This window comes from Silurus meridionalis, chromosome 6, assembly GCF_014805685.1.
Source record: "Silurus meridionalis isolate SWU-2019-XX chromosome 6, ASM1480568v1, whole genome shotgun sequence".
Taxonomy (NCBI): Eukaryota; Metazoa; Chordata; class Actinopteri; order Siluriformes; family Siluridae; genus Silurus; species Silurus meridionalis.
This window is the reverse complement of record NC_060889.1, coordinates 21,498,613-21,570,062: the sequence shown is the minus strand read 5'-3', so window position 1 is coordinate 21,570,062 and position 71,450 is coordinate 21,498,613. Positions and strand designations below refer to the sequence as shown.

General features: G+C 39.1%; 6 protein-coding genes across 6 annotated transcripts in view; all 6 read left to right on the top strand.

Moving 5' to 3' along the window:
* Positions 1-4,590, top strand: part of LOC124387271 (E3 ubiquitin-protein ligase TRIM39-like) — a 9,769-nt gene extending 5,179 nt beyond the window's left edge. Inside the window, 7 exon segments of the mRNA XM_046851507.1 lie at positions 1-503; positions 735-830; positions 1,756-1,989; positions 2,087-2,237; positions 2,401-2,436; positions 3,726-3,983; positions 3,986-4,590. The exon segment at positions 1-503 is cut by the window's left edge and continues 54 nt beyond it. Coding sequence (XP_046707463.1) covers positions 1-503; positions 735-830; positions 1,756-1,989; positions 2,087-2,237; positions 2,401-2,436; positions 3,726-3,983; positions 3,986-4,272 — 1,565 coding nt within the window. The 3' untranslated portion in view covers positions 4,273-4,590.
* Positions 4,591-7,157: 2,567 nt separating this feature from the next.
* Positions 7,158-20,332, top strand: LOC124387272 (E3 ubiquitin-protein ligase TRIM39-like). Its single transcript, XM_046851508.1, has 8 exons — positions 7,158-7,345; positions 8,441-8,529; positions 9,939-10,495; positions 16,727-16,822; positions 16,955-17,188; positions 17,285-17,447; positions 17,553-17,579; positions 19,260-20,332. Exons 2-8 carry the CDS (start codon positions 8,463-8,465, stop codon positions 19,793-19,795), a joined length of 1,680 nt encoding a protein of 559 aa, XP_046707464.1. The 5' UTR covers positions 7,158-7,345; positions 8,441-8,462; the 3' UTR covers positions 19,796-20,332.
* Positions 20,333-25,818: 5,486 nt separating this feature from the next.
* LOC124387281 (E3 ubiquitin-protein ligase TRIM47-like) lies at positions 25,819-34,888 on the top strand. Its single transcript, XM_046851520.1, has 7 exons — positions 25,819-25,975; positions 28,915-28,988; positions 30,351-30,907; positions 33,953-34,048; positions 34,170-34,403; positions 34,493-34,655; positions 34,776-34,888. Exons 2-7 carry the CDS (start codon positions 28,925-28,927, stop codon positions 34,850-34,852), a joined length of 1,191 nt encoding a protein of 396 aa, XP_046707476.1. The 5' UTR covers positions 25,819-25,975; positions 28,915-28,924; the 3' UTR covers positions 34,853-34,888.
* Positions 34,889-37,000: 2,112 nt separating this feature from the next.
* Positions 37,001-40,091, top strand: LOC124387278 (E3 ubiquitin-protein ligase TRIM39-like). Its single transcript, XM_046851516.1, has 6 exons — positions 37,001-37,185; positions 37,544-38,100; positions 38,188-38,283; positions 38,418-38,651; positions 38,748-38,910; positions 39,348-40,091. Exons 1-6 carry the CDS (start codon positions 37,164-37,166, stop codon positions 39,830-39,832), a joined length of 1,557 nt encoding a protein of 518 aa, XP_046707472.1. The 5' UTR covers positions 37,001-37,163; the 3' UTR covers positions 39,833-40,091.
* A 6,041-nt stretch (positions 40,092-46,132) lies between these two features.
* On the top strand, positions 46,133-50,035 carry LOC124387283 (E3 ubiquitin-protein ligase TRIM39-like). Its single transcript, XM_046851524.1, has 6 exons — positions 46,133-46,261; positions 47,719-47,814; positions 47,928-48,161; positions 48,260-48,422; positions 48,551-48,586; positions 49,020-50,035. The coding sequence occupies exons 2-6, from the start codon at positions 47,755-47,757 to the stop codon at positions 49,556-49,558; spliced, it is 1,032 nt and encodes a 343-aa protein (XP_046707480.1). The 5' UTR covers positions 46,133-46,261; positions 47,719-47,754; the 3' UTR covers positions 49,559-50,035.
* Positions 50,036-52,137: 2,102 nt separating this feature from the next.
* Positions 52,138-64,153, top strand: LOC124387624 (zinc fingers and homeoboxes protein 1-like). The gene is made up of 3 exons (XM_046852053.1): positions 52,138-52,168; positions 56,169-56,273; positions 63,112-64,153. The coding sequence occupies exons 1-3, from the start codon at positions 52,145-52,147 to the stop codon at positions 63,670-63,672; spliced, it is 690 nt and encodes a 229-aa protein (XP_046708009.1). The 5' UTR covers positions 52,138-52,144; the 3' UTR covers positions 63,673-64,153.
* The last annotated feature ends 7,297 nt before the right edge of the window (positions 64,154-71,450 follow it).

Sequence of the window (71,450 nt, the reverse complement as noted above, 5' to 3'; positions counted from 1 at the left end):
GTCTGGATGTGTTCACTGATCCAGTCACCACTCCATGTGGACACAACTTCTGCAAAAGCTGCCTTACACAGTGCTGGGAAAAGAATCAACACTGTTACTGTCCATTATGTGAAGAGAAATTCACCAAGAAACCTGAACTGAAGATTAATACAACACTGAGAGAGGTTGCAAATCACTTCAAAAAGAACAGTGCTTCTGGAAAACCTTATGTTTTTTGTGATTCCTGCATTGGGGAGAAACTGAAAGCCCTGAAATCCTGTCTAGATTGTCGTGTATCTTTGTGCAAAGCTCATTTAGGGGCTCATTATACAATGCCCAAACTTAAGGAACACACACTAATAAACCCTGTGGAGAAACTGGAGGATTACATATGCCAGAAACATGATAAGCCTCTGGAGCTGTTCTGTAAAGATGATCAGATGTGCGTGTGTCAGATCTGCACTGAAGAAGATCACAAGAATCACAACACTGTTCCTATAGAGAAAGAAAGCAAAGAAAAAAAGGTAAGACACATTGAATAACATCACCTTTCCATTCATATAAAAACAAACTGTAATTAATTGACTCAGTGTTGGATCAGATTGGATTCCAGAAAATTGAGTGAACCATGGTTCTTCTGTTACATTGTTTTATTGATCTTTACCTTGAGGCATTAATAAATTATTAAAATAAATGACTAAATAATAAAAAATCTGTTGTTAAACAATAGAATTTATCTTCTTTTTGGTCTTCAGACTCAGCTGGAGAAAACACAGACAGAAACGCAGCAGATGATTCAGGAGCGATTGAAGAAGATTCAAGACATCAAACACTCAGTAGAGCTCAGTAAAGTGTGTATTACCATGTAAAGACAGTGGATGTAAAAATGTATCTGTAAAAATGACCATTTTTGTGATAAAAATTAAACAAAGATAAATTTTGTCAAAACATTTTCCAAAGCATCAAATTTAAGTGTATAAAAGGAAAAAAAAGATCAGGAACATTTTAGGGAAAAAATGAAAAGAGTTTAAATACCCTTGGTGCATAAGTGTGCACAATCATACAGTAGCCATCAGTGAAAATATTGTGATTAACCCCAAATAAAACCCAGCTTTATTTTAGGATTTTCTTTACATCTTCTTGGTTTTATTGAACTGCTGTAGATATAGTCTTCAAAAGCTGACAATGCCTGCAACTGGTCTCACTGTCAAAAGGCATTAATCAGAAAACATTTCCAAGAGATTAGATATAACCTTGAATACTGTAAGGTGGAAAAAATAAAACACCACAGTGGCACCACCAATAAATGTATGTAGCTCCAAAATTCAAATATTCTACAAAAGTCACAAAGATGGGGGAGGCTGCCAAGAGAAAAATGGCAACACTAAAGAAGCTCCAGGAATATCTGACAAGTATAGTTTATTCACTGCATGTAACAAAAATCTCTTAAATTTTTTAATGTGAAAAACTTCAATTATCAAAGGGGAAAAATGTTATCTAGTGAGATCTATTCCAAGTTCATAATACTAAAGGATTGACTTAACTTAAAGTGTTTCTGCTTGATTTGCACTTTATTTGTATACTTTAAAATGGGAAAAGCCCAGGCATGATTTGTCTTAATTTACCAATGATTTTAACAGGATTTTTTTTATCCATGGTATATATGGTACATACCCATGTACTGTGCTGCTGATTTAAAAAATTAACCAACTGTAATAAAAATTGTTTTATTATATAGTGTTATCTGGTGACAGTTAAAATGTGTTCCTCCTTTAGAGAAACACAGAGAAAGAGAAAGCAGACAGTGTTGAAGTCTTCACTACTCTGATTCGATCCATTGAGAAAAGTCAGGCTGAGCTGCTGAATCTGATGGAGGAGAAGCAGAAAGCAGCAGAGATGCAGGCTGAAGGACTAATTAAAGAGCTGGAGCAGGAAGTCACTGTGCTACAGAGAAGAGACACTGAGCTTGAGCAGCTCTCACAAACTGAGGAGAATCTCCACCTTCTACAGGTCAGTGTTCCTCTCTCTCTGCCTACTGACAATGCAGAACATCACAGAACAGAACTCACCATGCTGAGGATTTCTCCTCTCTCCTGAACTACTGTAGAATTATTCATCCATGTGCATCCCTCCACAAACCAAGAACTGGACTGAGATCAGTATTAACACTGATCAGAGAGTGGACATCCTGTCTCAGTTTCATGTGAAGCTGAATGAGAAACTTAATAAAACACTAAATGACAAGTTAAAAGAAACAGGTAAGAAATTTTAGAGCTATAATAATTTACTACTTCTACTACAAATACTTCTACTACAAATGTATTACTTCTACCACAAATACTACAAAAAAATAATTTTTTGTTGCTTTGAGACTAAAATCTAAAATTATCTAAAACATATAATATGTTTTGTTGTAATTAGTTTCCACAGAACTGAAAAGGATTCAGCAGTATGCAGGTACAGTGAGGTTTCTGATTTCCTCTCATATTAAAATGTACATAACAGCATTACATCACTGCATCATCACATTCATTTTCATCTGTAGATCGTCTCTACCTGAAGAAGCTTTGAGTCTCCTTTCTATTGCTCCCTTGTACTGATATGAACAAAATTCCTTAAGCACATTTATACTTTAGTTAATGTGACTTCTGTTCTTATATTTCACTAGTAACAATCAAAGGTAAACGTGGCTCAGGTTGCAGGCCAAAATACAATCTTCCATACTTCAGATTCAGCAATAGATACAAGTGTTTTATTTCCTGTTACTGTAAATGTTTTGGAGGCTTTTTAGTGGCCCTCTGACTGCAGTATAATTTTTTATAATATTTGTCATGTTATACACAAACTTCAATTTTGAGACACAGCTCTCCAAATTATTTTCACGCTTTTGTAATTTTAAGTTTAATTTTTAGTTTATCTAACAATAAAATGTAATTTTTTAAATGTATTTTCTATGAAATATTTGATAGAAATTGGTGTGGTGGATAAAGAAACAGTTTTCTTACATGGCAAGTGATATATCTAGCAAAACAAAAGAGTGAATAAATCAGTATATACCAAGGTGGTGAATAATAGCTACATTTCATAACTGCATATTGACTGTAGCAAACACCAGTCACTCATTTTTAAATAAACAGCACTAATACAATTACAACATAAAACACAACGCTTCTCCATTCAGATAAATAACTTGCTATACTAAATAACTTGTCCTATGATAATCAATTGCTATCTTATACTATCTATTTATTATCAATTTATTTATTTAATTTACAAACTGTAGCTCAGTCAGTTTTCTTTTCCTGACAGCACTAAAATTAATAGAGAATATACAACTACAATGTAGCAATTTACCTAATAATTAATAATGTTGTACTTGTCACTTTGAGTTTGCTAATGTGAGATTTTATTGTAAAAACATTATTACTAAACTGTTTATCAAACATGTTCATCTTATAGTTATTATTGCAGCCTAGGTCATTCCATTATACACAAACAACGAAATAATACACTTCTTATCATCTGACCAACCAAATTCAAAAATTAGTCTGTGCTGTGGTGTAATTATAAATAATTTATTGAAGAATAAATTTAAACAAATATCTTCTGAAAGACTTTGAACATAACTTATATTCAGTTTCACAGCCTCTTAACAAATACTACAATAGCTAGTCATTATCATATACTGGTATAATTACATTTTTCTTACCTGCAAACTCACTTCACACATTGTGTGTTTCTCTCAGTGGATGTGACTCTGGATCCTGATACAGCGCATCCCAAACTCATCCTGTCTGCTGATGGAAAACAAGTGAAACATGGAGAAAAACGATTCAATCTCCCTGATACACCAGAGAGGTTTGACTTTTGTCCTGGTGTTGTGGGAAAGCAGAGTTTCTCCTCAGGGAGATTTTATTATGAGGTGCAGGTCAGAGGGAAAACTGAATGGACATTAGGTGTTGTGAGAGAGAACAGTAACAGGAAGGGAGACATCACACTGACTCCCAGAATGGATTTTGGACAGTGATCCTAAGGAATGAGAATCAATATAAGGCTTGTGCTAGTCCTACTGTTCTCCTCACAGTGAAAGAGAAGCCAACAAAGGTGGGGGTGTTTGTGGATTATGAGGCTGGTTTGGTCTCCTTTTATGATGTGGAGGCAAGCTCTCATATCTACTCTTTCACTGCTCAGTCTTTCACAGAGAAACTCTATCCTTTTTGCAGCCCTAGTACAAATAAATTAGGTAAAAATTCAGCACCATTGATCATCTCTTCTCTATTTAAGACTGAATGAATTTTCATCTCACAGATATATTTATCTAATCAAATAAAAGAATAATTTTATTTTTATTTTATAGTTATTGTTATTATTATATTGTTATGTTTGTTATTCAAGCCAAGGTTTGTTGTAAATAAGAAAAATTAATCCAACGTTCATTTGTAACTCTGTTGTAATTATCAAAATCAATAAAGATTATTAAAGCTGAATTAGACTGCAGAGCTTAATATGATCAACATCATTTATAAAGAGCAGTCCATGCTGTCTATAGAGCAAAATGTGTTTTTATCCGGAAAAAATACAAAGTGCTGATAATACAATATGAAATAGTTTATTAAAGTTGAGAAATACAGTGTGTGGAAAAGTGTTTGTCTCCTTTCTGATTTCTTAAATTTTTTGCTTGTTTGTCACACTTTAATGTTTTAAATCATCAAACTCATTTAAATATTAGTCAAAGATAACACAACTGAACACAACATGCAATTTTTAAATGAAGGTTTTTATTATTGAGGGAAAATTTAATCCAAAACTACATGGCCCTGTGTGAAAAACTGTTTGCCCACCCTAATAAACCTAATAACTGGTTGGGCCATGCTTGGCAGCAACAACTGCAATTAAGCATTTGTGATAACTTGCAATTAATCTGTTACAGCGCTGTGGAGGACTTTTGGTCCACTCATCTATGCAGAATTGTTGTAATCCAGCCATATTTTCGACCATGAACCTCCTTTTTAAGGTCATGCCACAGCATCTCAATAGGATTCAGGTCAGGACTTTGACTAGGCCACTCCAAAGTCTTCATTTTTTTTTTTTTTTTCAGCCATTCAGAGGTGGACTTGCTGGTGTGTTTTGGATCATTGTCCTGCTGCAGAACCCAAGTTCACTTCAGCTTGAGGTCATGAACAGATGGCCGGACATTCTCCTTCACGATTTTTTGGTAAACAGCAGAATTCATGGGTCCATTTATCACAGCAAGTCTTCCAGGCCCTGAAGCAGCAAAACAGCCCCAGACTATCATACTACCACCACCATATCACCATACACCATTTTACTGTTGGTATAATGTTTTTTTCTGAAATGTGGTGCTACTTTTATGCCAGATGTAACGGGACACACACCTTCCAAAAAGTTTAACTTTTGTCTCGTCAGACCACAGTGTATTTTCCCAAAAGTCTTGGGGATCATCAAGATGTTTTCTGGCAAAACTGAGACGAGACTTTATGTTCTTTTTGCTCAGCAGCAGTTTTGGAATTCTGTCATGCAGACCATTTTTTGCCCAGTTTTTTCTTATGGTGGCATCATGAACACTGACCTTAACTGAGGCAAGTGAGGCCTGCAGTTCTTTGGATGTTGTTGTGGGGTCGTTTTTCCCGCTCCTCCCGGTATATAAGGAGAATCAAGACTTTAGCTCCTGGCCAGATTATCTTACCGGTTTCCTAACCCCTGAGATTCTTCTTGCCACCCTGCCTGTTCCTGTTCCTGAACTGTACCCTGTTCTGCACTGCCTCTGCCCTGGTTTGAACTCTGGACTATTATTGGTTTTGTGACCTCAGAATTCAGACAGTGAGCGCACACAAACAACTCTGGTGTCAAATCTAATGCAACATCAGCAGATCTACTTTAAAACATAACACTTAATTCATTTTGTATGACACTTAAATTGTGACACTGGTAAAATAGCTAACCAAATATGAATACAAGCATATCTCTTAAGAAAGGTACAAGTATTATTAACTAGGGTTTCTGGGCCCCCTGGTTAATTTGTACTCTGGGCACCAATTTCCCATCCCCAGGATGAATAACTGATAGAATTTTCGATTTTATGTTAAATAAAACAGCTTAATATGGGTTAGCTTTGGAATCATAACACAAAACAGGGAACAATGATGAACTTTTTATTAAATACTGGGTGATTAGCTGTTTTCCTATGTCTTGTATATATATATATATATATATATATATATATATATATATATATATATATATATATATATATATATATATATTTATATATATTTATACATACACACATACATACATTTTTATATTTGTTAAGTTAAAATCTTCATACCATTAAATTGCCTAGTTTCTAGAATACAAACAAAATGGAAATGTGTTTCTAAAAAATGATGAAACACTGTTTCCAAACCTTAACAGGTTAACAGGTCAACTATACATTCAGTTTTTGTGAACACACACATGATATAACAGTAAATACAGCACAGGAAAACACCTGTGGCTTTTCTCTAAAGTAAAAATAAAGTAATGTGTTACCATGACAACCTGTAGCACTTACTTCCTTTAGTTTTCTAGTAGTCTTAATACTCAGACTTTAACAGCGATATTTTACAATGAGAACAACACAAAATAAATCTCTTTTACTAAAAATGACCATCACAATTGTGAATACACATACGTATATCAAAATATAATATAAATACAATGAAAAAAAATAGATTCTTAAAGATTCTTAGTCTTAAAAAAGTTTATAAACTTGAATATTTCTTGCTGGCTTTGACAAGTAAAGGAATAAAATAAGTTTACACAATCATAATACTTGACTGATATACTGTAACAGCACAAATTATTTCACTGTAGTATTGTAGAAGAAATCTGGATGGAGACTCAAAGCACTTTTGTACGTCGCTCTGGAAAAGGGTGTCTGCTAAATGCCTTAAATGCAAATGCAAATCAGTTTTCTGGGCTGTTTGTACTAGCACTATACACCACTGACATTTAAGATAAGATCAAAAAAATGTAGAAGCAGTTGATGATGTCTGTGAAGAAAAATCTCCTTCTAGATAAAAAAAAATGATCAAAAAATACAAGCATTTTATTAAACTGTTATTCTGAAGAAAAATATTAGTGTTCATTTGTAGAGACAAACTGCATTGTGATCCACTGTGGAACTGCCCCTTTGTAACCTTTAGAAAGTAAACGAGGAAGTGAGTATGTTGAAAATGAAAAGCAGTTTAACAAGTAACCCTGATTTTCACAGTTATTTCTAAAATTAACTGCAGGATGATCACCGACTGAAATATAAATACAGACCCTTCACATTCTCTAAAAGAAGGCAAGTAAAATAAAGGTACGTATAAAAGGTTTATTCATTTTATAAAATACTAAAAAAGTGTGTTTAGAGGTAGGGATTGCCGGTTAAACAGACATTCTAAATTAAAGTCATTTTATTCAATACGTCTACACTTTATTCTTTAACTTTTGGGGGGAAAAAAAGTTTAATTGTTGGGTTGCTGTAAATTCCTTTTCTTTTTTACTTTGCGGTATAGTATTTTTTCGCTTTTTTTATTTTCTCTTAATTAATTGTGAACAAACTGAAAGAACTGGGGAAAAGAATGAGGCTTCCACAAACAACACATCAATTTTATATAACAATCAAAATAATTATTCTATATTTTACTTCTGAAAAAAATGCATGTAGACCTATTGGGTGATTGCTGCTCTATTAGGATAAATCCAACAATTAAACAGTCCACACTTTGTAATAAGCATAGCACAGATTGGCGTCTGTTTTATGCTGTTTCTGCACTGGCTGCACAGCATAATGCAAAGAGATAATTATTAATAAACTTGCCCTTGCTTAGCTATTTTTAATACAGGTACATTTAATGCTAAAAAAGGTTAACACTTTTATTGTTCTTTATATGAAGGATTCTTTACATTCTTTACAACCCAACTACCCCCCCACTCCCATCTCACACCTGACCAAAAACTTTTTTCATCATGTTAGAGAAAACAACAATTAGCTTAAAATTTTGGGCCCAAGTGTCTATAGACAATAACAGATATTAATTGATTAAGGAATTGTCACGCCCTCCTCTGATTAGGGGTATTAGTCATTAAGAGAAGACGCATTTTTTAAATAATAAATACATTTTGATTGTTAAATAAATACAAGGGTATTTGTTTACATCACGTTGGACTGGTCAGAATGAAAAGAACTTCAGAATGAAACCATACAGTTATACTTAAAGTTCAAATATCTATGGATAAAGGGTGAGAGCTGTAAGAATGATGACTGACAATCTGAGTTCATTACAATGTAATGATGATGAGGATTATTTACATGTTTTTAAACAGTGTAAATGCTTTTAGAGTGATACAGATTAATCAGTCTCACAACATAATGTTACATGTGTGAATGATGTGATTTCTTATTAAAAAGGTAAAAGCACATGAAGAAATAAATGGCTGAATCGTCATCACAAACAAAAGGCAGAAAAAGAAAGAAGAGCATGGAAGTACTTGGTGCATGTAAGTTACGAAGTCTGTATATTTGAATGTATTTAACCTGTTAGCCTTCGCCATAGATTTTGGAACTCAAGACTGAAAATGCTGTACCTAACTTTAAATGTTAGCAGCTCCTAATAACAGTGGGCTACATACACAATTTAAATCTTTAAAAAAAAACACTTCGAGCTTTACTGTCCATTATTCAAACTTTATATTGCTTAAAAAGATAAAAAGTTATAGATGATGAATTTCCTTGAAAATATTTTTTTTTTCATATATAAATACATAAAATCAGTCCTGGAGCCAACCAGAAAAGTACTGGGTTGAAGATTTTCATGACAAGTGAGATTCCTACAAACATTTAACTGAGACTATGTTTGATCCTTTTCTCCCTCCCCCTGTTTGAGAGCCATCTGCTAAACTCAGGTGTCCATTCATGTAGTATGCATATAAATGAATGGCTGACCATTAACGGCTATTGTTATACATGTCTATTATACATGTTATACACACACACACACACTTTTCAAGCATTTCTCTTATAAAAACAAACAGGCAATAAAACATATAACATCGTATAACACTGTAAAGGGAGATATATTGTAACTTACATATGTAAAATTGGTTTAGATTTTCCCTCCACATGCAGATCTCCAAGTCGCATTTGTTTCCTCATCACTGCTTTGTGCAGTGATGAGGACCAGGGTTACCTAGAGGTTACCCTAGGTTACTCTAGGGTAACCTAGAGACTGTGCTAAACTGGCCTGCCTGCATTCCAGAGCTTGCACTGATTAAAAACATTTCACACATAATGGAATAAAAACTGTTGAGCAGCTTGAATTCTGTCTTAGACACAAATAGGACAACATTTTTCTCAGGTTCAACATTTGATACGTTTATTTTTTACGAGTTTGTCACATAATTACAGTTTTTTTTATTTTACTTTTTACATTTTTCCCCATCAGTTTTTGGAATTAGGGTTAAAATATACAGTGGGGCGAAAAGGAAAAAATAGTGTTTCACAGTTTTTTTTACTCAGCTTTTCAAGTAACTTGAAGCTGCAAATATGTTAGTGTTAAAAACAATGTGTTACAGCACTGCAGTATATATGCACTAGAGCACACAACATGTCACAGTGTAATTGTGTCTTGGCTTCTGAGTTATTTAGTTAGTTTTATGTGAGAGCAATAGTGCACCTTATCATTACATTTGTAATATTTGTGAAGGTATTCTATGAAATGTGATTATGGAAACATTAAATGACTCACAAGGATTTACCTTTGCTTTTTTATACATGTACATGAAAATGTATGAATTCTGCACTTTATTTGCACTTACTCTAGTAAAATGAATACAGATGAGTTTAAAACAAATTGCAGAATTCCCACACTATTTATAAACAATGTGTAACATTTTTTCTATTAAAAAAGTTTCAGGTGACTCCAGCAGCCTCCTGTCTGAAGAGCAGCTGCTGTGTTCGATCTGTCTGGATGTGTTCACTGATCCAGTCACCACTCCATGTGGACACAACTTCTGCAAGAGCTGCCTTACACGGTGCTGGGAGAAGAGTCAACATTGTTACTGTCCATTATGTAAAGAGAAATTCACCAAGAAACCTGAACTGAAGATTAATACAACACTGAGAGAGGTTGCAGATCATTTCAAGAAGAAAAGTGTTCCAGACAAACCTGAGGTTCTTTGTGATGTCTGTACTGGAGAGAAGGTGAAGGCTGTGAAATCCTGTCTGGATTGTGGACTGACTTTCTGTAAGTCTCATTTAGAACCTCATAATCATGTTCCAAGACTTAAAAAACACAAACTAATAAACCCTGTGGTGAATCTGGAGGACTACATATGCCAGAAACACGAGAAACCTCTGGAGCTGTTCTGTAGAGATGATCAGACATGTGTGTGTCAGTTCTGCACTGAAGGAGACCACAAGAATCACAACACTGTTCCTATAGAGGAGGAGAGCAGAGAGAGGAAGGTGAGAAACACTGACATATTTATCATCTTTGGACAATATATATATATATATATATATATATATATATATATATATATATATATATATATATATATATATATATATATATATATATATATATATATATATATATATATATATATATATATATATATATATATATATATATATATATATATATACATGTTATGTATCGAATGTATAATTTGAAAGAAGGAGCTAGTTAATTATGAATTTGATGGCCACAACAGCAACTAATTAGGTCAATTGGCAACAGGTCATTAGCATAAGGTATAAAAAGAGTCTCTTAGAGAAAAGATGGGCAAAGGTTACCCAATCTACAAAAAACTGTGTCTACAATTTGTGGAACAACTTCATAATACTGTTCATATAATTGTGAAGACATTGAATATCTGATCATCTACAGTATATAATAACGTCAAAATATTCAAAGAATCTGGAGAAATCTGTGCACAAGGGACAAGGGTTAAAATGTATATTTTTTTATGTATGATCTCTGGGCCCTCAAACAGCAAAAGTCACTGAATGAGGTCACACATTCAGAAACACATTCAGAAATCATTGTCTTTGAACACAGCTTAATGCAAAGAAGAAGCCATGTGTGAACCTATTTTCTCTGTGCCAATGCTCATTTAAAATAGATTGGGCAAGAGAATAGAGACCATCCAGCTTGTTATCAGCTCGCAGTTTGAAATTCTGCCTCCCTGATGGTATGGGAGTGCATTAGTCCCTATTGAATGGGCAACTTGTACATATGGAATGTTATCATCAATGCTAAAGGTGTATCCAGGTTTGGAAATAACATTTGCTTTTATCCAGACCATGTCTTTTTCAGAGAAAGCCTTGCATATTTCAGAGAGACAATACATAACTGCATACTGCTTTTATTACAACAGTTGTTGAGTGTGGGTGCTGAAATGGCCTGTCTTTAATCAAGACCAAACACCATCATCAATTACATTAACATTTGGTGCATTGTAAAAAATATGACAAGAAAGACCTAGGACTGTTAACATATAGTATCCTATAACAGAAATAAATGAAACAACATTTTCTCACAAAAATCCAGCAACTGGTCTCTTTAGTTCACAGACATATACGGACTGTTGCAGTGGAGACCCACTTAAATAACAATAGGTTACTGTTTGTAACCCCGGTTTGCTGAAACATCGAGTAGAGAGATCCACCTATGGGAGGGGCATCTGTATCTGACCCCTGCAAAGGCATACAATTGCAAGTCTGGCTTGACAGACAGGAGTGCGTGCCCAATGGCAGGCAAGGGAATGCCCCTTACAAGAGCGCATAAGGCACCTGCACTCTCTACCTTTCCTCAGTGAGCATATTTGTGCAGCAAGCGGGGCAAATTTGGTGAATCACTTCACTCGATGTTTCAGAGTACCGGGGTTACAAACAGCAACCTATTGTTCTCTTTCATCATCTTGTGTTCGAGATCCACCTATGGGAGATATAGACAGCTCCCCGGTTGACCAATACACTCACAGCGAGGCCATGTAAGCCAAAGGACAGCCCTCAAGGTGGTGCACGACACAGAGTAGTAGACCTCACACACTGCGAGGGTGAAAAACCCAGCCATGAAAAACATGACGTGGTAACATGCATGCTAAAACCCTGATGACACGCAACATGCAGGCAGCATGCAAAAAAAAATACATGTTGATATAAATGTAAATTGGGAGATTCAAATGGATTTAGACTGTAGTTAGTGTCAACAGTCTGCTACATTGACTTAGGACTACAGTTTGCTTCTGATCACCATCACTGCACCCCACAACATCGTATATCTGCAATAAATGGACATTCCTGGTTCCTCTTAAGGTTTCTTTTTTATGCCATCTTGAAGAGCTTTTCCTTGCCACAGTTGCCACCAGCTGGCTCATCAGAGACACTCCCTTAGATTCATGTGCCAGGGAGATAGCTTTCACAAGCCAATGAGTTAGACGTTGCTTAGAAATCGGATTTCCTGTGTTTGGGGGACCCAAGAAACGAAGAGCTAGTCGTTCCTTCTAAAAGGGCTGGTCCTGTCAATGTAACCCCGCAGGGCACACACAGGACATTAAGCATTCAGAATCTGGTCCTCTGCAGAGAAAAAGGGGGAGGGTGAAAGGTGGAGAGCTCAGTCACACCACCAGTGAAAGCTGAGAAGCATTTAGGCATAAAGGATGGGTTAGGCCTGAGAAAAACCTTATCCCAATTAAACGAGAATTTGGAGCACGAGGAATGAACCGAGAGTGCATGCAAATCACTGACACTTTGGCGGAAGCCAAGGCCAAAAGCAGAGCTGGCTTTAAAGACAAAAGTTTGAGGGAAATCAAAAGGCTGTTGTGCCAGCACCTCCAGCACCATGGAGAGGTCTCATTCTGGAACTACTGAAAGGGGCCATGGCTCTGCATACAGAAGAGGGATTAACACTTTTAGCCACAGTGCCTTGGGTCACCTGGGTACTATGAGGATCAGAGACAAACTCTGTACTTTCACCCTGGCCAGGGTTGGGGTTATCAGGCAGAGTGGAGGAAATGTGTAGAGCAGCACGTTGGTCCATGGATGAGCCAGTGCATACATGCCGAGGGGGGCATGTATGCACATGATGCCTTGGCAAGCGGGGTAAGTGTGGTTTACTTCCACACAGTAAAGAGCTCTAAATAGTTTATATGACTGAGTGAAGTCTGTTTGGCCACACACCATTTACTGATTTGCCTTCTTGTCTGGCTCCCCACCCTGTTAAGGTTTTAATGCTCGCCCCAAAAGGGGTCCCATGAGTGTATAGCTCAGATCGATTGAGCTGAACCAATCATTCTGTTATATTGAACATACAACTTTGAAATCTTGTTAAACAATCTGGTTAAAAACTCCACTGCCATCTCTCCTAAACATCTCCATGCTTCTACCGGTATGACATCTGGTCCAACTGACTTTCCACTCTAGCTGCTCTCACTTCCTCCTTACTAATCCGCTTCATTATCTCCACATCATCCATCTTTCTCTCTCTCTCATCATATATATATATATATATATATATATATATATATATATATATATATATATATATATATATATATATACAGTGCCCTCCACAATTATTGGCACCCCTGTTTAAGATGTGGTCGTGGACTTCAAAAAATTCTCCTTTTTTTTAAAACAACATAGAACCCAAATGCAAAAAAAGAGAAAAATCCAACCTTTTATTTAAGTACATTACTTTGGTGGTAAAAATCACACATTTAGAAAAAAAAAAACTTGAAATCATGTGTGCTACAATTATTGGCACCCTGATGTTAATACTTTGTACAACCTCCTTTTGCCAACAAGACAGCACTTAATCTCCTCCTATAACATTTCACAAGATTGGAGAACACAGAGAGGATTTTGACCATTCTTCTTTGCACAATCTTTCTAGATCATCCAGAGTCCTGGGTCCTCTCTTATGCACTCTTCTCTTTAGCTCGCCCCACAGGTTTTCGATTGGGTTGAGGTCTGGGGACTGAGATGGCCATGGGAGGACCTTGAGTTTGTGACTGCTGAACCACTTTTGTGTAGATTTTGCCACATGTTTTGGATCATTATCCTGCTGAAAGACCCAATGACGACCCATCTTCAGCTTTCTGGCAGAGGCCATCAGGTTTTTATTTAAAATATCCTGGTACTTCAAAGCGTTCATAATGCCATGCACCCTAACAAGGTTCCCAGGGCCTTTGGAAGAGAAACAGGCCCACAGCATCACAGATCCTCCACCATACTTCACGGTGGGCATGAGGTGCTTTTCGGCATACTCATCTTTTGTTTTACGCCAGACCCACTTAGAGTGTTTGTTGCCAAAAAGCTCAATCTTAGTCTCATCTGACCAAAGCACACGATCCCAGTTGAAGTCCCAGTACCGCTTAGCAAACTCCAGGCGTTTACGTTTGTGAGTGTTAGTGAGAAAAGGCTTTTTCCTTGCATGCCTCCCAAACAGCTTGTTGGCATGTAGAGAGCGTCTGATGGTTGTTTTGGAGACTCTGTGACCCCAAGATGCCACTCTTTGATGCAATTCTGTGACGGTGAGCTTGGGAAATTTTTTTACTTCTCTTACCATCCTCCTCACTGTGCGTTGTGGCAAGATAAACTTGGGACCTCTTCCAGCCTTGTTTGTCACTGTTCCAGTTGTTTTAAACTTCTTAATGATTCCTCTGACTGTAGATACCGGCAAGTTAAGGCGAGTGGCTATTTTCTTGTAGCCATTGCCTGACTTATGAAGGTCGACACACATCTGCCTTACTTGAATGGTGTGTTCTCTTGTCTTTGCCATGTTGACAAATGGGTAAGAGAATTAGGCCTCTGTGTCACGTCATATTTATACCCCAGGAAACAGGAAATCATGAATTACTAATTAAAAGTCCCTAGATACCCTGACCAACCTTAGCAACTACAGAAAAATATATAAAAAAAAAAAAAAAACAATTAAATTTTTCAGAGGAATTGTTAGGGGTGCCAATAATTGTGGGACACATGATTTCAAGTTTTTTTTTTTTCTAAATGTATGATTTTTTTTTACCACCAAAGTTATGTACTTAAATGAAAGGTTGGATTTTTCTCTTTTTTTGCATTTGGGTTCTATGTTGTTTTAAAAAAAAGGAGAATTTTTAGAAGTCCATGACCACATCTTAAACAGGGGTGCCAATAATTGTGGAGGGCACTGTATATACAGTATATTGTATGTTAGGGGTTTAATGGTACACGTATTTGTAATGTACCGTTATTTTTTGGTACAGGGCTTTCGATTGGAATTCAATAATTTTTTCAATACTGAGGAACACCTGAGTTAAAATCTAAACCGCAGGTATATATATAGTCTCCACCTCACACTCTGAGTGCATTTATTATTATCATTATTATTATAATGATAATAATAATAATAATAATTATTATTATTATTATTATTATTATTATTATTATTATTATTATTATTATTTATTTTTTTATTTATTTATTTATGTGTGTATTTATTTTTTTTACTATTAAACCTAAAAACTGCCAGGGGTATAAAAAAAAACTAGAGCTGGTGCAGTTTTACTGTGGCTACTGGATTTGTTTGATTTGTTTTTTGCATGCATGAATCAGCTAAAGAATCTATACCACTAGCGCTATGGCTTCTTTAGAGTTTTATGTCCAGCTTTTCTCTTAAAAGGCAGGAAGACATTTGTTAAAGTATGCTGAAATAATTAGAACAGTTAAGTAGATCATATCTTTAGAAAGTTTAATTTAAAACACACACACACACACACACACACACACACACACACACACACACACACACACACACACACACACCTACATATACATATATCTGTATTAACCAAATGGGGTCTAATAAATGTAAAACATTTAATTACATTTTTCCATTTATTTAATTTGACCTAAATCAGTACAATTTGTGAAAATTCTGGGCCAAAAATAAAAATTCAGGATGCACTTGGCCAAAAACGACAAACAAAAATGGCTTAATTTAAATTATATTAAAATACCTTTTGTATAATTGATTGTATTAATATTAGATTTTTTAATTTTGTGAAATTTTATTAATTTAAGCTGAAAAACTACAAATCAATAAAAAAACCACACTTAGAATTTATTTTTTAAAGTATCACAACAAATTGGAAAAAAAAAAAAAAATGATCATACATATTAAACAAAATATTTTAGAACCAACAAATATATTTCCATTGTATTATTTTTGCTGTAATATTGATTGTCCTCATCAGAAACCTTAAAATACTTCCATACTGCTGACATGATTGCCCTCTGAGGTAGTGCTGATAACAGCTAGAGCAAAAGTGTAATCTGAGCACAAACCCGGGTGTGCGGTGACATATTTTTGGTTTTGTATTTTCTGACTTTACTTTAGCCCAAAATCGATAATGCCATTTTTGACCATTTATATATCTATGGCTGACCTCCTGATGTCTGATTTCTTCAAAAGTCCATCTTGAAAATTGCCTTGTAAGTGTATCTGCAACCAAATCAATTTCATGTGCTCTGTTAGGCATTGTGAAATGTAAAAACAGCTATTTCATCTGAATTAATATTTTTGAACTTGTGCAGTTTTCTACTGTTGGTAAAAGAAGAGAGGATGCTACTGGCCCTGTTCCATCTTGAGACATGTTGCAGCTATCAAATTCAAAATTACCTTATTTGGGTTTCCTGCTCTTTTCTCAGACTCAGCTGGGGAAAACACAGACAGGAGTGCAGCAGAATATTCAGGCCCGAATGAAGAAGATAAAAGAGATCAAATATTCAGTAGAGCTCTGCAAAGTGTGTACTATTTAACAAGTGATATCTGTTACATTCAATAATTTTTTTTTATTTTATTTGAAAAATTATTATTAAACATTGGTTAACTATTCAGTGTTATCTGAGAAAAAATAAAATGTGTTTCTCTTTTAGAGAAACACAGAGAAAGAAAAAGCAGACAGTGTTGAAGTCTTCACTGCTCTGATTCGCTCCATTGAGAGAAGTCAGGCGGAGCTGCTGAAGCTGATGGAGGAGAAGCAGAAAGCAGCAGTGATGCAGGCAGAAGGACTTATTAAAGAGCTTGAGCAGGAAGTCACTGTGCTACAGAGGAAAGACACTGAGCTGGAGAAGCTGTCACACACTGAGGATCATCTCCACCTCCTACAGGTCAGTGTTCCTCTCTCTGCCTACTGACAATGCAGAACATCACAGAACAGAACTCACCATGCTGAGAGATTTCTCCTCTCTCCTGATCTACTGTAGGTTAACTCGTCCATGTTTAGCCTTCCACTCAACAATAACTGGACTGAGATCAGTATTAACACTGATCTGAATGAGGACACTCTAAAGACATCTCTGTCTCAGCTTCAGCAGAGTCTGAATGAGAAACTCAATAAAACACTTGATAACAAGTTAAAGGAAGCAGGTAAGAACAGTTTATACCATACTGATATTAGTGATATTTCTGTGTTATTGTTACCTGTAATTGATACAACCATCTAATTATTTTTGTTGCAAATATTTCACACAGAACTGAAGAGGATTCAACAGTATGCAGGTATAGTGAGGCTTCTGATTTCCTCTTAGATTAAAATGTTCATATCAGCGTTACATCACTGCTTCGTCACATTTATTTTCATTTGTAAAAAAAATTGGCTAGTTAAATTTCATGCTGCTCAAAAAGATTTTTGTGCAGCAGGAAACTCAGATGTTTATACTCATGGAGTTGGAAATTATTATAAAAATTATAACACACATTCACAAAGTCAAGTCAAGAAGCTTTTATTGTCATTTCAACCATATATAGCTGATGCAGTACACAGTGAAATAAAACAAGATTCCTCCAGGCCCCAGGTGCTACATAAAACAACATAAAACAACAGTCACAAACAGAAAAACACAGGGCCAAAAACTAGTAGGAAAATCCTTGCCACATAAAGTGCATGTGTGCAACTGCAAAAGTCTGCTGTTTCATTGTTTTTAGATCATTTTGTCAGATGTTACTATGGTATACTGAGATATAAATACAAACAGTTCAGTGTCAAAGGCTTTTATTGACAATTACATTAAGGTTTTGCAAAGAGTCAATATTTGCACTGTTGACCCTACATTTTTAAGACCTTTGCAATTCACCCTGGCATGCTGTCAATCAACTTCTAGGCCACATCCTGACTGATGGCAGCCCATTTTTGCATAATCAATGCTTTGAGTTTGTCAGAGATTGTAGGTTTTGTTTGTCCACTTTCTTCTTGAGGATTGACCACAAGTTCTCAATGGGATTAAGGGCTGGGCAGGTTTCTGGCCATGGACCCAAAATTTTGATGTTTTGTCCCCAAACCATTTAGTTATCACTTTTGACTAATGGCAAGGTGCTCCATAATGCAGAAAAAGGCACGGTTCTTCAACAAACTGTTCCTGGATGGTCAAAAGTTTTTCTTTGATGATGTCTTTGTACCATTCTTTATTCATTCTTGTGTTCTTAGGCAAATTTGTGAGTGAGCCCACTCCCTTGGCTGAGAAGCAACTCCACAAATGAATGGTATCAGTATACTTTACAGTGGCATGACACAGGACTGATTGTAGCTCTCATCTTTTGTTCTCCCGACCAGCTTTTTCCGGATAATTGGGCACCCTGAAGCCTTCTTTACAACAATGTAACCTCTCTATTTGAAGTTCTTGTTGATCTGATAAATGTTTGATTAGGGCACAAATTTACTAGCAGCAATATCCTTGCCAGTGAATCAATTTTTGCGCAAAGGAATGATGACAGCATGAATTTCCTTGCAGGTAACAATGCAGAGGAAGAACAATGATTTCAAGCACTACCCTCCTTTTGAAGCTTGCAATCTGTTATTCTAACTCAGTCCAGCCTTGTCCCCGATAAAATCACTGGCATGATGTCAGCTGAAATGCAGCGATTAAGTTAATTTTCATGTCAAAGAAGACTTTGCAATTGATTGCAATTCATCTGATCATTCTTCATAACATTTTGGAGTATATGCAAATTACTATAATAAACATTGAAGCAGCAGACTTTGTGAAAATTAATATTTGTGTCATTCTCAAAACTTTTGTCCACAGTTGCACAATTAACTGTACAGTTTTGTTTATTTTTTTAAATGGATTGTTTTGTAAATTGTTTATTCAATGAAACAATTCTAATGAATTTGATCCACTGGATGATGATTTATTCTTTTTTACCTGCAAACTCACATCCCACACTGTGTGTTTCTCTCAGTCGATGTAACTCTGGATCCTGATACAGCAAATACTTATCTCATCCTGTCTGCTGATGGAAAACAAGTGACATGTGGGAATGAATGGCAGAAACTCCCTGATACACCACAGAGGTTTACTAAATATGGTATAGTTCTGGGAAAACAGAGTTTCTCCTCAGGGAGATTTTATTATGAGGTGCAGGTCAGAGGGAAAACTGCCTGGGATTTAGGAGTTGTGAGAGAGAACATTAACAGGAAGGGGGAGATTACACTGAATCCTCAGAATGGATTCTGGGTTGTGATCCTGAGGAATGAGAATCAGTATAAAGCTTGTACTGATCCCCCTGTTCCCCTCGTACTGAGAGAAATTGTGGAGAAGGTGGGAGTGTTTGTGGATTATGAGGAGGGTCTGGTTTCCTTTTATAATGTGAACTCCAGATCTCTTATCTACTCATTTACTGGTCAGATGTTCACTGAGAAACTCTATCCATACTTCAATCCTTGTTTAAAAAAAGGCTCTCAAAATTCAGCACCACTGATCATCTCCTGCAATTAATAATGAATAAATTTTTAGCTCATAGTTGTATAACCTGTTAAAATAAATATTTTACTTTATTTAATAAATATTAAATGTTTATAGTATTATATACATATTTTTAGAATGTTGAACTTTTCTTGGGTTTGCCTACCAGATGTTACAAGTGTGTTCATTTGTCCTTCCTAAATTTCATATTCTCTCTACCTGTTATCAATCTCCCTGTGTCTAAGTTCCTTCTCTGTGTCTGTTTGTTGGTTGGTTGGTTTTTAATGTCATGTGGTCTACCTTTTGTGGTTTGTCTCCATCCAATGTCTTGACATGTCCCTTTTGGGGTTTTTGATTTTATAGATTTCTAACCTTTCTACTGTGACTTTCTTTTGTTATTTTGACTGTTTGTGTACTTCTCTATTTTAATGTCTTTGTGTATGTATTCACATGCTCCCCTGTGGCACATTCTGGTTGGGCTTTTACTTTCACCTAATCAGCTGGTTTTAGTCCTGAATGTGACATTTACAATATTTTAAGCAAATCACTTTTACACATTATGAAGATGTTGAGGTTTTTGTTGGGAGTGACGAGGATGCACAGGATTAGAAATGAGTTTATTAGAGGGACAGCGCATGTAGGACGTATATCGGTAGGAGAATGCTGAAGATGGAGCCACCAGGAAGGAGGAAAAGACGAAGACCAAGGAGGAGGTTTATGGATGTGGTAAGGAAAGACATGCAGGCGGGTGGAGTAAAAGAGGCAGATGTAGAGTACAGGGGGTTTGGAGAAGGATGATCCGCTGTGGCGACCCCTAATGGGAGCAGCCTAAAGAAGAAGAAGACTTTTACACATTATAACTGGGGTAATTCTTTTTTTTATTAAATATTAAATGCAAAAATAAAGTCCATTCAAATAGAGTTTTCCAGTGTCATTTAGTATATTATTATGGATAATTCATATTTATTGTATTAAGTTTATTTGTTGATGTCAATGTAAATAAACCAAAAAAAAAACCTGTCTTTCTCCTTCAAACAAAAATGTCTGAATTTTTCTGGTAATTATAAAAAGAAATAAGCTAATTCATTCTTTATCTGTCTAAACCCCCATCTGCTGCTACCAGTATGAATTGACATAGCCCTTTTAGGAAGGGCTAATTTTTGCCTCATTAATATTCATAAGTAAGTGCTGCCTGATTGGTCAGTGATGCATCTTGGCTCTGATGATTTTTGTTGCTAAACCAACTGTTTTATGACTGCTGTATAAACTCATTTTGAAGAGATTACACTGATTAGTGCAAAAAATAAATATAATATAAATTTTATTATATTTTGTAAGTATTCAAAGTAAGCTAGATAAGTAGTAAAATTTTATTTTTGCCTTTATTGAAGTTCAGTCATTTATTAGTAAACTAACCTAGCAATTAGGGTTGTACAAGCCAGTGCCTGTTCCTGGCCCAGATAAATAGGGAGGTTTGCGTTACGAAGGACATCCAGAGTAAAGCATGTGCTAAATCAAATATGATGGTCCGGGCCTGGGTTGCCAATGACCGCCACAGGTATTGTTTTCCAACAGGGTACCGGTGGAAATTGGGCTACTGTTGGCCGAAGGAGGAGAAGGAGAGAAGAAAGATACAGCAGGAAAAGGAGAAGTGGAAGAGAGTGGAGGTTTGGGTTGGCACTTTAAATGTTGGTACCAAGACTGGTAAAGGGAGAGAGTTAGCTGATATAATGGAGAGGAGAAAGGTAGATATGTTGTGTGTTGAGAAGACCAGGTGATGATAAATATCATCAGTGCCTATGCTCCACAGGTGGGCTGTGAGATGGAGGAGAAAGATATTCTGGAGTGAGATAGATGAAGTGGTGGGGAGTTTACTTTGGAAAGTAAGATTAGTGATAGGGGCAGACTTTAATAATAATAATAACTTTAATGGCCATGTAGGTGAAGGGAACACAGGTGATGAGGAGGTGATGGGTAGGTATGGCTTTAAGGAAAGTAATGAGGAAGGGCAGATGGTGGTAGATTTTGCTAAAAGGATGGAAATGGCAGTGGTGAACACTTATTTTAAGAAGAAGATGATAAAGTGATGTATAAGAGTGGCGGAAGGTGCACACAGGTGGACTATGTTCTATGAAGGAGATGCAACCTGATGGAGATTGGAGACTGTAAGGTGTTGGCAGAGGACAGTGTAACTAGAAAGCATGTGGGATGGTGGTCTGTAGGATGGATTTAGAGGTGAAGAAGAAGAGGAGGAGGAGAGTGAGAACTGAAAGAAAAATAAGATGGTGGAAACTGGAGGAGGAAGACTGTAGTGTGAGATTCAGGGAAGAGGTCAGACAGGGGCTCGGTGGTGGTGAGGAGGTGCTGGATGATTGGGCAACTACTGCAGGAGTGATAAGGGAGGCAGGTAAAAAAGTACTTGGTGTGACATGTGGAAATAGAAAGGAAGACAAAGAGACATGGTGGTGGATTAAGGAAATCCAGGAAAGCATAAGAAGAAAGAGGTTGGCAAAACAGAATTGGAATTGACAAGTGATGGGAAAAGTAGGCAGAAATACAAGAAGATGCAGTAGCAGGTGAGGAGGGATAAGCCAAGGAAAAGGCATATGAGAAACTGTATGAGAAGTTGGACACTAAGGAAGGAGAAAAAGATTTATAACGATAAAAAAAATGGAGATGTAAATGTTTTGACTAGTGAGGAGATTGTGTTGAGAAGATGGAGGGAGTATTTTGAGCAGCTGATGAATGAGGAAAAAGCAAGAGAAGGTTGGATGATGTGGAGATGGTGAAGCAGGAAGTGGATAGGATTAGTAGGAAAGAAGTGAGAGCAGCAATTAAGAGGATGAAGAGTGGAACATACATGACATGAAAAACATGACGTATCTGTAGAAGCATGGAGATGTTTGGAAGAGATGGCAGTGAAGTTTTTAACCAGATTGTTAACAAGATTATGGAAGGTGAGAGGGTGCCTGAAGGAGTTTGCTGGTAGTGGTTTGTAAGTTTTTAAGTTACGTTAAAGAGTTATGGAAGCCAGGAAGGATCTGCTATGGGTCCTTTTGGCAATGGTAATGGATAGGTTGACAGACAAGGTCAGACAGGAGTCTCCCTGGACTATGATGTTTGTGAATGATATTGTTTTTGTGGTGAGAGTAGAGAGCATGTTGAGAAAATCCTGAAGAGGTGGAGGTATGTGCTGGAGAGAAGGGGAATGAAAGTCAGTAAGACAGAGTACATGTGTGTGAATGATAGGGAGGGAAGTGGAGTGGTGCGGTTGCAGGGAGAAGAGGTGGAGAAAGTACCTAGGGTCAACAGTACAAAGTAATGGAGAATGTGTTAGAGAAGTGAAGAAAAGAGTGCAGGCAGGGTGGAGTGTGTGGAGAAGAGTGACAGGAGTGATTTGTGATAGAAGAGTATCTTCAAGAGTGAAAGGGAAAGTTTATAGGACTGTGGTGAGATCTGCGATGTTGTATGGTTTAGACAGTGGCATTGAGTAAAAGTAAGGAGGTGGAGCTGGAGGTAGCAGAGCTGAAGATGTTGAGATTTTCATTGGGAGTGACGATGATGTACAGGATTGGAAACAATTTTATTAGAGGACCATGCAAGTAGGATGTTTTGGAGACAAGATAACGAATGTGTGATTGAAATGGTTTGGACATGTGCAGAGGAAGGACATGGGGTATATCGGTAGGAGAATGCTGAGGATGATGCCACCAGGAAGTTGGAAAAGAGGAGGTTTATGGATGTGGTGAGGGAAGACATGCAGGTAGTTGGTTTGAAAGAGGCAGATGTAGAGGACAGGGGGGTATGGATGATCCGCTTTGGCGATCCCTAATGAAGAAGCCGATAGAAGGAGTAGTCATATATTAGTAAACTGAAATATAATTTCAGAATAAACAAACAATATTATCAGATTTAGTTTGTAATTTATGCGTTCTTATAGTTTGTATATAAATCATGGGTCCAGTCAAAATCTAGGGTTCATACTCTGATTCACTGCTGCTGCCATTGTTTTTGAACTGGGCCCAGGGAAAAGGTTGCCAAAAGAATCACAAAATCAGTGTTTTAGTAGCAAAACACCTCTAAATCTATTAAGACAGACAATGGGTAACTAATCATTTATGAGAACTATGCTTGTGATGTATGTATGTATGTATATGATGTATGTATGTACATGACTGCAGATCCAAACAGGACCTGTGCATGCTCTGGAACACCAGCACCTGTTAAATAGCTTGGGTTTAAAAGCTAATACATCAGTGTTCTATATGTGTATGTAAAAAGGTGAGATAAGATGAGGCCCCCTAGCAAGAAAGATGCTTTGCAGTCGTATACATATACATATACATATACATATACATATACATTTACATATACATATACATGAATCAGACTGCAATTTGGCAATCCAAGGTCCCCTAGAAGACATCAAGTCATGTCAGCATTTTCACATGCTTTGATTTAGCTGATCAGAGGAAGCACTAGTTAGAGCTCACAAACTGCAACTGTAGCAGACTGCACAAGATATTTGTGTAGACTTAATAGCTGTTTTTGCATTCCACAATGGCAGAGGAGAATAAAAAGATTTGGTTGCAGATAGACTTGCAAGGCCATTTTCAACTCAGACTTTTTAAGAAAAGCTGAGGAACGTTAAGCCAAAACAGCTCAAAACAGTTGTTAAGCTTTTTTACAAACCATTTATACTTTTGCGTTTTCTTTCACATAGAATTTGTTCAAAACACACACAATTGCCCTTTTTTTAAATCCCCAGGAAAACTACGTTGCAAGGACAAGTTGCACAATAATGCACAGAAAGCCCTGAGTCATTTTATTAGGTTAATATTGATGCTGCTGCTAGAGATGACACTCATACTCATTTCACACATCTATGACTTCAGTATCACCCATATTATATTATTTATTAGTACACAAATGTTTACATGCTGTTTTTGTACATTCATTTGACTGCTACTTTTGCTGTTTTGCACACCTTTTATGTTTAATTTTTGTGTGGGGTTTTACACATACACTCCTGTATCCAGTTCTGTCTTGCACACTGCACAGTATAATACACAGCAGGTTTACTGGTGGCTCTATTTTGTGTTTTGTGTATTTGTCCTACACTGTCTTGTGTTGTCTTTTGCACTTTCTTGTATTGCACTGTTTGCACCAGGTTGCACATGCGTTTTAACTGTTATGTAGCTGATGTTGTTTTATGTTTTTTATGTAGCACCAGGGTTCTGGAGAAATGTTGTCTCATTTCACTGTGTATGGCTGTGTCAGCTTTATATGGTTGAAATGACAATAAAAGCTTGATGACTTTTAGACTCTTGCGTTAGTAATGGCATTCATTCTTGCTGCATGAGATACCTGTCTGTGATGCAGGCGCTGTTAAATACTGCATAATAAATGATTATAATAGATTATGATCTCTACATTACCAGTAAACTTTTTGCTTAGACTATAAACTGTGCACTGTGATCATGTGTGGAACTGCCTTCATTTAAACGACTCCATTTAAACCCAAGTAAAGTGAAGAAAAAAAAGCATTTAGCTACGTTTGAGCATAAACTCTTCTTTTAATAGTCTGTTTCTAACACATAACTGTAAATGTGCATTTTATGTAATGTCCTGAGTATATGTTTATTTGTTCTAGTTTTGTGTTATGTTGTGTTGTGTTTGTGTTGTTTTAATGTAGCACCTTGTTTATGACACTTTTTTCATTACATGTCAGATTTTATTTAATATCATGTCCAGTCCACATTGAAATTTAACAGCAGCTGAACTAAACAAAAATACAATACTAAAAGAAAACTGTCATGGTTTATTAGTTCCATAATAATAATAATAATAATAATAATAATAATAATAATAATAATAATAATAAAAGATCTCTAAAGATCCAAAGCACAATGATGTTATTTCATGTGCAGTTTAAATGACTGTATAAATAGGGATCAGAGGTCATGGGGAGGAGACAAACTGCAATGTGATCATATTTATCGACCTGAACCAAGTGAACAAGGAAGTAACTAATTTGAAATTGAGCAGCAGTTTAGATCACATCCAGAAACCTTTTTTTACCATCCAGAAGAAACATTTATTTTACCATCGAGAAGAAACTTTGAATGTCTAAAATTAACTGCAGGATAATTTCTGACTGAAATATAAATACGGACCATTCTCATTCCCTGAAAAGTGACAAGTAAAATAAAGGTATGTATTTCAGTGAATGTTTTGTAGGTTGCACATGTAAACTGCACATGTTAACAATGTCAGATAGAGACAGGGTCTCTAACACCGCTGAAATACTGACACTAAAATACAATCTGATTATAACAGCAAAAAAATGTATTTAATGATCACTGATTAACTGAGACAGCAAAGCTGAAAAACAGGGTCAAAGGTTGCTTTGTTTGATTAACTTCATTAATGCGATGACTCTCTCTCTCTCTCTCTCTCTCTCTCTCTCTCTCTATATATATATATATATATATATATATATATATATATATATATATATATATATATATATATATCACCTGCCTATGGTAGGGGAAGTAACATATGGTGTTCTGGAGTTTGGAAACAAAGACATAACTGAGACCCAGTTCAAGTTATTGATTCACTTTATTTTTCAGTGTATAATAAAATTTTTTACCTGCGTTACAGACAGGACTATATACAACAACAACAAAAGAAACAAACAGCTAGGATGAATTAGCTTAGTGAGCTTGGTGAATCTTAGAGTTGGACTCAAAAAATGGTGCCAAAACAGAGAACAAAACAACTTCCCTACGTATGTATATCTTAACCTGCCAACCTGCCAATACTAATGTTAAATGACACAAGGAAAAATGATTGAATATGATTTATTTAATACTTCCTACAAAACCGTTTTGGCACATTCTTCTACACAAACATTCTTTTAATCTTAAAGGTTCGGTGGCCTCTTATATAAACTCTGATCTTTAGTTCTTTTTATAGCTTATTAATGGGATTCAAGTCAGGTGATTGGCTGGACCATTCTAGCAGCTTTATTTTCTTTTTCTGAAACCAATTGAGAGTTTCCTTGGCTGTGTGTTTGGGATCATTGTCTTGCTGAAATGTCCACCCTCATTTCATCTTCATCATCCTGGTAGATGGCAGCAGATCTTTATCAAGAATGTCTCAGTACATTTTTCCATTTATGCTCATTTTCCATTCATTTATTCATGGATGTTCCCAACACCAAACCTTACTGCTGGTATGGTGTTTTTGGGGTGATGTGCAATGCTATTTGTCCTCCAAACATGATGTGTATTATGGCATCCAAAGAGTTAAATTTTGGTCTTATCTGACCAGACTTTATTCTCCCAGTATTTCACAGGCTTGTAGAAATGTTGTCCAGCAAAATTTAAACGAGCTTCAACATGCTTTTTCTTCAGAAATGGAGTCTTGAGTGGTGAGCGTGCACACAGGCCATGGAGGTTGAATGCATTACTTATTTTTTTCTTTGAAATATTTGTACATGCTAATTCCAGGTCTTTCTGAAGCTCTCCACAAGTGGTTCTTTACGCTTGGACAACTCTTCTGCTATTCTTTTGACTCCTCTGTCAGAAATCTTGCGAGCAGCACCTGGTCATGGCCAGTTTATGGTGAAATTATGTTCTTTCCACTTCTGGATTATGGGCCCAACAGTGCTCACTGGGACATTTAGAAGTTTAGAAATCCTTCTGTAACAAATGCCATCAGTATTTTTTACAACAATAAAAAGAGAGAGCTCTCTGCTTTTACCCATCATGAAATGTTTCTTTTGTGACACCTTGGTAATGGGACACCTTTATACAGGCCATCAGTTGGGACATTCCACATTATTACACATAACTTCATTTATGGACATTGACTTCTTTGCATGTGTGGATTGCATGGGTTGTTACCAACATCTGGTAGAGATTTCATGTCAATAGCACCTTTAGAAATATATTTACTGAGAAAAATGGTGACAATATTGTTAATATTTATTTTACCCGTGTATATATATATATATATATATATATATATATATATATATATATATATATATATATATATATATATATATATATACACACCCCCCATGTTACGTTCCCCTTTTTAATCGAGACCCAGTTCAAGTTTTTGTTTCACATTACTTTTCGGTATGTAACACAAATTTTCATTCGTTAGAGACAGGACTATTTACAACAACAAAAACAAGTGCATTGGTAAATCATAGAGGTGGATTCAGTGACGGTGCCAAAACAAAGAAGAAACAAAGCAACCTCCCTACCTATATACCGTAATTTCCGGACTATTAAGCGCACTCAAATATAAGCCGCACCCACTGAATTTGACAAAGATTTTTATTTTAAACATAAATAAGCCGCACCTGTCTATAATGCCTACATTAAAACTAATGAACTTTCCACAGGCTTTAATGGTCATTGTTCACTGTCTTCCTCCTTCCTTTCACAACAATTTCTCTCGGGAAATTTCTCTCTTTTGGCATCGTCGTGCGTTTAAAAATCACCATCGGTGAAGCTTTTCTCTCGAAGCCGTGCAGCTCAGAACACAGGTGAAGTGCGTTTTTTTCATGCCCAGTTGTTTTCAGCGTGACGAATGATTCGCATTTCCTGTAGACAGTCTGAGTGAGCGGCAGGTCAAACGTCAGAGGAACCTCATGCATATTTATGATGTGGTGCGGCCCGATTCAGTGGGAGCGCATCTGATTTAATATAAGAGTTGCATTGGTTCACCTTAACCTGTTCGGCAATTTCATTGGTCTAACGTTATGGGGCTCAGTGTTTTGTCTTGAAGCTTGTAAAACCGGGAAAAACCCAGGAAAAATCCAGGTTCAAAGAGTGAGAAAAAAGTAGCGGCTTATAGTCCGGAAAATACGGTACATCTTAACCTCCCCAAAAATACAGTGGGTGGCACTCGCCTCGAACCCTAGTTTGCCTAAACAGACAACTTCTACGTGGGGGGTATGTTTGTGTTATGCGTGTTTTATAAAACAGTCTAAATGCCTAGAATGTCATTGTTTAGGTTGATTACTACAGACAGACACACTGAGTCACACACACTAGTAACACCTCATACTGTTACATGTATGAACTTCATGATGTAAATACTTACTGAAAAAGTTTAAAACACAGGAGGAAGTAAATGGCTGAATTTGTGTCACAAACAACCTGTGGAAGAAAGAGCAGCATAAATGAACCATTTGAATGTAAGTAATACAGCTAGTTCATTATTCTGTATGTAATTATTAAATATTTATGCTCTAGTTAAGGTAATAACTCATTCGCAGAGGCTGTACTGCATAGTGGATGTTTTACATCATTACATCATACAACATACATAAAGATCTTTGTCATTTATGACTTATCAATCATGTCATTTACTGACACAGTGTAACTTTGAAGACATTTTCTGACTATTTTTTTATAAAAATGTAACACTATAATTGAGTTTTCTATATACAACCTTTATTTTATATATATATATATATATATACACTGTGCTCCACTATTATTGGCACCACTGGTTAAGATGTGCTTCTAATAAATTTATTTTTTATTGCAGAAGCATAATCTCACTTAAAATCGTAGAAAAATCCAACCTTTAGCTGAAGTGAATATTAAAAACAGACATAACAATCCAAAATTAAAATATTATTGTTTTTTTACAATATCACCTGTTCCCCAATTATTGGCACCACTAACAATTCGTATAGAATAACTGTAAATAACGCATTTTCAAACTTTTTACTGTAGTTTTTATAGTTAATCAGAGTATCTAGAAACTTTTAATTAATAAATCTTGACTTCCTGTTTCCCTGTGGTATAAATATGACTTGACACAGAGGCCTATTTCTTTATCAAATCTTCAACATAGGAAAGACCAAAGAAAACCTCATGCAAGTAAGACAGATGTGTGTTGACCTTCATAAGTAAGGCAAGGACTACAAGAAAATAATCACTTGCCTAAACCAGGACTTCAACTGGAGTCTTGTGCTTTGGTCAGATGAGACTAAGATAGAGCTTTTTGGCAACAAACACTCTAAATGGGTCTGGCGTAAAACAAAAGATGAGTATACAGAAACGCACCTCATACTCAATGTGAAGTATGGTGGAGGATCTGTGATGCTGTGTGCCTGTTTCCCCTCCAAAGGCCCTGGAAAGCTTGTTAGGGTGCATGGCATCATGAACTCTTTGAAATACCAGGACATTTAACAATCAAAACCTAATAGCCTCTGTCAGAAAGATGAAGATGGGTCATCATTGGGTCTTTCAGCAGGATAATAAACAAAAATGTGGTGAAATCTACACAAAAATAGTTCAGCAGACACAAAATCAAGCTTCTCCATGGACATCTTAGTCCCCAGACTTCAACCTAATTGAAAACTTGGGTGAGTTAAAGAGGAGAGTGCATAAAAGAGGACCCTGGACTCTGGATGATCTAGAAAGGGGTGCCAATAATTGTTGAGGGTGCTATATATAAAATATATAAAATATATATATATTTTATTCATTGAGTGTGCATGTTTGTGTTTGCAATAACCATAACCCTAACCCTAAATCAAATCTAGTTGCTCGTGACTCCAGCAGTCTCCTGTCTAAAGAGCAGCTGCTTTGTCCGATCTGTCTGGATGTGTTCACTGATCCAGTCACCACTCCATGTGGACACAACTTCTGCAAGAGCTGCCTTACACAGTGCTTGATAGAGAGTCAACACTGTTACTGTCCATTATGTAAAGAGAAAATCACCAAGAAACCTGAACTGAAGATTAATACAACACTGAGAGAGGTTGCAGATAACTTCAAGAAGAAAAATGTTCCTTATAAACCTGAGGTTCTTTGTGATGTCTGTACTGGAGAGAAGGTGAAGGCCGCGAAATCCTGTCTGGATTGTTGTGCATCTTTTTGTAAGTCTCATTTAGGATCTCATACTTATGTTCCAAGACTTAAGAAACACAAACTAATAAACCCTGTGGAGAAACTGGAGGACTACATATGCCAGAAGCATGAAAAAGCGCTGGAGCTGTTCTGTAGAGATGATCAGACATGTGTGTGTCAGTTCTGCATTGAAGGAGACCACAAGAATCACAACACTGTTCCTATAGAGAAGGAGAGCAGAGTCAGGAAGGTGAGAAACATTGACTAATATCTTTTTTTATACTATATAATATACATATATTATATAGTATAATATACTGTATGTATATATATATATATATATATATATATATATATATATATATATATATATATAATATAATACACAATACTATATTATTTTGTATTATATTTTATATATACAGTGAGGAAAATAAGTATTTGAACACCCTGCTATTTTGCAAGTTCTCCCACTTAGAAATCATGGAGGGGTCTGAAATTGTCATCGTAGGTGCATGTCCACTGTGAGGGACATAATCAAAAAAAAAATCCAGAAATCACAAAATATGATTTTTAAACTATTTATTTGTATGATACAGCTGCAAATAAGTATTTGAACACCTGTCTATCAGCTAGAATTCTGACCCTCAAAGACATGTTAGTCTGCCTTTAAAATGTCCACCTCCACTACATTTATTATCCTAAATTAGATGCACCTGTTTAAGGTCGTTAGCTGCATAAAGACACCTGTCCACCCCATACAATCAGTAAGAATCCAACTACTAACATGGCCAAGACCAAAGAGCTGTCCAAAGACACTAGAGACAAAATTGTAAACCTCCACGAGGCTGGAAAGGGCTACGGGGAAATTGCCAAGCAGCTTGGTGAAAAAAGGTCCACTGTTGGAGCAATCATTAGAAAATGGAAGAAGCTAAACATGACTGTCAATCTCCCTTGGACTGGGGCTCCATGCAAGATCTCACCTCGTGGGGTCTCAATGATCCTAAGGAAGGCGAGAAATCAGCCCAGAACTACACGGGAGGAGCTGGTCAATGACCTGAAAAGAGCTGGGACCACCGTTTCCAAGGTTAGGGTTAGGTAATACACTAAGACGTCATGGTTTGAAATCATGCATGGCACGGAAGGTTCCCCTGCTTAAACAAGCACATGTCCAGGCACGTCTTACGTTTTCCAATGACCATTTGGATGATCCAGAGGAGTCATGGGAGAAAGTCATGTGGTCAGATGAGACCAAAATAGGACTTTTGGGTCATAATTCCACTAAACGTGTTTGGAGGAAGAAGAATGATGAGTACCATCCCAAGAACACCATCCCTACTGTGAAGCATGGGGGTGGTAGCATCATGCTTTGGGGGTGTTTTTCTGCACATGGGACAGGGTGACTGCACTGTATTAAGGAGAGGATGACCGGGGCCATGTATTGCGAGATTTTGGGGAACAACCTCCTTCCCTCAGTTAGAGCATTGAAGATGGGTCGAGGCTGGGTCTTGCAACATGACAATGACCCGAAGCACACAGCTAGGATAACCAAGGAGTGGCTCTGTAAGAAGCATATCAAGGTTCTGGCGTGGCCTAGCCAGTCTCCAGACCTAAACCCAATAGAGAATCTTTGGAGGGAGCTCAAACTCTGTGTTTCTCAGCGACAGGCCAGAAACCTGACTGATCTAGAGAAGATCTGTGTGGAGGAGTGGGCCAAAATCCCTCCTGCAGTGTGTGCAAACCTGGTGAAAAACTACAGGAAACGTTTGACCTCTGTAATTGCAAACAAAGGCTACTGTACCAAATATTAACATTGACTTTCTCAGGTGTTCAAATACTTATTTGCAGTTGTATCATACAAATAAATAGTAAAAAAAAATCATACATTGTGATTTCTGTATTTTTTTTTTTAGATTATGTCTCTCACAGTGGACATGCACCTACAATGACAATTTCAGACCCCTCCATGATTTCTAAGTGGGAGAACTTGCAAAATAGCAGGGTGTTCAAATACTTATTTTCCTCACTGTATATATATATAATTGTATATTATATACCGTATATAATACAGTGGAACCCGGTAATGTCGATGTCCTAGGGGGTCGCCAAAAAGCATCGAGGTAACCGATGATCGAGATAAACGAAAATCAAAATGGCGGCAGTATTTTAACGTGCTTGAAATTTCTTTATGTACATGATGTGCGTTATTAAATGAGAATGTGCATGCACGTGTTTTTGGAGGGTTTTTTTACACAACAGCGTTGCCGCGATTTGTTTGATGAAGGCATGCTATAAAAATACATACAGTACATGTTTATCTGTCATGAATCCACCTGCCACGCCCCCTTTGGCCCCCTTCAGCGTGTCAGGTGCTTTCTCTGCCGCTTTCTCTAAAGCTCCGCTTCAATCGCGCACATATTGTGCTCGTTTAGCATCATCACCAGCTCCTATTTAAACTTCCACACTCTCACTGTCCGTTATTGTTGGTATATGTTGGTTCACGGCGGTCATTGTTATCGCGCATGCGTATCCCGGTACGTGTCTTCCCACCGGCACTTTCTCAACGGCTGCTCTTTTCTTCCCAAAGCGCATCGCGGATTCTCCCCCGATCCCGGTTCATTCTATGATTTGATATCATCACACTGGTCATCCCACGTTCCGCGCCGCCAATCGCGGCTTTCGCCTCCCGTTCATCGCATAACATTTAACCACAAAAGGCATATGTGCACTAACTAACAGCAGAGATTCACCAGTATACAATACAACACCTGTAGCAGCTGTACGCCTTGATTTTTCCGCCACTTCCGCGAGTTCTTCTGCGGCTGCACCGAGATAACCGACGTTAAATGGCAAATTTTTTCCCCCCTTGTGCTCGAGATATTAGGGTTCGGCGACATAACCGATAAAAAATGCTTAGAAAAAGCGAGAATTTGGCGGTTCCACTTCAAAAACGTCGACTTAATAGGGTTGTCGAGGTAACCGAGGTCGAGATAAGCGGATTCCACTGTATACAATACTATGGAAAATTTTAATTTATTTAACCAGTGGTAGATCAGACATGAATGTTGTGAGTTTCGAATAATCAATGTGCCTTGCTCTCCATTGTTTAGTTCTTTGAAATGTTTGGATTTGGCTTTAATTTTAAAATGCAAAATTGTTTATGTAAGTAATTAAAACAATTTTTTTACTGTACTTTACTATACTAACATATATCTTACACCACACGTGAGTATAAATTAAGACAAATTACACATATGTATATATAAAACTATTATTCTTTTTGCTCTGTTCTTAGGCTCAGCTGTGGAAAACACAGACAGATGTGCAGCAGATTATTCAGGATCGACTGAATAAGATAAACGAGATCAAACACTCAGTAGAGCTCAGCAAAGTGTGTACAATAAAACAAATTTATATCTGTTACATTCAGTGGAGTTTTCTTCCTTTTTTTAAGAAAATAACATTAATATTGAACATGGTTTGATAAAAGTGAAAATGTGTTCCTCCTTTAGAGAAACACAGAGAAAGAGAAAGCAGACAGTGTTGAAGTCTTCACTGCTCTGATTCGCTCCATTGAAAGAAGTCAGGCGGAGCTGCTGAAGCTGATGGAGGAGGAGCAGAAAGCAGCAGAGATGCAGGCTGAAGAACTCATTAAAGAGCTGGAGCAGGAAATCACTGTGCTACAGAGGAGAGACACTGAGCTGGAGAAGCTCTCACACACTGAGGATCATCTCCACCTCCTACAGGTCAGTGTTCCTCTTACTGACAATGCAGAACATCACAGAACAGAACTCACCATGCTGAGGGATTTCTCCTCTCTCCTGATCTACTGTAGGTTTACTCGTCCATGTGCAGCCTTCCACACACCAAGAACTGGACTGAGATCAGTATTAACAATGATCTGTGTGAGGACACTGTGTGGACATCTCTGTCTCAGCTTCAGCACAGTCTTTATAAAAAACTCAGTAAAACACTCAATGACAAGCTAAAGGAATCAGGTGACAACATTTTATATCATACTGATAGCAACATATATGTGTGTTATTGTTAGCTTTAATTGTGAAACATTGCAGTATAAAGTCTTAACATTAAATAATTCCATGTTTTGTTGTGATTAGTTTCTACAGAACTGAAGAGGATTCAGCAGTATGCAGGTACAGTGAGCTTTCTGATTTCATCTCATATTGAAATGTAGATATCAACATTACATCACTGTATCATCACAATTTATTTTCATGTGTAGATCTCTCCAACTCTGTCGTAGTTTCTTTAAAAAAACATATAAAATTATTATATTTTATTTAATTATTATTATATTACAATAAATATTACTATACTTTATAAAATAATTGTTTAAAACATGGACGTTCAAGTGTTATACATAGTGTGAAACCTGTTAATGACCAGAAACATGGACATTTAAGGGTCATAGTTCGAGTAAATCTTGTTTCTGACCAGAAACATGGACGTTCAAGTGTTATACATAGTGTGAAACCTGTTAATGACCAGAAACATGGATATTTAAGTGTTATAGGTACAGTAACTCTTGTTCCTGACCAGAAACATGGATATTTAAGTGTTATAGGTACAGTAACTCTTGTTCCTGACCAGAAACATGGATATTTAAGTGTTATAGGTACAGTAACTCTTGTTCCTGACCAGAAACATGGACGTTCAAGTGTTATACATAGTGTGAAACCTGTTAATGACCAGAAACATGGACATTTAAGGGTCATAGTTCGAGTAACTCTTGTTCCTGACCAGAAACAGGGATAATCAAGCGTTACATTTGACTTCATGAACAAAAACATAGTGGAGAACTTCTACTTGTTTTATTTTTGCTTTTATTTTAATTTCAGAACTGATGGGGTGGTATTTTATTGAGTTGTTTGTACAAGTGTATGTCAGGTTTCAATATTTTGATGTTAAATATAATAAAATATTTGTTCAAAATACTGTCGTTTTTGTGACTATTCATTTGGGAGGCTGTGTATCAAGTGGCCTGGTTATGGTTTTTTTAAGGCTGACATGTGGAACCTATCTGGTCCAATGTATAGGACCACAATAGGGCCAGCTATGGTCATACAGGTGGGTGAGCTATGAATCTGTCATGGCCCTTTTATGGCCCATATTTTGGCTGCCAGGTTTAGTTAACCTATGGATTATGCTCAAGTGTGGCTAAGTTTTGGGCTTTCTGCTGTTGATATGGTTTACTTATGGTTGTATTTTGGTTCCAATGTCATATTTTGACCTGGCCCAATTCAGGACCAGTTATGGGTAATTAACTTGGGACGTGGGTCAGTTATGGCCCATGTGTGGCCCTTGTCCAGACCTGGTCCACACTAGGACCGTAATTCGTTGCGGTATGTGGGCCAAGCAACAGCTGGTTGTGTGGGCCAGAGCTGGGCCAGTGAAAAATTGCTATGTGGGATGAAGCTGCTGTTTGTAAGCTGCATTGATGATTGCTTTGTCTTATTAACTGTGTTTGGATTGTTTTTGAGCGCAAAGCTGAACTTTTGGTATACACACAAGTTTACTGTAGGCTCCTAGATGTGTTAGCAAATATGTGCTATGTGTGTATACGCCAATTGTAAAATCTGAATCTGTTTATTTCATTTGAGACTGTCATGCATAATCAATGATCTAATCAACCTATATTCCTGTTTGTCCCAGTGTCTGTCTAGTACAATAAAAGACCATCCACCCGACTCGCAGTGTCAATTAACCAACCATCACCCACACAGACACACATACACTATGTTGCCAAAATGGTATGAGATTTTTGAGCATTGCATTAAACATTTAGTCCAAATTTGCTCTTATAATTCCATCCACTCTTCTGGGAAGCTGTTCCACTAGATTTTAGAGTGAGCTTATAAATATTTGTGTTCACCAGCCACAAGAATGTTACAAAAGGGAGGTACTGATGTAGGTGAGGAGACCTGGGGTGCAGTCAGATTCATCCCATAGGTGTTTAGTAGTGTTCAGATCAGAGCTCTCTAGCAGGCCACTCAAGATCTTCCTCTCTAAAGCATGTCTTCAAGGAGCTCATTTTGTGCACAGGGGCATTGCCATAGTGGGACAGGTTTCCAAGTTCAAGTGAATGCAGAATTTTGTGCTTTGAGCTTTGTGGTAACAGCAATTACCATATTCAATTCTGAATTTCCATATATTTAAAGGTATTTACTTTTATAGAAACTATTAAAGAAGTTTGACAGGGTGTGTAAGAAAGGATCCCAAACAGCTGTAATTCCACGCTTCCCCACTAGAGGCAGACATACAGTTTACCAAGCATAAGTTACCTATGACGTCACAGTGCACCGTTCTCCATCAAGAGCATAAAAGGCTAGAACTCTGAGCAGCAGTCATCTTTCAGCAGTGGGCATTTGACATTACACAACGTACCGAACAGCAACTAGCAATTCACAGCAAGAACACACACAATCAATTCTAAACCCAGTAAAGCTTGAATTTTCTGAATCCTGTACCGCGTTTGTACTGAAACGATGGGGCGAGGACAATCTAAGTGTAAGTAAAAGTAAAAGTGTTATTTACGATGGTGTTGATCCAGTTAAATCAGATTGCTGAATAAATAATCGAGCACTTCAGTGTGAAGAGTGTGACAATGGCTAATACATTCTGAACTAAATTTGCCTGATAGACAGTTTCTCCACAACTATGACATGAGAATTAATTTATTGCAGGACCAGTCCAGTGTTAACAACTAAAATATTTAATAGTAGAAGTTAGTAGTAATAGTAGTGTGATGAAGATAAAGAAGGACAAAGAACAGATTTCATGAAAGTGATCAATTGGATTTCAGTGCTACTAAATGTGTGTTAAAAAATATATATATATATTTGTTTCATTGTTTTATTAAATCTAGTTGCTCGTGACTCCAGAAGTCTCCTGTCTGAAGAGCAGCTGCTGTGTTCGATCTGTCTGGATGTGTTCACTGATCCAGTCACCACTCCATGTGGACACAACTTCTGCAAAAGCTGCCTTACACGGTGCTGGGAGAAGAGTCAAGACGGTTACTGTCCATTGTGTAAAGAGAAATTCGCCAAGAAAACTAAACTGAAGATTAATACGACACTGAGAGAGGTTGCAGATCACTTCAAGAAGAAAAGTGTTCCAGACAAACCTAAGTTTCTTTGTGATGTCTGTACTGGAGAGAAGGTGAAGGCCATGAAATCCTGTCTGGATTGTGGACTGACTTCCTGTAAGTCTCATTTAAAACCTCATAATCATGTTCTAAAACTTACTAAACAGAAACTAATAAATCCTGTGGAGAACCTGAAGGACTACATATGCCAGAAACACGAGAGAGCTCTGGAGCTGTTCTGTAGAGATGATCAGACATGTGTGTGTCAGTTGTGCATTAAAGGAGACCACAAGAATCACAACACTGTTCCTATAGAGGAGGAGATCAGAGAGTGGAAGGTGAGAGGGATTTTTGATAAACTGATTAATTTGAAACAAAAAGAAATGTATAACTTTATAATATATTATCCATTCTATTGTGTTTAGACTCAGCTGGGGAAAACTAAAACAGATGTACAGCAGATGATTCCGAGTCGACTGGAGAAGATCCAACAGATCAAACACTCAGTAGATCTCAGAAAAGTGTGTAAAACATTACATGAAGTTTTATCAACAACATATCTGCATATTGTGATGTTCTTTGTATGTATATATCTGTATATAAATATTTCTATATCTGTATATAAATCTGTAATTAAAATGTGTTCCTCTTTTAGAGAAACACAGAGAAAGAGAAAGCAGACAGTGTTGAAGTCTTCACTGCTCTGATTCGATCTATTGAGAGAAGTCAGGCTGAGCTGCTGAAGCTGATGGAGGAGAAGCAGAAAGCAGCAGAGATGCAGACTGAAGAACTCATTAAAGAGCTGGAGCAGAAAATTACTGTGCTACAGAGGAGAGACACTGAGCAGGAGCAGCTGTCACACACTGAGGATCATCTCCACCTCCTACAGGTCAGTGTTCCTCTCTCTGTTTACTGACAATGCAGAACATCACAGAACAGAACTCACCATGCTGAGGGATTTCTCGTCTCTCCTGATCTACTGTAGGTTAACTCGTCCATGTTCAGGCTTCCACACACCAAGAACTGGACTAAGATCAGTATTAACACTGATCTGAGTGGAGACACTGCGAGGACATCTCTGTCTCAGCTTCAGCACAGTCTGAATGAGAAACTCACTAAAACAATCAATGACAAGTTAAAGGAGGCAGGTAAGAAGATTTCAAAATCTACTTTACCCAGTAGCCAAATCCATAACAGATTCAAATAAATATTATAGCTTATAAATGTGTTAATGTAATTAATACATTTAAATAATAATTTGTAAGAATAACATTATTTATTTTTTAGTGCATTTGTTTTTGCTTACAGACTGAACTGATATTTAGCTGTCACTAGCTTCTTTAGTGAAATTGAGCTAGCTAGTTAGCAGCTTAGCTTGCCAACAATTTTTTGCCAACATATTTGGCTGCTGATGATTTTATTTTTTATGAAGAAAGACTGAGTTTAACAGATCAAACAGACAAATCATATTTACAGTATAAAACATATAAAAACGGAATAAACATTCAGGACTACTCTAATATGTCATAATGAGTTTGATCAACTGAATGGTGATTTCACATCACACTCTGTGTGTTTCTCGCAGTGGATGTGATTCTGGATCCTGATACAGCTCATCCCAACCTCATTCTTTCTGCTGATGGAAAACAAGCGTCACTTGGAAACAAACGACAAAATCTCCCTGATACACCAGAGAGGTTTAATCAGTGTGTCTGTGTTCTGGGGAAGCAGAGTTTCTCCTCAGGGAGATTTTATTATGAGGTGCAGGTCAGAGGGAAAACTGCCTGGGATTTAGGAGTTGTGAGAGAAAACATTAACAGGAAGGGGAAGATTATAGTGAGACCTCAGAATGGATTCTGGTCTGTGATATTGAGGAATAAGAATCAGTATTGGGCTTGTGCTGATCCCCCTGTCCCCCTCACACTGAGAGAGAAGGTGGAGAAGGTGGGAGTGTTTGTGGATTATGAGGAGGGTCTGGTCTCCTTTTATGATGTGAACTCCAGATCTCTTATCTACTCTTTTAGTGGTCAGACTTTCACTGAGAAACTCTATCCATACTTCTGCCCTTGATTAAATGATGGAGGTAAAAATTCAGCACCACTGATCATCTCTCCTCCACTTTAGACTAAAGGATTTTTATCTCATAAAATTGGATGTTAAAAAAGGAATTAAAACCTTTTTTCTTTTTAATGAAATTATGAAATTCACAGAACAATTTGATACAATCAGAAATGTTTAAAAAATCTGATAATATTTTAAACTATTAGAAATTTTGAATAAATAAAAGCTATGAACTTTACTTTTACTCTTTTTACTTTAACGATATATACATAATGTTTAAATACTTAAATACATACATTTATGTGGCAAAGAATATTTGAATTTTTTTTACTTTTTTGTTCATTTTCGGAAGGAAAAATTGTATACTTTAAACTCTGTATCTTTACAATACATACAAATATCCGATTATTGTCTTTGGATAACTTTTTTTGACTAAATATTAAGATTTTGATTATATAAAAATGAAATTAACGACTTACTTTTTATCCAGCATTTATTATTGAACTCACTTGTGAAAATTATTCACACTTAGATTTAGAATATTCTTCACAGTATGATGTAATTTTTTTATTTTATTTTTTTTTGATTATTTTTGAGTGCTGTAAACCTCTTTATACTACATTAAGTGAAGAGATTTTGTTGCGATCTTTGTTCTTCTTGTCTAGTTAAAGGGCATTAAATCTGAAATTGTATAAGAGAAATTGATTCCTAAATGGGTAAAATACTTTCTGAAGCCCTTTCATACATTGTTCTTATTGTTTGTTTTCCATCTGCATGGTATAAAAATAAAGCCTTTTCATCATTATCACCTTTACATGCATCTTATTGCATTGCGGCTAAAAAAACTAAAGCCAGGTTTATTGGGATGCTTATCTTTGCTGCCACTGTTATATCTTTATTTCAATGTTTATAAATGTTCATAACAGCTCTCTGCTAAAAACAGTAGTCTGCTTAATTACAATTATTTTTGCCTCATTCTCTGTTTTTATGAGGTGATTTAATCAGTAGCCTATTGTTCAGGATATGCTTATAAGCATGAGCCCCGTCAGACTGGTCATGGGGGTGGTGTAGCTACCATTTATAGTGCCCTTCTTAATGTTAGTCAGAAATCATTTGAAGTGCTCGTTCTTCAAGTTGTACTTTCAGACATACACAGAAAACCCCTACTATCTCTCGCTCTGGCCACTGTGTACAGACCACCAAGGTCCAACGGTGATTTTCTTCAAGAGTTTGCTCGTTATCTTTCAGACCTCTTGATCAATTTTGATTAAGTGCTGATGGTAGGAGATTTTAATATCGATGTAGATGATGTAAATGATGCTGAAGGACTATTATTTGTGGACTTATTGAACTCTTTTGGGGTAAAACAAAACATCACCACACATCACCATCGTTTTAATCACACACTAGATTTAATAATATCCCACGAAACAGATGTCACTGATATAGATATTTTACCTCAGTGTTATGAAATCACAGACCATTACCTCATATTGTACACACTACCGGTAGGCACCTGAGAAAACTTATAGAAAATAACAAAAACAATCTCAGGATCTTTTTCAGTACAGTAACTAAATTACCAACAAATCAGGTATCTGAAAAACGTCTTCCATCACAGTTTAGTAGTGAGGACTTTATTAATTTCTTCAACGAAAAAAATAATAGTATTAGAAAAACAATTGTGTCCAACCTCTGACAGCATCTCCTGATCCAATCGTACCTAAAACTCCAAAACTACACTGCTTTATATACAGTGTTGTGCTCATTACTAAGAAATAGTACCTAGTTACAGTTACTAGTTACTTCATTCACAAAGTAACTCAATTACTTTGTTGATTACTTACACCAAAAAGTAATTAGTTACTGTGAAAAGTAAATAAACTTTTTTTAAAGAAGTTCTTTAATGTTCCCATTAATGCCCTTTTATGCGTTATGGTCTACAAACACAAAACTGACTTATACACAAAGTAATTTTTAAACACTTTTTTATTTAAGTCAGACCAGCACAAACTGAATATATCACAGGGATTTCTAAAATAAATAACAAAACAAGCTAAATAATATATTCACAATCAAACTAAAGTGGCTTCTGCACCATAAAAGCTGTTGTGTTGAGCTCTTAAAAATGTTCCTTTCACAGCTTAAATATTAAAACTATCAACAATGTAGAACAGAACACCAGGTTAGCTTCTAGCTTTGTCGAGCCATGTAGTTTCTGGAGCAGCTTCTACAGACTGGAGTTGCTGTTTTTCGCAGTACATGCATACAGCTTACATTTGACTAAAAGTTTTTGTCTTTATGCTCAACTAAAGTGAAATAATGAGCATATTTCCACTTTGAGAAACTCGTCTTGCTCTCGCCTCGACTCGCAATTACTGCCGCACAGACCTTAATAAACGGAGCCACGCCCACAGTGCGTCTTCTTCATGTTTACAGTGGTTCATCCACCAATCCTACAATGCATCTCTGCTGTAAACAGGTTAGACTGTAGGCTACACTTCAGCCCAAATTCATTCATTAAAAAAAGTAATGGGTAACGCACCATACGGTAACGGAGTTACTTTATTTAAAAAGTAATGCGTTACAGTATTAGTTACTGTCAAAAGTAACTGCGTTACAGTAACGCTTTACTGCCCAACACTGTTTACATGTGTAGGACAGGAAGAGCTGTATGATGTTATTACCAAAGCCAAATTAACAACATATATGTTATATCCCATTCCAACTATACTACTGAAAGAAGTGTTACATACAGCTGGTGAGCTTCTTCTGAATATAATTAACTCCTCACTATCTTCACTATCTTTTACTTTACCTAAACCCCTCAAGTTAGCAGTTATTAAACCCCTCATCAAGAAACCTAATTTGGATAAAATTACAGACCAATTTCAGAATCCCTTATTTAGGTCTAATATTTTAGAAAAGATTGTGTCTGCCCAGTTATGTTCCTACAATATCTTTGAAGAGTTTCAGTCAGGTAATTTTGGTAATAAAACATACAAAATTACTCAAATATTGTGATGGGCAATGCATATATAATATATCACTATAGTCAAGTAAGTGTAAGAATTTTAAAAAAGACCAAATACTTTCTAACCAAACCCCTTACATCACTGGGAAGTATTCCAAAAAAAAGGATTTTTTATTTTAAAAATTAAATGCAGTAATGTTGACCTTTCATAGCATTTTAAGTTTAAATGAGTAAAACTATCAATCACCATAACTAAATGGAAAAAAACACAGATTTTAAAGATCCAGAAACAGTAGACAGTCAGGCCCAGTTGAGGTCACCCACTAAAATAACTTCCTTAAGATTTAGTCTTGATAGTTGTTGAGTTATTGAAATTAAAGTTTTAGAAAAGAGACAGAGACCAACCACTGTCACATTTTGAGATCCTGATGTTCAAGGCTAAGAATTTAAAGTGTTTAGTGGGTGATGATGTATCTATCAGTCTGGTATTAAATGTATTGCTTATATAAATTGCAATGCCACCAACTATCATCAGTATCTTGGATATTCTCCGTTCAGACCACCAGAGGGCAGTCTTGTTGTACAAACCTGTCTCTGTCTTTTTACTTCCAGGCCTCCACAGCACACCCTGGTGCTTTATTTTGATTTCATATTTTGTTGTTAAGTCGAGTTCCTGAGTTAATTTTGCACACCAGTTTTGTTTTACTAATTTGCGACATTATCAAATTTTAATTTCTTTGTTAAGGAATTATCTATATTATAATTATCTATATTATTATATTGAACGTTTTGGAGTGTGCTTATGGATATTTGGGTTCATCAGTCACAAGGGTGTTATGAAAGGCAGGTACTGATGTAGGTGAGGACACCTGGGGTGCAGTCAGCGTTCCAATTCATCCCATATGTGTTTAGTAGGGATGAGATCAGCGCTCTATAGCACGCCACTCAAGATCTTATCTCCAGAGCATGTATACCAGATCTTCAAGGAGCTCACTTTGTGCATAGGAGTATTGCCATGCTGTAACAGGTTTGGGTTTTTCAAGTTCAAGTGAATACTAAATTTTATTAAAGGCGTCATTTTCAGTTGAGTGCCTTGAGCTTTGTGGCAGCAGTTTGAAAAGAACCACATATAGCAGGAAATGCCAGGTGACCCAAAACGTTTGGCAATATAGTGTATATGTACAAGCCCACTAGTAGGAGGAGAACAAGGAAGTAACAATTAAGTGAGAAAATGAAAGTAGAACACGAGAATGCACTCAGAGCAAAATCATGTTTCTTTACAGTACTTAACTACTGGATATGAACACTGACAGGATCACCATATTTAATTCTAAATTCCCATATAATTAAAGGTATGTACTTTTATAGAAACTATTATAGAAGTTTGACAGGGTGTGTTTGGTCTATTAGTCAAGAGACAGAGACTTATCAATAATAATACAAAATAAGCTACAGTATGTGTATCTTACTTAAAAATAGTTTTTACAATCTCTGTGTTTAATTACTTATGTACAACTGATACCTTCTTCAAACTGTTAAAGGTGTTTATTAAAATATTTCATGCAGGAAAAGTGAAATAGAAAATTCAGAAAGTGAAGTTCCATTGCCACAAACTAGAAAAGACTAAAGGAAGATCATGGAAAGCCAATTTAAGTGTAAGTTATGAAGTTCATACATTATCAGAATATGTGTTTTATGTATTGTTTGAAAATATGTAAATAATCACCACCACTGCAAGTACAGTGAGGAAAATAAGTATTTGAACACCCTGCTATTTTCAAGTTCTCCCACTTAGAAATCATGGAGGGGTCTGAAATTGTCATCGTAGGTGCATTTCCACTGTGAGAGACATAATCTAAAAAAAAAATGTTGGTCAGTTCTCCTTAAATACCCAGATAGAGTAAACATTATGTAAACATTATTTAGCAATGGAAGTTTGCATTGATTGGTTACAGACCTGTGGGAGGCACCTCGCCTGTATACATTTGTAGTGGGGCACACGCCCCTCGCATAGAGTTATGTTTTCTTAACTCTATTAAACCTTTTTAATTATTGGTTTTATTGCTGTGGAATGGGACCTGTGTACCAGTTGCGATAAAACCTTTGTAATAAAATGAAACATGAACATTTTCCGTCGTTATTTACATGTGATAAGACCGTTCTTACACATAATCATCTGGTGTGCTATAGAATGTCCTGTGTTGAGAATGTAACAAGAAAAGGAGGGGTACACACACACCTGTGTTCTCGGGGAGGGCCGACCTTTTGGTCAGGATCAAGCAAAAGTCTTACAGCAGACTAACAGGTCTTTGAGGGTCAGAATTCAAGCTGATAGACAGATGTTCAAATACTTATTTACAGCTGTGTCATACAAACAAATAGTTTAAAAATCATACATTGTGATTTCTGGTTTTTCTTTTTTAATTATGTCTCTCACAGTGGACATGCACCTACGATAACAATTTCAGACCCCTCCATGATTTCTAAGTGGGAGAACTTGCAAAATAGCAGGGTGTTCAAATACTTATTTTCCTCACTGTAAGTGAAAGTATAAGTGTTATTTACGATGGTGTTGATCCAGTTAAATCAGATTCCTGAATAAATAATCGAGCACTTCAGTGTAAAGAGTGTTAACAATGGCTAATACATTCTGAACTAAATTTGCCTGATAGACACAGTTTCACCACAACTTTGACCATGAGAATTAATTTATTGCAGGATCAGTCCAGTGTTAACAACTAAAGTATTTAATAGTAGTAGTTGTAGTAATAGTAGTGTGATGAAGATAAAGAAGGACAAAGAGCAGATTTCATGAAAGTGACAAAATGTAAGACTCATTTGGATTTCAGTGCCACTAAATGTGTGTAAAAAAAAAAGATATATTTGTTTCATCGTCTTATCACATTTAGTTGCTCGTGACTCCAGCAGTCTCCTGTCTGAAGAGCAGCTGCTGTGTTCGATCTGTCTGGATGTGTTCACTGATCCAGTCACCACTCCATGTGGACACAACTTCTGCAAAAGCTGCCTTACACAGTGCTGGGAGAAGAGTCAAGACCGTTACTGTCCATTATGTAAAGAGAAATTCACTAAGAAACCTGAACTGAAGATTAATACAACACTGAGAGAGGTTGCAGATCATTTCAAGAAGAAAAGTGTTCCAGACAAACATGAGGTTCTTTGTGATGTCTGTACTGGAGAGAAGGTGAAGGCTGTGAAATCCTGTCTGGATTGTGGACTGACTTTCTGTAAGTCTCATTTAGAACCTCATAATCATGTTCTAAAACTTACTAAACACAAACTAATAAACCCTGTGGAGAACTTGAAGGACTACATATGCCAGAAACATGAGAGACCTCTGGAGCTGTTCTGTAGAGATGATCAGACATGTGTGTGTCAGTTCTGCACTGAAGGAGACCACAAGAATCACAACACTGTTCCTATAGAGGAGGAGAGCAGAGAGGAAGGTGAGAAACACATTGACTGATGTCAACCTTGGACATTCTAATGGATTATACAGATTCATTTATCTGTCATTAATGATCTGTAAATGATCAGTTTGAAATCTAAAACTGATTAGGTTAAAGTTAATGTTGTATGTTTAAGGTTTTTATTGTCGATGCCACCATGTGTGCAGACATACAGAGGAATCGAAATACCGTTTTGCTTTTTTGACAAAAGTTGACCATTTTAACCCTTTATTGCTCAGGTGTAATACAGTTGGATTGTATTTGTCTCCTACATGAGTCTTTATAAGTGTGAATAAGTTCAATCGAACATAATTAATTTAAATTCTTCTTCTTCTTCTTCTTCTTCTTCTTCTTCTTCTTCAGCGGATCATCTGTCTCCATATCAGTCTGTCCTCTACATCTGCTTCTTTCTAAACAACCAGCTGCATGTCTTCCCTCACCACATCCATAAACCTCCTCTTTGGGGTCTTTTCCTCCAGTATGCATCTCCGTCGAGTCAAGACAAGAAACTTTTATTGTCATTTTAACCCTATACAGGTGACAAAATACACAATGAAATGAGACCTCCACAACCCTGGTGCTACATAAAACAACTATAGCTAGTTGTCCTCACCACAAAAAGTGCATCGTGTGCAACCTGGTGCAAACAGTGAAAGGCAAGACAGGGCAAAAGACAACACAAGAAAGTGTAGGAAAAATACACAACACATAAAATAGCACCACCAGTAAACCAACTGAATATTATACAGTACAGTGTGCAAAAGAAAACTGGATACAGGAGTGCGCTTGTAAATAAACATAAAATGTAAATGTACCACATGTCCCTCCTCTGCACATGACCAAACCATCTTAATGACACCTCTCTCACCTTGTCTCCAAAACATCCTACTCTCCGTCTCTTTAATAAACTCATTTCTATTCCTGTCGATCATCATCACTCCCAAAGAAAATCTCAGCATTTTAGTCAATGCCACTGTCTCTAAACTATACAACATCACAGGTCTCACCACAGTCCTATAAACTTTCCCTTTCACTCTTGCAAATACTCTTCTATCACAAATCACTCCTGCTATCACTCTTCTACCCCCACTCCACCCTGCCTACACTCTTTTCTTCACTTCTCTAACACACTCTCTGATACTTTGCACAATTGAACCCAGGTACCTGAACTCCTCCACCTTCTCCACCTCTTCTTCCTGCAACTGCACCACTCCACTGCCCTCCCTCTCATTCACACACATGTACTCTGTCTTACTCCTACTGACTTTCATTCCCCTTCTCTCCAGCATGTACCTCCACCTCTCCAGGATCTTCTCAACCTGCTTTCTACTCTCACCACAAAAATAATTTATTCTTTGTATTCTTTAAATGTGTAAAAAAACATTTGAAGGACTAATTTCATATGGAAAGAAATGTATACATTTATATTATATTATCAATTGTACTGTGTTCAGACTCAGCTGGGGAAAAAACAGACAGATGTACGCCAGATGATTAAGGATCGACTGGAGAAGATCCAAAAGATCAAACAGTCAGTAGAGCTCAGCAAAGTGTGTAAAACATGACAAGTTTTATCTACTACATATATGTATATATCCGTTTATTGTGATGCTCTTTCTAAATATCTGCATATAAATCTAGTTAAAATGTGTTCCTCCTTTAGAAAAACACAGAGAAAGAGAAAGCAGACAGTGTTGAAGTCTTCACTGCTCTGATTAGCTCCATTGAGAAAAGTCAGGCTGAGCTGATGGAGCTGATGGAGGAGAAGCAGAAAGCAGCAGTGATGCAGGCAGAAGAACTCATTAAAAAGCTGGAGCAGGAAGTCACTGTGCTACAGAGGAGAGACACTGAGCAGGAGAAGCTCTCACACACTGAGGATCATCTCCACCTCCTACAGGTCAGTGTTCCTCTCTCTCTGCCTACTGACAATGCAGAACATCACAGAACAGAACTCACCATGCTGAGGGATTTCTCCTCTCTCCTGATCTACTGTAGGTTTACTCGTCCATGTTCAGCCTTCCACACACCAAGATCTGGACTGAGATCAGTATTAACACTGATCTGAGTGGAGACACTGTGAGGACATCTCTGTATCAGCTTCAGCAGAGTCTGAATGAGAAACTCAGTAAAACACTCAATGACAAGTTAAAGGAAGCAGGTGAGAATATTTCATATTATATTAATAATATAATATTAATATATTAATAAATGTTTTTATTTTTAATTGAGTGAAATATTGCATTAAATGTAAACAATAAAATTACAGTGATGTTTTTTTGTGATTAGTTTCCACAGAACTGAAGAGAATGCAGCAGTATGCAGGTACAGATTTCAAAATCCACTTTAGCAAGTAGCCAAAATATATAACAGATTTAAATAAATATTATAGTTTATAAATGTGTTAATGTAATTAATACATTAAGATAATAATTTGTAAGAATAACATACTTTTTTTTGTGCATTTATTTTGTCTCATAGACTGAACTGATGTTTAGCTATCACTAGCTTCTTTAGTGAAATTGAGCTAGCTAGTTAGCAGCTTAGCTTGCCAAAAATTTTTGGCAACATATTTGGCTGTTGCTGATTTTATTTTTTTATGAAGAAAGACTGAGTTTAACAGATCAAACAGACAAATCATATATACAGTATAAAACATATAAAAATGGAATAAACATTCAGGACTACTCTAATATGTCATAATGAGTTTGATCAACTGAATGGTGATTTCACATCACACTCTGTGTGTTTCTCGCAGTGGATGTGATTCTGGATCCTGATACAGCTCATCCCAAACTCATTCTTTCTGCTGATGGAAAACAAGTGTCACATGGAGACAAACGACAAAATCTCCCTGATACACCAGAGAGGTTTAATCAGTGTGTCTGTGTTCTGGGGAAGCAGAGTTTCTCCTCAGGGAGATTTTATTATGAGGTGCAGGTCAGAGGGAAAACTGAATGGGATTTAGGAGTTGTGAGGGAAAACATTAACAGGAAGGGGAAGATTATAGTGAGACCTCAGAATGGATTCTGGTCTGTGGTACTGAGGAATGAGAATAAGTATAAAGCTTTTGAGGTTCCCGCCGTCCCCCTCAAACTGAGAGAGAAGGTGGAGAAGGTGGGTGTGTTTGTGGATTATGAGGAGGGTCTGGTCTCCTTTTATGATGTGAACTCCAGATCTCTTATCTACTCTTTCACTGGTCAGACTTTCACTGAGAAACTCTATCCATACTTCTGCCCTTGTTCAAATGATGGAGGTAAAAATTCAGCACCCCTGATCATCTCTCCTCCACTTTAGACTAAAGGATTTTTATCTCATAAAATTGGATGTTTAAAAAAGGATTAAAACCTTTTTTCTTTTTAATCAAATTATTAAACTCATATAACAATTTGATACAATCAGAAAAGTTTAAAAAATCTTTTCAACTATTAGAAATGTTAAAACAAATAAAAATCTGAACTTTACTTTACTCTTTTTACTTTAAAGATATATACATAATCTTTAAAAACTTAAATACATACATTTATGTGGCAAAGAACATTTGTATTTTTATCTTTTTTTACATTTTCAGAAGTAAAAATATGTACTTTAAACTCTGTATCCTTACAATACATACAAGTATCTGATTTTTGTTAAGTGAAGAGATTTTGTTGCGGTCCTTTTTATTCTTGTTTGGTTAAACAGCACTCAATCTGAAATTGTATAAGAGAAATTGATTCCTAAATGGGTAAAATACTTTCTGAAGCCCTTTCATACATTGTTCTTCTTGTTTGTTTTCCATCTGCATGGTATTAAAATAAAGCTTTTTCATCATAATCACCTTTACATGCATCTTATTTTAATGAGGCTAATAAAACTAAAGGCAGGTTTATTGGGATGCTTATCTTTGTTGTCACTGTAATATCTTTATTTCAAAGTTTATATATGTTCATAACAGCTCTCTGCAAAAAAAAAACAAAAAAAACTGTACTCTGCTTAATTACAATTAGAAATGATCATCCAATAACATAATAATGTAAAACAAAAGAATGGTAAGCACATGAAATATATCTGCCAGGAAAACTCTTTTATCACCAGAGAACATGTTTCGTTCTGTTTTATCTGAGAAATATTAAGGTGTAAATGCTAAAATATGACCTGGATACTTGGATTCGTTTTTTGTTTTTTTTTGTAAGTTACAAACAATCATAATCCCAGACTCGTCAAGGCCAGGAAGACTGTGCTGGTAATAAGCATGAGTAGATTACAGATAATAATATTTAAATTGCATTTGTATTCATATTACTGATGGCATGGGTTTGCGTCGATAAAAATGGCCCATGATGGGTAAAGCTTATTAACAAGCTATAAACACATGCAGTCGCTGATCTTCGGTAATCACGTTATCTATATGGGGTTGTGGTGGAAGAAACGTGAGAACACCAGGTGTAAGGCAGGGGGAAGGAACCCTGGGTGGGATGGCAGTCCGTTACAGGGGGCAGGGGCAAATAAATGCTGGTTATTTCCAGTGACACTGGGAATTAAGACTTGAAATGGTGCTCCTGTGCAGCTCTGGAGGACAAGACAGCATTATTACTCGAGTGTAAAGTGTGCTTCTGGGTTCCCACTGACTCTGGATGCAGTTCCCTGTGGTCCAGATGGACTGAATGAAAGGTGAGCATGTCCTGGGGCTTTTATTTTTTTATTTTTCAAATCTTTTTATTGAAAAATCAACAATTACAGATACAAAAATGTAAACAGAAATTCTCAATTTTTTCTTTTTAAACAAACAAAGAAAAAAAACACCCCCACCCCCCAAAACACAGACAAACCCCCAGACAAAGACACACACACATGCGCACGCACACACACCCCACATCCCCCTGCTTAAACAACTAAAGAAACAAAACAAAGGTCATGCATACAGTTCAATTTTGACCTTTTGACTTTAATCAGGTAGCACCCGTAGTCTCCTAAAATAAGAAATAACAGGTTGCCACTTGCAAAAAAAAGTGCCAATAGAACCCCTCAGTGTATATTTTATTTTCTCTAACTTAAGAAAAAACATTGTCTTTAAACCACAGAGAGATGTAAGGACATCCTATTGTTTTCCAGTGTAGAAGTATGCAACGTCTGACCAATAAAGATGAGAAAGCTAAAACATATTTGTGTGCAGAACTCAGTGATACCGACTCGTTGGTAACCTGGGGCTTTTATTTTTAACCGATAACACTCTCCAGCGTTTCTCTTTTCGCCCATTGAAGATGCGATAGAGCAAATTGTGACTAGTGATGGGAAGTCAGATTCTTTTTTGCGAATCAGTTCTTTCAGGCAGTTCGTTTCAAAGAACCGGTTAAAAAAAACGGTTTACCAGTTCTTTTACGTACTTACGTCATGACGTCATGCATATCCAAATATCATCTCGGCGGATGAACACATTTAAATAAAGTCATGTCTATTGCATGACGGCATATAGCTTATCTGTTTAAATTAAATCATCATCATCATCATCATCTTAGAAATGTTCCTTACATTTACGTTTTGCACTAAATCACCCAATACAGGCACTGATGTGCAAAACGTTGATGTTTTAAGTTGTTAGTAAATAAACTTACTTTTCATTTAAGTCCTCAGTTCACCTGTGTTTATATATCAGCAGCGCAGCACCAGCTCTTACAGTATGTCGAAGACATCTGATTCGGAGTCCAAAAAGTGTGTGTGTGTGTGTGTGTGTGTGTGTGTGTGTGTGTGTGTGTGTGTGTGTGTGTTAATGTCAGACAGCACGCGTACTGCTCGGTAGGTCGCACATGCTCAGTATTAACAATTCGTTGGTATCAGTAGTATGTCGGACGTGTCCGAAAGAAACGGTTCTTGATACAGTACTGGTGACTCGAAAACAGCAGTATGTGTGCTGCTCGGAATCGGCAGGTATGCGCATGCTCAGTGATGATCACTTGTTCAGCAGCATGTTTCAGTTTAATGTGTGTAGTGTTGGAGAAACTAGAGAAGAACCCCATTCTCAGGGATATTGATTTATTTTGATTTATTAGACGGTCATACACATTCAAAAGTGAGAAACTTCAGTAATTTTGTTGATTAGTGCTGATTTGAGACGTGAACTGTTTTGAACGATTCAGTCCGATTTGGTGAACTGGTTCGACCAGTTCACTAAAAAGAACCAGTTCAAATTAACGATTCGTTCACGAACCGGACATCACTAATTGTGACAGATTGACTACTACCATCTGAGGCAAGTGGACCGACATTGGCGGCTTGGTTGCGGCCTCGTTGATGCGGGTCACCTTTGTTATCAATGCAATTACAGTTAACAGTGCAATGTTCTGCGGCCATGTTGTTCCAGCAGGTTAGCTAGCCTCACTGCTAAAAAAGCCTTTGTTCCGACTAGCAGATGATCGATAATGTTAGCTTCAAGCCAGGGGAGGAATGAGAAGTGGAGCTGCTGTGTCCCGTCCGTGCAGCGGCATCGCCATGACTCTCAGCACATCCAGCTCCATAACTGTCATGGCGCTGCATTATGGACAAGAGCTTTCCACCCGTAAAGAATAGACGCTTGAAAGACATTTAGCTTTCCATACTAGTTTTGTGTATATCCGTTATTCGAGTTTGCATTGTGTTATTGTGTTTGGCCAACATGAAAACCGTTAGGAAACTTGCTTGTATTGTGTTTCTTTCATGAACACAGGTTATTTCCTGTTCATTCAGTGAGCTACCATAGCGGTATTATTGTTTATTATCCAGTAGTCAAGTCAAGAAGCTTTTATTGTCATTTCAACCATATATAGCTGATGCAGTACACAGTGAAATGAAACAACGTTCCTCCTGAACCCAGGTGCTACATACAACATAAAACGACAGTCACAGAACAGAAGAACTGGTGCAAACAGTGCAAAAGACAACACAAGACAGTGCAAGACAACACAGGACAGCGTAGGACAATACACAAAATATAAAAATAAAAACAACAATAGCTCCGCCAGTAAAACCTGTCGTGACAGAATAAGGTGCACAGTAGCAGAAAAATGTAAACAGAGAAATGCAAACAGAATTGTGCAATTCTACAATAGCAGAAAAATATAACAGAATTGTGCAATTCAACAATAGCAGCAATCAAAATAAACAGAACAGTGGCCAAAGGATTTGGACAGAATGTTGTGCAAAAAGAGCAAGTCCCGGAAGATCAGCAACAAATGGCATGTAAACATTTTGCGATAATGAAAGTGAATTTTGCTGAAACCTGGGTGTGCGAAGTGTATGTGTGTTGAGTCCGGTTGTACAGATCAGTCACTCATTTGTGTGTAAGTGTGTGTGGTGTGTATGTGTGTGTGAGAGAGTTCAGTTCAGATGTTTGTTGAGGAGCCTGATGGCTTGCGGGAAAAAATTGTTGCACAGTCTTGATGTGACGGCCCAAATGCTTCGGAACCGTTTTCCTGATGGTAGGAGGGTGAAGTGTGTGTGTGACGGGTGTGTGTGGTCGTCCACAATGCTGTTGGCTTTGCGGATGCAGCGTGTGGTGTAAATGTCCATGATAGAGGGGAGAGAGACTCCGATGATCTTCTCAGCTGTCCTCACTATCCTCTGTAGGGTCTTGCGATCCGAGACGGTGCAGTTCCCAAACCAAGCAGTGATGCAGCTGCTTAAGATGCTCTCGATGGTCCCTCTGTAGAACATGGTCAGGATGGGGGGAGGGAGATGAGCTTTCCTCAGCCTTCTCAGGAAGTAGAGACGCTGCTGGACTTTCTTGGTGATGGAGCTGGTGTTAAGTGACCAGGTGAGGTTGTCCGCCAGATGAACACCAAGGAATTTGGTGCTCTTGACGATCTCCACTGAAGATCCATCGATGATCAGTGGAGAATGGTCACTCTGTGTTCTCCTGAAGTCAACAACCATCTCTTTCATTTTGTCGACATTCAGAGACAGGTTGTTGGCTCCACACCAGGCTGTTAACCGTTGCACCTCCTCTCTGTATGCTGACTTGTCGTTCTTGCTGATTAGACCCATCACAGTCGTGTCATCAGCAAACTTAATGATATGATTCGAGCTGTGCGATGGTGCACAGTCGTGAGTCAGCAGAGTGAACAGCAGTGGACTGAGCACACAGCCCTGAGGGGCTCCAGTGCTCAGTGTGGTGGTGCTGGAGATGCTGTTCCCGATCCGTACTGACTGAGGTCTCTCAGTCAGGAAGTCCAGGATCCAGTTGCAGAGGGAGGTGTTCAGGCCCAGTAGGCTCAGCTTCTCGATCAGGTGCTGAGGAATAATTGTGTTAAATGCTGAACTGAAGTCTATGAACAGCATCCTTACATAAGAGTCCTTGTTATCCAGATGGGTGAGGGCCAGATGGAGGGTTGTGGAGATGGCATCGTCCGTGGAGCGGTTTGGACGATACGCGAACTGCATGGGGTCCAGTGCGGGTGGGAGCTGGGTCTTTATGTGCCCCATGACGAGCCTCTTGAAGCACTTCATCATGATGGGTGTGAGTGCAACGGGACGATAGTCATTGAGGCAGGAGACAGAAGACTTCTTCGGCACAGGAATGATGGTCGTCGTCTTGAGGCACGTAGGGACAGTGGCGCTGCTCAGGGAGATGTTGAAGATGTCAGTGAAGACATCTGCTAGTTGTTCTGCACATTTCCTGAGCACTCTGCCAGGAATGTTGTCAGGTCCAGCAGACTTCCATGGGTTAACTCTGCATAGAGTTTTCCTCACTTCAGCTGTGGTTAGACAGAGCACCTGGTCACTGGGAGGAGGGATGGTCTTCCTCGCCACCACGTTGTTCTGCACCTCGAACCGGGCATAGAAGTTGTTCAGCGCATCTGGAAGGGAGGCATCACGGTCACAAGCAAGTGATGTGGTCTTGTAATTCGTGATCGCCTGGATGCCCTGCCACATGCGCCTGGAAGTGGCCATGGATTCTCTTAGCGTGTGCGCGCTTCGCCTCTCTTATAGCACGGGACAGTTTGGCCCTTGCTGTTTTTAAGGCCGTCTTGTCCCCTGCTCTGAAGGCAGAGTCTCTTGTTTTTAGAAGCGCACGCACCTTGGCGGTCATCCATGGCTTCTGGTTGGAGCATGTAGTGATGGTCTTGGAGATAGTCACGTCATTAATGCACTTGCCGATGTAGCTGGTCACTGTTGACGTGTACTCCTCCAAGTTGATGAAATCGCCATTGGTTGCAGCTTCCCTGAACATGTCCCAGTCAGTGCATTCAAAACAGTCCTGGAGAGCAGACATGGATCCTGCTGGCCAGGTTCTCACATGTCTTTGAGCTGGTCTTGAACGCCTGCTGAGTGGTCTGTATGCTGGGATCAACATAACAGAGATGTGGTCTGAGTACCCGAGGTGGGGGCGGGGCTTCGCCCGGTATGCGCCCTGTATGTTTGTGTAAACAACATCCAGCGTGTTTTCTCCTCTGGTTGCAAAGTCCACATTCTGATAGAATTTGGGTAGCACAGTCCTGAGATTTGCGTGATTAAAATCTCCGGCGACTATAAACAATCCGTCAGGGTGTGTGTTTTGAAGTTCGCTAATGGTCCCGTAGAGCACACTGAGCGCTTCCTTAGCATTAGCGCTAGGTGGTATGTACACTCCGAGCACAATAGCGGTGGTGAATACACGTGTATTCATCTCTCAGATTCAGTAACTACCATAATACTCAATAGACCAACAATCTTTCAAATGCCCTTTTGGGCTGCACTATAAATTTAACACCCCAATGAATGTCATTTAACAATGACTATAGGAATGTCTGTAGTGAGTTTTGCCTGGTGACTCTCCAATCACAAACTCCATTGAGTTATTTATCAGTTGTTTTATTGTGATGATAAACGGCAGGTTTGCGTTGTTTGTATTCATGTTTTTTGTGCATTTGCTTGTTTCTTTATCTATCTGTTTATTTTTCCTCTCCTTTTGCAGGTCGCCATGCAGCAGTGTGAACCCCCGCAGCAGCAGAGGCAGCAGAGCGAGGAAAACCGGAAGTTGGAGGCGGAAACAGGGGACAGCGAGTCAATCGATGCAGAGGTGGGAAGTAACGAGTACAAATACTTTGTTACTGTACTTAATTCGATTTTTTTGGTATCAGTACTTTACTCCACTAATTATTTTTCAGACAACTTTTTACTTTTACTCATTACATTTTTACACAAATATCTGTACTTTTTACTTCTTACATTTTCAAAACCGGCTCGTTACTTTAGTTTTAATCCACTGATTTGGTGAAATATATATTTTTTATTTTCACTGTGCGCCGATTTCAGCCGAACAACCGATTTCCTGTTCCCCTTCAGGAACTCGAGCTGCGTCGAACGCTATGGGAACGCCCTGCGTGACCACGCTCTGAACCACGTGTGAAATCTAGCCAATAGGCAAGCCGTGACGCCATAGACAGGCGACGTCGCGTAAACCAGGAAGCTACAAGATGGCTGTGCGGTGGTAGCGACATTAGCTTCTGCTAGTTCAGGTAAGCGCTTTGAGTGTGTTATCTGTGCAGTCATGAGCTTATATGCAGGCAAAATTCTGTCTGCGTGTCTCCTGCTTGCCCGATTCATTTCGGGGTGACACGCAGCCGATGTGTTGTTTGCTTAGCTTAGGAGCGTGCTTAGTCGGCTCTCGAGGGTATCGGTTGTTAGCATTTAGCCGTGCGGCTATGCGCTCCGGCTGCTAGCCGAGCTCCGTTCCCGGGAGAGCGCTCGTTTGGTATCGGTTCTTTTCGGTGTGTGTGACGCGGTGCTCCGTATTCTTCCTCCGAGGTGGGTGAATTTTCGGGAGCGCTCTCCGAGGTGGCGCTCTTCCTCGCGGCTTTGGCTCTCGATGGTATCGGCTGTTAGCATTTAGCCGTGTGGCTATGCGCTCCGGCTGCTAGCCGAGCTCCGTTCCCGGGATTGCGCTCGTTTGGTGACGGTTCTTCCCCCGGTGCGTTCGCGGTGCTCCGTATTCTTCCTCCGAGGTGGGAGAATTTCAGAGCGCTCTCCGAGGTGGCGCTCTTCCTCGGCTTTGGCTCTCGATGGTATCGGCTGTTAGCTTTAGCCGTGTGGCTATGCGCTCCCGGCTGCTAGCCGAGCTCCGTTCCCGGGATTGCGCTCGTTTGGTATCGGTTCTTTTCCCGGTGTGTGTGACGCGGTGCTCTGTATTTCTTCCTCCGAGGTGGATGAAATTTCGGGATATTAGGGGAAGCATGCCTGGCGGCTGCTTCTTCTCCCGGTGCGGGCGGCGCAGCATTACATGTCTCTCTCCGAGGAGGTTGAGCTGGTGGATGCTGGCGAGCCTGCGGACTCCTCACAGCCTGTGCTGTATATGGAGCTCCTTGTGGTCGTGGCACGGGCGGTCCGAGCTGGATTAGCTTGGCCGGTCGTGTGGCGGGAGCAGCGCGCGCCAGTGAGCTGGTTGTGCGTTTCCTGCACTGTGTCACAGCCTCAGCGCCTCCCCTGATCTGCGCACCGAGGTGTCTGGGTCCTGGGAGGCCCGTGGACGCGCATGCTTTTCCGATGTTCTTTCGCTGTGCGCGAATGTTATTGGATCTGCGTGGCGCGGCTACGGGACGTTGCCGCTTGTGGTGGAGATGCTAGCTAGCTATCTCTCCCCGAGTGTTGCGTCTGTGACGGCTATCGGTTTGCCTCTGAGCGCCGCTTGGCTCTGGTGGGTAGCGCTGCGCGGCAGGTCAGGCTACAGGTTGCTTCCACACGATGAGTGTGTTGCAGGCATACCAGGCTGGCCTGCTATGGGGGATGATGCGAGCTTCCTTCTGAGCGTCATGGTGTCCCTCCTGGCCTGACCTGGTGACGCTGTGGGTAAGGGTGATTGCTGGCGGGTTCAGGAGGCCGCGGTGGCGTTTCAGTGGTAGTGCCTCGCTGCTCCGATGGAGCTGCTCAGCGGCAGCCGCGCCCTGGTACGTCCAGGCACAGCGAGATGGCCCGGTGAGAGAGTGTTGCCACCCGACTCCGCGGGGCGGTCCTAGGGGCCCCTGGCGACTCTCTAGGCCCGAGGAGGCTGGGCGGCCTGAGGTCGTCCTCGCCTCTGGTGAACGGGCTATGGTGCGTAGGCCTGATGGCTTGCATTTTGGAGGGCGGTGCGCACCTCATGCTACGGTGCTCGTCCCTCCCTGGCACCGCCGGGAGGCCGGTCTGTCGGCCCTGCCACAGGGTGTTCGGGACGCTGCCTCCCTCTAGCGGTTAACTCCCTTATTTCCGCTCGACAGTTCGTTGCGGATGGGTGTCATCCGCCGCCTCTCAGGGGGCTTCGACGGCCGCAGCACGCTGCTCCTGCCGTTCGGGTTCAGGAGGTCTGTCTGTTGGCCCTGCCACGGGTCGTGTTCAGGGCGCAGCTTCTCCAGCGGTTTGCTCCCAGTATTCCGCCCGTATGATCGCTGCGGACGGGGGGTTCCGCCGCCTCTCAGGAGGCTTCAACGGCCGCAGTACGCTGCTCCTGCCGTTTGGGTTCAGGAGGACTGTCTGTTAGCCCTGCCACGGGTCGTGTTCAGGGCGCAGCTTCTCCAGCGGTTTGCTCCCCGTATTCCGCCCGCGTGATCGCTGCGGACAGGGGGGGTTCCGCCACCTCTCAGGAGGTGTGGTCGGCTGCAGAGCACCGCTCCAGCCGCTCTGAGTGGGTCGGGGGCCAGCCCCGAGGGGTTGGTTCTCCCTGTGGAGACTTTCTGTCAGTCTTAGGGCTGCCTGGAGTCTCTCGGGGTCCTGCGTACTGTGAAGAAGGGTTGCGATTCGGTTCGCATCTTCTCCTCCCGGCTCGACGGGTGTGTCCCGCCTGGCGGGACCCGTGCAAACCCTGGTCCTGGAACAGGAGTGCGCACACTCCTGGGGAAAGGGGCCATCGAGGTGGTTCCCCTCTCAGTTTGCGAGTCAGGCTGCTACGGCCCGTGCTTCGTTGTTCCGAAGAAGGACGGTGGGTTGCGTCCCATTCTGGATCTCTGCTACTTGAACCACTCACTTTTGGGGCTCGGGTTCAGGTTTCTCGTTTAGAGGTCGTGTCTCAGGTCATGTCCAAGGACTGATTTGTCATCGCTAGATCTGGAGGTTGCATGCTCCCATGCAGCCGTCCTTCACCGCGCACGGAGGTTCCTGAAGTTGCTGGTGAAGCTTACCAATATCGGTCCTTCCGTGCGGCCTAGCGCCTCACCCGTGCCTTCACAGAGTGCGTGAGCAGCACTGACCCGCTGCGGCTTCAGGGCATCCGCGTTCTGTATTATATCAGCGATTGGTTGATGGTGGCTCGTTAGACCACCTGGCGGTTTGGCATTGAGGTGCTGTTCCGCCTGCATGAAGGTACTGGGGTTCGGTCTGGGACGCCGGGTTGTGTGTACTTTCCCAGCGTGGAGGGCCACTTTCTCGGCGTGGTGTGGGACTCGGCCGAGTTGCGGGCACGGTTGTCTCCCGCCCGGTTTGTAGTCATCCTCACTGCAGTCAGGAGGGTAGGGGCAGGCCGCCTGGTCACTGTGAGGCAGTTCCAGAGGCTGCTGGGTCTCATGTCGGCAGTGTCCGCATGTGGCCCCTCCAGTGGTGGCTCCGGGGCAGTAGGTTCTCCCCCTGAGGGAGTCTGTGTCATCACATCAAGGTCTCACGGTGTGCCCGTGAGCCTTGGTTGCATGGTAGAACCTTACGTTCTGTCCCGAGGCCCCGCTTTAGGGACTCCTTGTCGCCGCGTAACGCTAACGACGGGCGCTTCCATCACGGGGTGGGGAGGCGGTCATGAGTGGCCACTCCTCTCAGGGTCTGTGGAGCGGCCCGCATCTCTTGTGGCACATAGGTTGCCGGGAGGTGCTGGCAGTGTTGTTGGGTTACAACTCTTTCTCCCAGTCCTTAGAGATCGCTATGTGTTGGTCCGCTCGGACAATGCTGCGGTGGTCTCGTACATCGCCCACCGGGGACCTCGGTCTCGCCCTTGCGAGCAACAGGCGCAGGGGTCTCTTGTGGTCCCGGACGAACTCCTCTCATTTAGAGCCGGTTACATCCCGGGGCGGTTGGATGCCTGAGCAGGCGCCCTGTCGAGACAGTGGCTGCCGTGGGACGGTCTTGGCGAGGCTACGCCTGTCGCCTTTCCCGATTGCGCTGCTCTCGGGAGTTCTGGGAAAGTTTTGCGGTAGGGAGTCTGTCTCCTCCGGGTAGCACCTGGTTGGCGGGCGGAACCCTGGTTCACCCCTGCCCGGTGTTGTGGAGCCTGTGGCCCCTGAGGGGACACGGTTTGTAGCGGCTGTTCTCTCTGCCGAGGTAGTAGAGGCCCCTCTCACTCCAGAGCTCCCTCCATGAGGAGGTTGTATGCCGCACGATGGCGACTGTTCGCGTCACGGTGTGAGCACCATGACTTGGACCCAGATGACTGCCGGTCGGTTCAGTTCTGGTGTTTTGCAGGTACAGTTTGCCGCTGGGTTAACCCCTTCGACCCTGAGGGTTTCCGTGTTCGCTGGGTAGGTCCCATTGGTGACACGTTTCCTCCGCGGCGCCCGGAGGCTGTGGCCCGGGACACGACTCGGAGTGCCTGTCTGGGACTTGGCAGTTGCCTCGTCCCACCTGGAGTTGCCCCCTGGCATGCCCAGAGTGTTCTTACACGGGCCAGGTGCTCCCACACGATGTGTCGTGTTACAGGCATTCTGCCCTCCTCTATTATAGCCCCGACCAGGGGTTACGAGACCCGGCTGTGTCCAGTGCGAGCACTGGGTGCTTATCTCCACAGGACGAGTCCTTGGGGGTGGTTGGTGCAGTTGTTCGGCTGCGAGTCCTGGTCCCCGCCCCGATCGCGGTCAGGGCTCGCCCCGCCGGAGTGTGGCGGCCTCTGCGGCCGGGTGCACATGAGTGTCACTCCGGGACGTCTGTGACGCTGCGGGTTGGTCCACCCCGCTGGCCTTTGTCAGGTTCTATGGCCTCGACCTCAGAGCCACCCGGGCTCCTCTGTCCCTACGTGCTGGTGCGAGGCCCTCACTCTTTGGCAGGGTCTGGTCAGTGTGGCGTGATTGGACACTCGTTCCCATAGCGTTCGACGCAGCTCGAGTTCCTGAAGGGCGTCTCAAGGTTCTGACGTAACCCTAGTTCCCCGAGGGCAGGCGCTGCGTCTCCGTGCCACACTCCCTGCATCCCTGCGGCGCTTACCTTCTCTCTTGCAGAAGCTAATGTCGCTACCACCGCACAGCCATCTTGTAGCTTCCTGGTTTACGCGACGCCGCCTGTCTATGACGCCACGGCTTGCCTATTGGCTAGATTTCACACGTGGTTCAGAGCGTGGTCACGCAGGGGCGTTCCCATAGCGTTTCGACGCAGCGTCTCGTTCCCTCGGGGAACTAGGGTTACGTTCGTAACCTTGAGACGTTACTGCGTGTCTTTTTCAATCCGCTGGTGTATAAAGTCCTGACTCTCACTCTTTACGAAGATAAGAATCAGCAGGCAGAAGGCAGTGAGAAGTTTGGGGTTAACGTGGATGAGACAGAGGGAGTCAGTGATGTAAACATGACTGAGAACAGACACATTCATGATCATTATCATCTTTTCTCTGCTTGTGTTCTATATGTGGATGTTCAGCCTGGATACATTCATTAGGTAACAACATTTTTAATTTGTTTTGTATTAATATATATATATATATATATATATATATATATATATATATATATATATATATATATATATATATATATATTTGGCTGTCAAAATTAAAATTATTGTAAAAGCCACTAGATGTTATTAACACTAACAATTCAGGATTTCTGTTTTTACCTCTTTTTTTTGCCTCTTTTATATTTAGTTATTTATTTATGTATTTATACTTTTTATAAAAATAAAAGTATAAATACATAAATAAATAACTAAATATAAAAGAGGCAAAATTAAAACCTCCAGCAAAACATACACTTATTCACGTCTTTCCTTCTTTACTAAGATATAAAATAAATAAATAATTTTAATCAGTAAACTTTTGTTTTATTTTTGCTCAAATCAAACACCAAATCCACCATGTTTTACACAATTTACCCTCTGGGTGGCGTTTTGTGGGTTTTTCCCTCATAATTGCGACACAAACTTAAATTACTGTCTTTATTGATCGTACAGATAAAAACAATACATCATTCAAATCTGTAAAATGTCTATGATTTTATATATATATATATATATATATATATATATATATATATATATATATATATATATATATATATATATATATATAAAAGCTTCTTGACTTGAAGAGGTGCACTTTCTCCGGTATCACCTCATTAACTGTCCGTGTGGAAACATACCAAAGACTCTTAATGATGTCCACACATCTCTGCACTGTTATAGCCTTTATATTTAATCACTGTACATATGCTTACATACATATCACATGCTGTAAATATGCTACATATTTATCTGCACTATTTACACGATTGCTACTTTTTGCACTTCTGGTAGATGCCAAACTGCATTTCGTTGGTGTGTACCTGTACTATGCAATGACAATGTTCTATCTATCTATCTATCTATCTATCTATCTATCTATCTGTCTGTCTGTCTGTCTGTCTGTCTGTCTGTCTGTCTGTCTGTCTGTCTGTCTGTCTGTCTGTCAAATATTAATATGATGTGAGGTCCAGTTAACAGCTAAAACAGGTAGAAGTAATAACTACTTTTTACTTAAGTACATGTCAGAGCCAAGACTTCTTTACTTTCACTTAAGTAAAAAGGTATAATTTATGTTGGGTGTTTTGTGATGCCTTTTTCCACTGTAAAAAAATGATTGTTTTACACTTCATATTCCTCCTCGAGAATAAACGTTGATTACAGCGAGTTACACAGATATCGGTTCATGCGTGCGCCTAGTAGGGCTTCAGTGCTGCAAACGGAGATTTTCCAACTCGTATTCATGTGATTTCCCTTCTTCTCTACAGTCTGAATTTTCTGAAAGGTCCATGTCTTCCTCACCCATGGACTCGGAAGAGACCAGCATAAGTACATGCAACGCAGAGAACCAGGTACCAGCAGCGGAGCAAAAAGAGACTGTGAAAAACACACCTGCTGCCAAAGACAGCCAAAGCATTTCTCCTGCCTCCATTTTGTCTCAGAGGAAAGCCTCATCCTTTTCGGAGCCTACAAAAGGAAGCCAAAGTGAGGACGCTGCCTCTTCAGGCACGTCCGGCCTCAACCAGACGCACTTTGTGTGTCTTCCTCTGGTGTCTGAGGGACTAAAGTTGGTGTGGGTGCGCTCTGAGCAGACTAATGAGCTGGACGCTGTTTCTGAGCTGGTAGAAGCATTTAATTCTGTTCCCTTCCCCACAGAGCAGGAGGCCAGTGCTCTGGCACGCAGATGCTCCCTGTCCCCCGAGCGCGTCAAAGTGTGGTTTATGATGCAATGCGTCCGATATGGAATCAGCTGGGCAGACGACGACATCCAGCAAACACAGCTTAAGCTGCGGCGTCTGTTTGGAGAGAAGGGGGAGGAAGAAGAATAGGATTATTTAGCACATGAAGAAAGGACACCAGAGACCACGCAGCAGGGTGTTAAACAGGTGCCTGTATTAGACGTCTATACGGGTTATGCACACTACACACCACAACCAGTTTTCTCCCAGGATGATACCAAATACTACAACAGCAGGCAAAACAGACAGAGATTGATCTGGCACTGCATTCTTTGTATCTCTCATTTATGGTTATTGTTTGTAATGTTTCATGTTAAGATTGTGGTTCTTGTTTTCTCATCTAGTCTTCAGTCTGCATCATAGTCAGTCTGTGTCAAGTCTTCAGTCTGTGTCCTTGTGTACAGTCCTTGTTAGTTTTGAGTATTTCTGTGTTGCATGTTAATTTGTGGTGTTTGTTGTTATGGTGTTTGATGTAGCAACTTGGTCCTTGGATGAAGGTTGTCTCGTTTCATTTAGTCCTGTATTGCATATGGTTGGAATGAGAATAAAAGCCTTCTTCTCTGGACTTGTTTCTTTGTCTTTTCTTTTGTTTGCGATTAAATAATATATCTGTACTTGCATCTAAGTTCCTTTATTTGTCAAATCACATCTATTTGATTTATTTGGTATTCATCTGTTTAAAGAGACGTTTTTTAAAGTACTAAGCATATTACATTTTTGGAATAATACTCGTTATTTTAAATGCTTGTGATTTTGCTTTATTAGAGATATTTTTGCCTCAGTCCCTGTTTTTCTGATGTGGTTTAATGTATTTTTGTTCAATAGATGATTGAACCATCCATTTTCCTGTTTTGGCCAATAAAAGCAAAAAACATAATAGTTATTAAAGTATCACTGTGACTGTAAAACTGTTTATTACATTTTTTTACATATAAAACAAAAAACATGTATTTATCTGTGTAAAAAAAACAAAAATATTTGTTTGAATCATTAAAGTGTGACAAATGTGTAAAAAAAAAAAAAGTTGACAAATACCAAATACTTTCTAACTAAACCACTTATATCATTGGGAAATATTCCAAAAAATTTGTACATATGAAAGAATATTTATTCTCAAAATTAAATGCAGTAATGTTGACCTTTAATAGCATTTTAAGTTTAAATGAGTTAAACTATCAATAAACTTAAATAGAAAAAAAAAACACAGATTGTAAATAATCAGAAACAGTAGACAGTCAGGCCCAGTTGAGGTCACCCACTAAAAGAACTTCCTTAAGATTTAGTCTTGATAGTTGTTAAGTTATTGAAATTAAAGTTTTAGAAGAGACCGAAGGGGGTCTGTTACAACCAACCACGGTCACATTTTGAGATCTTGATGTTCAAGGCTAAGAATTTAAACTGTTTACTGAGTGATGATGTAGCTATCAGTCTGGTATTACATTTATTTCTTATATAAATTGCAATGCCACCACCTATCATCAGTATCTCGAATATTTTCTGTTTAGACCACCAGAGGGCACCCCTTGTTGTACCTGTCTCTGACTATTTGCTTCAGGCCTCCACAGCACACCCTGGTGCTTTATTTTGAATTTCATATTTTGTTGTTACTTCCAGTTCCACACCAGTTTTGTTTGACTCATTTGCAACATTCTGTGTTAAGTAATTATCTATCTTACCTAACCAGTCCTTAAAGTACATATGTAACTGAGTTAAAATAATAATAGCTAAATTCAGAGAAATTGGGAGAACTCGCCATTGGTTGTTGCACAGCTTGCAGTTGGGTTCATTATACTGGGGGCGATGCAACGTAATCGGCAACAGTCTCATATACAGTCTAAACATTTTCATTATATTTAATCCTTAGCTAAATATAAAACGAATGGTCATGTGCACATCAGTATACCGTAATTTTTGTTACACTTTATAATAATAGTAAAGGTGAAATAGTGGAACACTTATTTTGGTCATGTCATTACACTCAGTAATTTTGGTATGATATTGGTGTTTTTGTTAAATTGAAGATTTTGCCAGAATTTTCATTACAAATGAGAAATGTTATATTTGGGTATTTTGACTCAGACCCCACAAAAGAAAATTTGTTTTATTATAAATGTAATTATTTTCTTAAGCAAGGTTTACCTGTCTTTGTGGTCTTTTTAAGAGATATAGAACATTATATTAATTTGATTTTGATATCTACTGATAAAGCTATGAAGACTGTTAAAATGTCTACTGTACTAAAGGTTTTGCTGTAAGGAATTTTATGTAAAACAATGGCCCTTTTTTGTTTATATTATTTATTGATTTATTTTGTATTGTTTTTTTTTTACTGTTGTATGTTTGTTGTCTTTCAAGTATCACTACTGTAGATATTTTGTACTGATTTGTATGTTCTTTTCAGCAAAAAAATTAAATAAATAAACTGTGAAGGGTTGGAGTAGGTGAAGACTTTCATAAAATAAAAAATAGGTCGATTTTTCTTTCATATAACTTTTACCCAGCGTGCACGAATCATGATTTTAAAAACCTGGAAATGTGAAATTGGCCTATCTATTTGCAATGCTTCATGGCATTGTAGTTTTATTTACCCAGTTAGCCCTGACACACACACACACACACACACAGTCTCGTATTGCCTTAATGACAAATTTTCAAATATTTGTATTTCAGATCGAATATTTTACATGTTGTAATTCAAGTTGTAGCTGGTTGTTATGATTCAAGGCTTATAACGATTTAAGCAACAAATCCCCAACGAGGAAAAGTGAATGAAAATACTCCTGGAAGTGTCTGTTGAAAAAGTGGGCGGACGCGGTGTTGCTCGGAAACAGCCGCTCGCGCTGAACCCGGGAAAACCAGCAGAGTTGGTAAGTAGTGATGAAAAGTCCGATTCTTTTTTGCGAATTAGTTCTTTCGGACAGTTCATTTCAAAGAACCGGTTAAAAAAAAACGGTTTACCAGTTCTTTTACATACTTACGTCATGACGTCATGCATATCCAAATATCATCTCGGCGGATGAATATACACACTAAACACATTTAAATAAAGTCATGTCTATTGCATGAGGACATATAGCTTATGTGTTTAAATTAAATCATCATCTTAGAAATGGTCCTTACATTTACGTTTTGCACTAAATCACCCAATACAGGCACTGATGTGCAAAACGTTGATGTTTTAAGTTGTTAGTAAATAAACTTACTTTTCATTTAAGTCCTCAGTTCACCTGTGTTCATATATCAGCAGCGCAGCACCAGCATTTACAGTATGTCGAACGCATCTGATTCAGAGTCCAAAAAGTGTGTGTGTGTGTGTGTGTGTGTGTGTGTGTGTATTAATATTAATGTCAGACAGCACGCGTACTGCTCGGTAGGTTGCGCATGCTCAGTATCAACAATTCGTTGGTATCAGTAGTATGTCGGACGTGTCTACAAGAAACGGTTTTTGATACAGTACTGGGGACTCGAGAACAGCAGTATGTGAGCTGCTCGGAATCAGCAGGTATGCGCATGCTCAGTGATGATCACTTGTTCAGCAGCATGTTTCAGTTTAATGTGTGTAGTGTTGGAGAAACTAGAGAAGAAATTTTAGGGATATCGATTTATTTTGAGTCGGATAGACGCTCATACACATTCAAAAGTGAGTAATTTTGTTGATTAGTGCTGATTTGAGACACGAACAGTTTTGAACAATTCAGTCCGATTTGGTGAACCGGTTTGACCGGTTCACTAAAAAGAACCAGTTCAAATGAATGATTTGTTCACGAACCGGACATCACTAAAGTCCACTGAGGAGATTCAACTGAGTGGTGCAAGAAACAGCATCTTCCAAGCAGAAATACACCTTTTATTTTATTTTCCCCATGAAAAGTGTAGTGTCCTGGAGTACACTTTAGGTGTTTGTTTATGTTATACTGTTGTGTTCTTTATCAGGGAGTAGTAAAAAGTTCCTGTGCAGGAGGACAATAGTGCTAGAAAGTCTGTTGTTATGCTTGATATACCTAAGTAAAGTTAAAGTGCTAATTTCTTCATGAATATTAAGATGTTTTAGGTCAAATGTTCTTCTTTCTCTTTTGGCTAACAAATTATCTGTCTCCATACTACCCTGTCCTCTATATCTGCCTATTTCACCAACTACCTGCATGTTTTCACTCACCACATCCATAAACATCTTCCGTGGTCTTCCTCTTTTCCTCCTGTCTGGCGGCTCTATCCTCAGCATTCTTCTATCAATATACCCCATGTCCCTCTTCTGCTCCAAACCCTCTGAACTGTGCCTTACTTTGTCTCTAAAACGTTCTACATGCACAGTCCCTTTAATAAACTGGTTTCTGATCCCGTCCATCCTCGTCACTCCCAATGAAATTCTCAGCATCTTTAACTCTGCCACCTTCAGCTCCATCTCCTGTCTTTCTTTGCTCGGAGTGTACATACCACCTCAGCATAATCTACGGGACCATTTGCGAACTACAAAAATTTAGATTCATAAATAACCTGCCTGATTTATCTCAATTTCTCACTAAACCCATAACTGATAATAATCTTGATGAAATGGCTAACAACATAGACCTTATCCTCACTAGCCCATTAGACACTGTTGCCCCCATCCGGTTAAAAAAGGTTAGAGAACAAGCACCTGCACCTTGGTATAATAGTCATACGCATGCCCTCAAGAGAACAGCACGTAATCTGGAGAGAAAATGGAGGAAATCTAAACTGGAGGTATTTAGAATTGCGTATAAAGACAGTATGCTCAGCTACAGACAGGCGCTAAAAGCTGCTAGAGCTGAACACCTGAGCAAACTCATAGAAAATAACAAACACAATCCCAGGTTCCTTTTCAGTACAGTAGCTAAACTAACTACAAATCAGGGCTCTGAAAATTGTGTTCCATCACAGTTTAATAGTGAGGACTTTATGAATTTCTTCACTGAAAAAATAGATAACATTAGAAAAACAATTGTGGCGGTCCAACCTCTGACACCATCTCCTGAGACAGTGTTACCTTCAACTCCACAATTCCACTGTTTTACATGTGTAGGACAGGAAGAGCTGTATAATGTTATTGCCAAAGCTAAATCGACAACATGTCAGTTAGATCCAATTCCTACTAAATTACTGAAGGAAGTGTTATATACAACTGGTGAACCTCTTCTGAATATTATTAACTCTTCACTATCGTTAGGACATGTCCCTAAATCCCTCAAGTTAGCAGTCATTAGCCCCTCATTAAAAAACCTAATTTGGACCCAAACACTCTATCGAATTACAGACCAATTTCAAATCTCCCATTTATGTCTAAAATTTTTGAAAAGATTGTCGCTGCCCAGTTATGTTCCTACCTGCAAGAGAACAATATCTTTGAAGAGTTTTAGGCTTCATCTCTCTGTTGGTTCTACTAGATCTTAGTGCTGCATTCGACACTATAGACCATGATCTCCTCCTAGATCGGTTACAAAATTACATCGGCATTCAGGGACAGGCATTAAGCTGGTTTAAATCCTACCTGTCCGATCGTTACCATTTCGTAGATTTAAATGGAGAGCTATCCAGGCTAATGCAAGTAAATTATGGCGTGCCGCAAGGTTCAGTTCTAGGACCCCTGCTCTTCACAATATACATGCTTCCGTTAGGATATATTATTAGAAGGCATGGAATTAGCTTCCATTGTTATGCTGATGATACTCAGCTATATATCTCATCTAAACCAGGCGATACAGCTCAATTAACTCGGATAACTGAGTGTGTTAAGGAAATAAGAGATTGGATGACCCATAACTTTCTACTTTTAAATTCCGATAAGACTGAGATTTTGCTCATCGGCCCAAAAACTAGTATACAGAAGCTCCAGCATCTCAACCTGCATTTAGACGGATGTTCTGTAACCACTAGTTCAACGGTAAAAGACCTGGGAGTTATTTTAGACAGCAACTTGTCTTTCAAATATCATATCAACCAAGTTACAAAAACAGCCTTCTTTCACCTTAGAAATATTTCTAAGTTAAGAAACATGTTGTCTATATCCGATGCAGAGAAGCTCGTCCATGCGTTTATGACCTCCAGAATAGACTACTGTAATGCATTACTAGTTGGATGTCCTGCGTCATTAATAAACAAGCTTCAGTTAGTCCAGAATGCAGCAGCCAGAGTTCTTACAAGATCAAGAAAATATGATCACATAACCCCGATCTTATCGTCCCTACATTGGCTTCCTGTTACGTTTTGAATAGACTACAAACTACTGCTACTCACTTATAAAGGACTAAATGGTTTGGCTCCCATGTATCTATCCAGTCTTTTAACACGCTACAATCCGCCACGCTCCCTGAGATCTCAAAACTCTGGACTTCTAGTAGTTCCTAGAATAGCAAAGTCCACTAAAGGTGGTAGAGCATTTTCACATTTAGCTCTTAAACTCTGGAACAGTCTTCCTGACAGTGTTCAGGGCTCAGACACACTCTCCCAGTTTAAGTGTAATCATGTTAGTTCTCACTCTCCAGTGTTCTGTATTGTTGAAAGATTTATGATCAAACTCTTGATGTCACCCAAATGAGGAGGGGTTCCCCTTTTGAGTCTGGTTCCTCTCAAGGTTTCTTCCTCATTACATCTAAGGGAGTTTTTCCTTGCCACAGTCGCCACGGCTGCTCATCAGGGACAAATTCACACCATTCACCTTAACTGTTGATTTGTGTAAAGCTGCTTTGAGACAATGTCTGTTGTGAAAAGTGCTATACAAATAAACCTGACTTGACTTGACTTGACTACAAAACACACACCCTGACGGATTGTTTATTGTTACCGGAGATTTCAACCATGCAAATCTTCACCAGAATGTGGACTTTGCAACCAGAGGAGAAAACACGCTGGATGTTGTTTACACAAACATCCCGGGCGCACACCTGGTCACTCAACACCAGCTCCATAACCAAGAAAGCCCAGCAGCGTCTTTACTTCCTGAGAAGGCTGAGGAAAGCTCAACTCTCTCCCCCATTCTGACCACTTTCTACAGAGGGACCATTGAGAGCATCCTGAGCAGCTGCATAACTGACTGGTTTGGGAACTGCACCGTCTTGGATCACAAGACCCTACAGAGGATAGTAAGGACAGCTGAGAAGATCATTGGAGTCTCTCTCCCCTCTGTCATGGACATTTAAACCACACGCTGCATCTGCAAAGCCAACAGCATTGTGGACGACCACACACACCCCTCACACACACTCTTCACCCTCCTGCCAATAGGAAAGCTGTTCCAAAGCATTCGGGCCGTCACATACAGACTGTGCAACAGTTTCTTCCCTCAAGCCATCAGGCTTCTCAACACAGAACTGAACTAAAACTCACACACAAACACACACACACACACACACAAAACTGTGTGACTGAACTGTGTGACTGATCTGTACAACCTGGACTCAACACATACTCATACTCACTTCACACATCCATGTCTTCAGCACCACTCATATTTCATCACTTCATTACCATAAACTGTTTACATGCCGTTTTTTGCCCATCTTTTTTGGATTGCTGCTTTTGCTCTTTTGCACAACATTTTGTTTTATTTTTTTATTTTACTTACAATGTTCTTTTACGTCTCTCACGCCGCAGTGTGTAATATACTACAGGTTTACTGGCGGCGCTATTTTGTGTATTGTGTTTTGTGTATTCGTCTTGCACTGTCTTGTGTTGTCTTTGCACTGTTTGCACCATGTTGCACACAATGCACTTCATGTGGCAAGGACACTAGTCCTTAGCCCTGTGTTTTCTGTGATTGTTGTTGTATGTAGCACCAGAGTTCGGGAGGAACGTTGTTTCATTTCATTGTGTAATGCGTCAGCTATATATGGTTGAAATGACAATTACAGTGG

Coding starts and splice junctions, on each gene's coding strand:
- LOC124387281 (XM_046851520.1), top strand. CDS start 28,925: ATGGCTGAATTTGTGTCACAAACAACCTGTGGAAGAAAGAGCAGCATA. Junction 28,989..30,350: donor CATAAATGAACCATTTGAAT/GTAAGTAATACA, acceptor AATCAAATCTAG/TTGCTCGTGACTCCAGCAGT. Junction 30,908..33,952: donor AGGAGAGCAGAGTCAGGAAG/GTGAGAAACATT, acceptor CTCTGTTCTTAG/GCTCAGCTGTGGAAAACACA.
- LOC124387283 (XM_046851524.1), top strand. CDS start 47,755: ATGATTAAGGATCGACTGGAGAAGATCCAAAAGATCAAACAGTCAGTA. Junction 47,815..47,927: donor AGTCAGTAGAGCTCAGCAAA/GTGTGTAAAACA, acceptor TTCCTCCTTTAG/AAAAACACAGAGAAAGAGAA. Junction 48,162..48,259: donor ATCATCTCCACCTCCTACAG/GTCAGTGTTCCT, acceptor GATCTACTGTAG/GTTTACTCGTCCATGTTCAG.
- LOC124387272 (XM_046851508.1), top strand. CDS start 8,463: ATGGCTGAATCGTCATCACAAACAAAAGGCAGAAAAAGAAAGAAGAGC. Junction 8,530..9,938: donor CATGGAAGTACTTGGTGCAT/GTAAGTTACGAA, acceptor CTATTAAAAAAG/TTTCAGGTGACTCCAGCAGC. Junction 17,448..17,552: donor TAACAAGTTAAAGGAAGCAG/GTAAGAACAGTT, acceptor TATTTCACACAG/AACTGAAGAGGATTCAACAG.
- LOC124387624 (XM_046852053.1), top strand. CDS start 52,145: ATGTGTGCTGCTCGGAATCGGCAG. Junction 52,169..56,168: donor GTGCTGCTCGGAATCGGCAG/GTATGCGCATGC, acceptor CTCCTTTTGCAG/GTCGCCATGCAGCAGTGTGA. Junction 56,274..63,111: donor GCGAGTCAATCGATGCAGAG/GTGGGAAGTAAC, acceptor TCTTCTCTACAG/TCTGAATTTTCTGAAAGGTC.
- LOC124387278 (XM_046851516.1), top strand. CDS start 37,164: ATGGGGCGAGGACAATCTAAGT. Junction 38,284..38,417: donor ACTCAGTAGATCTCAGAAAA/GTGTGTAAAACA, acceptor TTCCTCTTTTAG/AGAAACACAGAGAAAGAGAA. Junction 38,911..39,347: donor TGACAAGTTAAAGGAGGCAG/GTAAGAAGATTT, acceptor TGTTTCTCGCAG/TGGATGTGATTCTGGATCCT.